General features: G+C 47.2%; 3 protein-coding genes across 4 annotated transcripts; 2 read left to right on the forward strand and 1 right to left on the reverse strand.

Annotated features, from left to right (window-relative positions):
* The first annotated feature begins 4,151 nt into the window (after nucleotides 1-4,151).
* LOC125546243 (protein Rf1, mitochondrial-like) lies at nucleotides 4,152-6,810 on the forward strand. The gene has a single exon (XM_048710438.1). It carries the CDS (start codon nucleotides 4,317-4,319, stop codon nucleotides 6,795-6,797), a length of 2,481 nt encoding a protein of 826 aa, XP_048566395.1. The 5' UTR covers nucleotides 4,152-4,316; the 3' UTR covers nucleotides 6,798-6,810.
* Nucleotides 6,811-13,560: 6,750 nt separating this feature from the next.
* On the forward strand, nucleotides 13,561-15,946 carry LOC125546245 (tetraspanin-6). 2 transcript variants are annotated; one of them, XM_048710462.1, is made up of 3 exons: nucleotides 13,561-14,421; nucleotides 14,904-15,179; nucleotides 15,598-15,946. In XM_048710462.1, exons 1-3 carry the CDS (start codon nucleotides 13,909-13,911, stop codon nucleotides 15,616-15,618), a joined length of 810 nt encoding a protein of 269 aa, XP_048566419.1. In that variant the 5' UTR covers nucleotides 13,561-13,908; the 3' UTR covers nucleotides 15,619-15,946. The 2 variants fall into 2 exon arrangements, with proteins under 2 accessions (XP_048566419.1, XP_048566411.1); XM_048710454.1 differs by having other exon boundaries at nucleotides 13,564-14,421; nucleotides 14,904-15,223.
* Nucleotides 15,947-17,537: 1,591 nt separating this feature from the next.
* LOC125546254 lies at nucleotides 17,538-19,405 on the reverse strand. The gene is made up of 3 exons (XM_048710468.1): nucleotides 19,015-19,405; nucleotides 18,697-18,818; nucleotides 17,538-18,079 (listed from the first exon to the last, which is right to left on the reverse strand). Exons 1-3 carry the CDS (start codon nucleotides 19,298-19,300, stop codon nucleotides 17,915-17,917), a joined length of 573 nt encoding a protein of 190 aa, XP_048566425.1. The 5' UTR covers nucleotides 19,301-19,405; the 3' UTR covers nucleotides 17,538-17,914.
* Nucleotides 19,406-71,489: the final 52,084 nt, after the last annotated feature.

The raw sequence follows: 71,489 nt of genomic DNA on the forward strand, positions 1-71,489 counted from the left end.
TTTATTTGAGGCTTGTCTGGTTTCAGATAAGAATATAAGCCCCGGGGAATTGGCTTTAGAGAGGGCCAAAACCTCACGAACTGTCCGACGGTCCCCCCCCCCGGCAGTTCCAAGCTAGGATATTCATTGCATCCGGCGGTCCTCCTCGAAGGAGGCTGCCGATCTATCACCTGACATACCGCTTGAGTCAACACGAGCCCTCTTACTGCTAGCACTGCTGGTAGGCGAGGCTTGTGCACCATCCTCACCATTTCCCTGGGTAAGTGCTAGCACACCTCTCGGCCCTACCAACGCATTGGCATCTGGTCCAACATCCTCCATGGAGAGTCTCTTGCGAGCCGCTGGATCTCCTTGCTTGGACATGTGTCCTTCCTTGGCAGGGCTTGTAGCCGTATCTAGCATATCCGGGTCGACCACTGTCTTTCCCGGCGACTTCTACTGATGAGATTGAGGCGTCTATTGCTTCTGACTCCTTCCCCGGCCATAACTGTCGTTGGACGGCGGTTTATTTAGTCCATCAGCATAGATCCAAGACCCATACTTCTTGTCCTTCTCCTCATGCACCCCTGACCCGCACTCTTTGCAATCATGACCAATGAGCCCACACACACTGCAGAAGCGTGCCAGTTTCTCGTAACGCACCAAGTAGACTTGGCGTTCTTTCCCCCTGACAATAATGACAAACTTAGTGAGAGGCCGGCGAACGTCATGCCGAACCCTAACCCTAATGTAGTCACCACGGGTATTCCCGTTCAGTCTCATCTCCAGAATCTCGCCAGAGTTTTTCAGCAAATTTTCCACAATGTTCTTCCTGCAGAAACCCTCTGGAATCTTGTGAATCTGTAGCCAAATTGGCATAAACACCATGGGAACTTCCTCTGCCTTTGTGAAACCATCATATGGAACCATCAACATGAGTAAATTCCTGAATAGCCAAGGCCCTTGATGCAGCATACGTTCCCGGTCTCCCAAGCAAGATGCTTGTACAACAAAGAGCTTCGGCCCAACCGGGCGAAACCTTACCGGCTGCGCGGGGTTCCAAGCCGCCCGCATATCCTTGTAGAAGGCCGCTTGGCTGAAGGTTTTATCGGTATGAACCCTAGCCAGCGCGAGCCATCTCACGCTCTCATTGATCTCCGGATCAGCCTCATCTATCACCAGATCATCAAAGTCTTCATCTTCCAGGTTGAGTTGTTCCATGAAATCTCCAAGGTCCGGTGTACCGTGAGAGCCGCCGCCAGCGCTGGTGCCTGACAGGGCGTCCGCGGGAAGCTCCATCGCTACCGAGGGGCAGGGAGGAGCGAGGTTTGGCCGATCGAGAGAGCCGCACTCGGGGAGGGAGATCGATCGGGATGGGATACTCAGGGGCGACGGCGTCGCCCGAGAGGAGAGAAACCCTAACCTTGCGCGAGGGGAAAACAAATCCATGATTTTTCTTTAAGTGTACTACTCCCTCCGATTTAAATTAATTGCTACCGCTTTAGCACAACTTTAGTACATAGTTGTTCTAAAGCAGCGTAAATTAATATGGATCGGAGGCAGTATTTACAAAACTTCATGAACAATTTTAAAACTCATGATCAATTTTTTTTACTTTTTTTAGAATTAATGAATTGTTTTCTTCATTCATGAATTTTTTTAAAATTTATGAAGATAGATTAAACCCACGAATGTTTAAAAAAAATTATGAACAATATTCGTAACTAAAAAATATAAAATAATAGAAAGTATTCTAATAAAAAATAAAAAAATTATTGAAAAGCGAGCAGAAAGAAATCGCCAACGCAAAATACATAGTGCTCTATGGGTATTTAATGAAAGACCAACCAAAATAAAATTAAATGTCGGCTGAAAACAAACCGAGGGAAAAATGTGAGTACAATACGCACATAGCGCTATATGGGTTGCTGCCTAGTGTGCTTGCTATCCTACATGCTACATGCGGGACAACAACTCTCACAGTTGTGCAGAAACAAAATAACTGCAAATAATTTTAAAGAAAAATCTGAAGATTTTTTGACATTCAATTTTTAAAAATAAATACATTAACAAGTGTTTTAATAGATAAGAAGGATCCCAAATCACGGTAGCACCGTGCCGTGCTTCGCTAGTAGTAGCCACAGCCATAAGCAGTGGCGGAGCTTCATGGGGTCAACCTGGGCCATGGCCCCCCTAGCTCACATGAAAACAAACCTATATCCCTTCGTATTAAGCCCTACTTTCTACTAAAAATCAGTCGTAAACAATTACTCTTGCCCCCCCCCCCCTCCTAAGCCCATGCCCCTTCATGTTTTTGGCTCAAGCTCCGCCACTAGCCATAGGTGTGCCACACCGTGTCAAGCTCCGATAGCGAGCCACGTCAGCCTCCTTTCTTCTTCTCCATCGGCCTACTCCTCCATAAGGAAGCCACCACCGACTACCCCTTCTTCCCACTCCTCCACCCGTCTCATGCTCCTTTTTCTCCATCCACAGCACCAACGCTCTGACTCCACAAAATGTTGAAAAATGATAGAATTTTAGAGGCAAAGAACTCATGATAACACACAACATGTTGTTTCTTGACCTATGCGAGAGTGTCGGTTTTGATACTCTCATGTGGGACCCATTATCGGCAAGGTTCACTTCGAGGAAAAGACATTAAAGCTCTAGTTAGTAATTGCAAGGATTCCATTTTCCCTAAATTGATTAGCAGGAAAGGTGCCCGATGTCGCTCTGCCAGTTCATTTTGGTCGTCGACGTGCTCCTACATTTAACCCCTCGTGACGACAACAGTTGATTGCCTGTGACGCCCCTTGATGATGGTCTCCCTTTGCCCCGATCATCCGATATGCCAATAACTCTATTGTCGTTGCTCTGCCGCACCGTGGTTCGGGATTAGATTCAAGGAGAACCATAAGAACAATGGAGTGTGCAATTCACTGTAGCTCGACTTCCTGTGGCACAACTAGAAGGACACAAAATCCAGCAGCTACCTAGTAAGCTGGCCGCATGTGTGCCACCCGTTGGAGTTTGGCGGCCTTATCGTGCGCATTCTGCATCGCACGGGCATCTCTCTCTGCACACCAGCAGGTTATGGATCAAGGCCGCCACTGACCCTAACCACTCCTGGCGTCACCTTCAACTTCCCTCCAACGATGAGACTAGCAAATTCTTCTGCATGTCCACGATATGGACCATTAGCGACGACAAGACTTGTTGCTTCTGGTGCGATCACTGGTTGGGCAGCCAGTCCATCTCCAGTTTCGCTCCTCGCCTAATCAACCTCATCCCGCATCGCCACACTATCAGTTGCGATGGGCTTGCGAATCGAAGTTGGATCGACGACATCCATGACACTCTCGGTCCAGAGGCTACGATCGAGTACGTGGACCTTTCTCAGCTCATTTGCCATGGCATGCTCACTTATGCTCCTAACAAAATCGTTTGGAAGTGGTAACCGAACGGCCAGTACTCCGCCCAATCCTGCTACATGGCACTCTTTCATGGTTCGCCCGCGTTGCCGGCTTGGTGGCTGGTATGGAAGAGTTGGTCACCCCTCAACAAAACAAATTCTTCCTATGGCTCGCGTCCCTCAACCATTATTGGACTGCTGACCGCCGCGCGCGTCATGGCCTCTCGCATGTCCCTGCTTGTGTCATGTGCTCTCAGGAGTTCGAGACCATTGGCTATCTAATTTACGAGTGTATGTTCTCGTGGATCACTTGGCACAAAGTTCTATCTTGGTGTCATCTCCCTTTACCACCTTCGAACGGCACAACGAGTTTCTTCGAATGGTGGTCTGAAATTGCTTCATCGTCTCCTACCAGCATGTGCAAAGGCATCTAGCATATCATCAGCCTAACTGTGTGGCTCATTTGGAAGCACCGCAACGCTGCAGTCTTCGATGGCTACGCTCATTGACTGAAAACCTCATCAACAAGATCAAGGATGAAGCGCCGGTTTAAGCTAGAGTGGACGCTAAGGGCTTGGATACCATCTTTTTGTAACCTGAGATCCTGTTGTACCGATGCCGACAACCTCTCCCTTCTGCTCCCGTTTGCATCCTCTTTGACGTCGGTTTGTGTATCCAAGCCAGATGATACGCTCCCAAAAACTTTCATACTGTATGCTACGCTCCCAAAATTTTTCATACTGTATGATATCATTAATAAGCAGTAAAATCGACCAAAAAAAAAAGATGTACATATACTTGCGCGCCTCCCCGCCGGAGTGTCCCGCATCCGCATCCGCCGCCGCCGCTCACCCTCCTCCTCCTCCTTCTCTACCTAGCCGACGTCCGGCTTGCGCCTCCGCAGCTCCTCCTCTTCATCACGCTGATGTCCAGCATCCACCTCCGCCATTGCTCCACTATGCCCATGTCCCGCGTCTGCCTCCGCCGCCGCCTCTCCTCCTTCTCCAACTGCACCTCGCCGCCCTCACCAACCTGGTCTCCCCACGCCGCCTTTGCCGCGGCCACGGAGCGCGTCCGCGGCGGAACGCTCAGCCCGCAAGACGCACACCACCTGTTCGACGAATTGTTTCGGCAGGCCACTCCGGTTCCCGAGCGCTCCCTTGATGGATTCCTTGCCGCCCTCGGCCGTGCCATGCCCTCTGAGGCCTGCAGAGACGGCCCCTCCCTCGCCCTCACCCTCTTCAACCGTGTCTGCCGAGAAGAAGCCGGCATGCGGGTTGCGCCGCCAACCATCTTCACCTACGGCATCCTCATGAACTGCTGCTGCCGTATGGGTCGTCCGGACCTAGGGCTCGCCTACTTTGGGCGCATCCTCAGGGCGGGCCTGAAGGCAAACCAGATCGCCGCCAACACCGTCATCAAGTGCCTCTGCTGCGCAAAACATAGTGACGAGGCTGTCAATATGCTGCTTCATAGGATGTCCGACCTCGGCTGTGTGCCTGATGCCTTCTCATACAACACCGTTCTGAAGAGCTTGTGTGAAGATGGCAGGAGCTTGCAGGCGCTCGACCTACTGCTCCAGATGGCGTCGAAGGAAGGAGGTGCCTGCTCCCCCGACATGGTGGCATATAGCACGGTCATCCACGGCTTCTTGAAGGAAGGCAAAGTAGACAAGGCATGCAATCTGTTCGATGAAATGATGCGGCAAGGGGTTGTGCCTGATGTGGTGACGTATAGCTCGATTATCGATGCATTGTGCAAAGCTGGAGCAATGTACAAGGCAGAGTTGTTCCTTTGGCAGATGGTTGATGATGGTGTTCGACCCGATGAGGTGACATATACTAGCATGATCCATGGATATTCCACTTTGGGCCGGTGGAAACAGGTGCGTAAAATGTTCAGAGAAATGACAAGCCGTGGTCTTATACCAGATACTGTCACTTGGAACTCGTTCATGGACTCCCTCTGCAAGCATGGAAGAACCAAAGAAGCTGCAGAAGTTTTCTTTTCCATGGCTGGAAAGGGCAGCAATATTGTCTCCTACACTATTCTTCTTCATGGGTATGCCAATGAAGGAAGCTTTGCTGATATGATGAGTCTCTTCAATTCAATGAAAGGCGGCGGCATTGTAGCCAACTGCAAAGTTTTCAACATATTAATTGGTGCATATGCTAAACGAGGGCTGATAGATGAAGCTATGCTTATACTTACTGAAATGCGGGGACAAGGACTGAGTCCGGATGTAGTCACCTATTCAACTCTAATATCTGCACATTGGAGAATGGGTAAGCTGACTGATGCCATGGATAAGTTCAGTCAGATGGTTGTTGGTACGGGAGTACAGCCGGACACAGTTGTTTATCACTCCCTAGTTCAGTTCTTATGTACACATGGTGATTTGGTGAAAGCGAAGGAGTTGATTTCTGAAATGATGAATAAAAGTATTGCTCGTCCAAACACTGCACTCTTCAGTTCAATAATGGACAGTCTATGCAATGAAGGAAGGGTTATAGATGCACACCATATCTTTGACTTGGTTATAGACATAGGTGAGAAACCTGATATCAGTATGTTTAGTACGCTGATTGACGGATATTGCTTAGTCGGCGAGATGGACAAAGCATGTGGAGTACTTGATGCCATGGTATCAGCTGGCATTGAGCCTAATGTCATTACGTATAGCACACTTGTCAGTAGATATTGTAAACGTGGAAGGATCGATGATGGGTTGATTCTTTTCAGACAAATGTTGCATAAGAAAGTTAAACCTACAACTGTTACATATGAAACCATACTGAATGGATTATTTCGTGCTGGGAGAACTGCTGATGCGAAGAAAATCTTCGATGAGATGATCGAAAGTGGAATAATGGTGAGCATTTCTACATACAATATAATTCTTGGAGGACTTTGTAGAAATAATTGCGCAGATGAAGCGATCATCCTATTCCAGAAATTACGTGCAATGAATGTGAAGTTCAATATCACAACACTCAATACCATCATTAATGCATTGTACAAGGTTGAAAGAAGAGAAGAAGCTAATGATTTATTTGCTGCATTACCAGCCAGCGGGTTGGTGCCTAATGCTTCCACTTACGGAGTAATGGTACAAAATCTTCTAAAAGAAGGAGCAGTGGAGGAAGCTGACAGTATGTTCTCATCAATGGAGAAGAGTGGTTGTGCTCCTAGCTCTCGTCTTGTAAATGATGTCATCAGAACTTTATTGGAAAAGGGGGAGATAGTCAAGGCCGGAAAATATATGTCTAAAGTTGATGAGAAGAGCATCTCACTTGAAGCTTCAACTAGTTCGTTGTTGTTGTCTCTCTTTTCAGGGAATGGGAAATATCGGGAACAACTACAATTGCTCCCTGCAAAGTACCAATTTTTCGATGGAATCAGTTGATGCGCTGGACTTGGCAGATAAGCCTTGTCATGGTTCACATCTCCCTCTCAATGATGTAGACAAGTCTCTTCTGTGTGCCTGCCAATATTGAGCTGGGTGACGGTGCCACCGTGGTGTTCTTGTCGGTGCTTAGCTGTTAGGTGTGCATCCTATGGTCATTGTCCCTGATCCGCAGGCCACCTCCACAATGGCGGTCTGGTCCATGACGCATTTGCTAATGGTGAAAAGATTACTAATATTTGGGAGCATATGCACATCACGGCGGATTTCATTCCTGAGTTAATCGAGGTGAATTAACAGTGTTTGCATTTTTGGACATGTATGACCATTGACAGCTCAATGCTGTCTCTTTCTAAACTACAGTCTACAGTAACAAATTACCACAGGACCTCAAAGCTATCTTATAAAAAATTAAAATTATCATTTTATCAGTTGATTTTTTATTTATTGTTAAACAATACGTGTGTGACTTATTCGAACATGGCATGAATGCCTAATCTTGGGTTCAGTTCCTTCTGTTTTTTAAGCTTGAATTACTAAATATCTCAATCCAAAAGTTCATGGGTGCAACGCATTGGAATTTGTTCTATCATACTTAAACATCTGTTTGTAAGTGCTTCATGTTACTTTGCATTTCCAGGGATGTATCTCACCACAACCTTTCAGGGTCAGTACCTGATTTTCTGAGTCCAATGCCATCACGTACATTTATGATTGTGACAATCCTGACCTGACTTCGTTTTCCCAATCTGTGCAGGACGGAACCTTTAAATCTTTTATTTCTTCATCTGTCAAGGTTGATTTGTCAAGAAAACATCTGTTGATGAATCAGGGCTTGTTGTTGACACTACGGTTTGCACCCTTTTTTACAACATCATGGATGCTTTGATGGAGGCAATGGATAGCATTAAATGATTAGTTTTAGGGGGGGGGGGGGGATTATGGGTTGCAGCTGATTATATCTTTAAGATCTTACAAAATCGTATCATGCAATCTCAACTTTTGTTTAGGAATTATTGCCAAATTTGGTCCTGCTTACCTACTGCAAGATTTTTATGTTCGCTGACTTAACATGTTTTTAGCTTATACTCCCTCGTTCTTAAATATTTGTCTTTTTAGAGATTTCAAATGGACTACCATATACGGATGTATATAGACATATTTTAGAACGTAGATTCACTCATTTTGCTCCGTATGTAGTCACTTGTTGAAATCTCTAGAAAGACAAATATTTAGGAACGGAGGGAGTATGTGATAATTGTACCTGGCCATCTCTTTATGACCAGATCCATCTCTTTATTACCAGATTATTCAGAAACCATGGGAGTACATCTTAAATCATAAGAATAAGATATTGCAAAAATACAAGGTAGCGGCTTCATGAAATTTCATATTTGCTCCCGAGCTCAAATTCTGTTTCCATCATTCATTCGTTGCATTTGACAAAGTGATTGCCCATTCCGGAGCCCAGGATGAATTCACGCACCATTGAGCGCATTTTAGAAGACAATCAAACAAGTACAGTGCGTTTTTCTGAGAGTTTCATCTTTTCGTCTGAGAGTAAGGCTGCTGTTCTTCTGATCTTGTCATATCTTTCCCCTGTTTTTTGTTTCATTTGAGTTCTATTGTCCTTGGCCCCATCCTTTTTACGCTGATAGGTCACGGTGTCTTAATCCAGTGTATCCATTTGGCAGCATATATCCGTGTTTGACGACCCTGCAGAGAGAATCCGTTGCAGTTACCATCCTTCCTTTTAACTTCCTTTGCCAGTAAGTAAAGAATTGTGGAAACAATAACTCGCATTGTTTGTTTATTGCAGCATTGATCAACAATGGCAAGAGTGCCATCCTCATCAGCAAGGGCTCACTCTGGTCAGATGGGCACGCCTTGGGTTGTGTGCATCGGGCTCAAGGATTCAGCGAGATGATGGGGGTCTGCCAAGAGGGAGCCGACGTCTACTCTCGCCACTCTCAACAGTGCCATCCTCACCTTGCTCCCCCCTGGCCCTCACCTGTGCCTATTGAAATTTGAGCATAATTCCTCCTATGCTCAGCTCATTTTCACCGGTGGCCTGCAAGATGAGGCTCGAGCCTCACCTCTGTCAGTTTGAAGGAACGCTGCGTAGCGACGACAAGAGCTTGATTCGGTTGGTGAAGGCTGGTCCTCGAACAAAGATGTTGCCGTGGTTGGCTGTCAGAGGAAAGTGCTTGACCAAAGATAATTTAGCTCGCCTCTGTGGCCGGGATCAGCCAACTCGACCGGATATTCAAGCCCCCTTTGATACATCTATCCATCTACCTATTTTTTAGCTGGCCGTTTATACCAGTACCCAGCACCGGGTTATCTTTCTGTTATGGCGCTGCTAGAAGAAGGGCGCGAGAGGGCCGGCTGGGGGCCTTTTGCCCACGGCCAGGTAAGATGGAAGGGATTTCCTTCTTAATTCTTGCTTCATTAGATTGATACATCTCCTCTCTTTATATAGAGAGGTTTACTTGACTCCCAAGCAAGGCTTACTTGACCCCTAAGAAAGCGACCCTTATCTCTAATTAACCCTAAGACTAACGGGCTATACCGCCAGCCCAGGCCATTAGGCCCATTACGTACTCTAACACTACACCCCACCTGGACATGCAGCTTGTCCTCAAGCTGCAGCCTAACCAACTTATAACCATGACTCGAGGCAACACAAACCTAACACCTAAAAACAAGCCTTTTACATCTCGGCTTATTTTATTACTCTCAACCTGAAATGGACTGGGATGATTTATTTTGGACCTCTTAACAAAAAGTGGATACCATCCGCACGTTGGACGTGCACGTGTACAGCCACCTGGATCCCATGGACACCATCTGGACAAAAGGAGTGCATGTGTATGGCCACCTGGAAGTGGTCGCAAGAGCGACCAGCAGAGGCGTCCTCGCGGCGGCCGGCGGCAGAATGCAGTGGTGCTACGAGGTGCGCTCTTGTCGGTGACACCATGCCTTCTCCCCGCCGGACGGCTGTTGGTCGGCACCGCACATAGAAGAGTGGAGGGTTGTCGATGGACAATGGCGAGGACGGGTGCGCCTCCCCAACCGCCGATATCGCAGACTTTGAGGGCGTTGTCCGTGGGGAAAACAGCATGCCCAAGATCCCCGACGCAGTCGACGAGATCGAGGTCCTTTGCGCAGCGAAGCGCAACTGGGAGGAGTGGCAGCTGCAGACCACGCAACTCCCGCACACGCCGACGCGCTAGGAGGCCGCGTGCAGCAGCCTGCAGCCTCACCGTCGCCGACACGTGGCGGGTAGTGATACAAGCTGGAAGCGGTGACGGCGACGGCGGAAGCTTGATCTGCTGGATGGGGACGCCCTGGGGAAGTGGTGATGGCGACGGCAGGAACTTGATCTGGTGGATCGGGACTCCCGTCGGCGCGGTCGATGCGGGGCCGGAGCTGACCGGTGATGGCTGCTGCAGTTGCAGCGGCTGCTGCGGCGGAGGTCGCCTGGAGCGGTGGCTGCCACTGCAGCCAGGGCGGGGCGGTGGATGGCAACTGCTGCAGCGGCCCGATGAGCCCGGCGGAGGCCTCCTGGTGCGGCGGCTGCCACGGCAGCCAGGACGGGGCGGTGGTGGCGGTGGATGGCAGTTGCAGCGCTGCTGCAGCAGCCCGATGAGCGCGGCGGAGGCCGCCTGGTGCGGCGGCTGCCACGACAGCCAGGACGGGGCAATGGATGGCAGCTGCAGCGGCTGCTGCAGCTGCAACAGCTGCTGCAGCAGCCCGGTGAGCGCGGCGGGGGCTGCTTGGTGCGGCGGCTGCCACGGCAGCCACGGCGACGCGGTGGCGGTGATGGGCGACGCAGCCGGGTGCGCCCCATAGGACCCGGCCAAGAACAGGTGGATCTCCTGGGCCGCATGTGTTAGGTCCCGCAGCGCCCCGGACACCTCCGGGGTGAGGACGACGGGGGCGGGCGCGACGGAGGATCCCGGCGCGGGCAGGAGCGGGGCGACGGTCGTGACCGGCAGCGGAAGAGACGGGTTGGGCAGCGGTGAAGACATGATCGAACCGAAGCTAGCTGATACCAAATTGTTACGGCGCTGCTAGAAGGAGGGCGCGAGAGGGCCGGCCGGGGACCTTTTGCCCACGGCCGGGCAAGATGGAAGGGATTTCCTTCTTAATTCTTGCTTCATTAGATTGATACATCTCCTCTCTTTATATAGAGAGGTTTACTTGACTTCCAAGCAAGGCTTACTTAACCCCTAAGAAAGCGACCCTTATCTCTAATTAACCCTAAGACTAACGGGCTATACCGCCAGCCCAGGCCATTAGGCCCATTACACTTTCTTTTTGGGAAAAGCTACGCACGTCCACCGACTCCGTATCCGTTGGATCGAATGTTGATCACACGGTCAAGAGCATCCCCACATTTGTGTCCGTTTCCTGCAACTAGGCAACTGCATCGTCTTCTTTCCCGCGAATCTCTTTCTCTTCCATCTCTTTTTCCTGCTACAGATCAGGCGAGGGCGTTGGAAGCCGGCCGTCACCGTCGCTCACACCAGGCAGCCGGCCGCCCTGCCGCTCACAACTCTCCCGCCCTTGCATCTAGATTGGGATCGCCGAGCCACCCACTGCCGTTAGCGACAGTTCTTGAGATCCGTGCAGTTCAGTTGTCGTTCCAGCGGCGCGCGGCGAGCGCACGACCTCTCCATCGGCGTGAGCGATGTCGGAGGAGCCCTCCCTGCTGGATCCGTCCCAGCCCATGCGCAGCGTGTTTACAAGCTCTGCAACATTGCCAATGTTTCTGAAACAAAGCTCTCATTGCAATAGTCAATCATGTTTTTGAAAGAAAGACTCTTGTCGCAAAGCGGGGTCATATGCCGAGCTGCTTTGCAACGTCACCAATGTTTCTGAAACAAAGCTCTTGTTGCAATGGTCAGCGATGTGTTCATGAAACAAATCTCTTGTTGCAATACCAGCGATGTGTTTCTGAAACAATGTTCTTTTGCAATAGTCACCATTATTTTCTGAAACAATACTCTTGTTGCAAAGAGGCATTGTACGCTGGACTATACTGGGCAACCTAGACCGGACGGCCCGTGGGGCGGCGGATCTTTTAAAAAGATCTGCCGACCGACTCGTTCTTTTTCTGAGCAAAAAGTATTAGCTGGCTGTTTATACTGGTACCCAGCGCCAGGTTTTCCCCTTGTTTTGCCTTGTGAACCCTTGTCATTGCTCTCTCTTCTTCATGAATGAAATACAGCACTACCCTGTTGTTTCGTCAAAAATTTAATGACCCCCGTGTTAGTTTATCACGCAACGTAAGCGTGGAATTTATTTATGTACAGTCGTACAGAACAAGCTGAGGAAGGAGATGAAGAAAAAGAATGCAGGATGCCTGGCTTGTGCACTTGGGAGTGCAGGACTCTGGTGCAATATATGTATCACAGGAGAATCAACCATTTGTGAGAGACTTTAGTGGCCTTTCTACCGCAGCCACATGTGACTGTTCAAAACAAAAAAAGCGCATCCACTAGATGCACCATCTGTTTCCTGTCCAAGCAACAGCACGATCACTCACTCAGGTAACCTATGAACATGTGACCCTATCCAGTGACAAAGGAAACCGGTTGTCAGTATATCAACGATCATCATTCCTTTAAACATCTCATAATCAAATCAAACGCTGATAGCATGGCTCTACCTCGAGTCACCCAGGGGTTCCGGATCCCGACGCGTCTCCGGTGCGCGCTTTCCGTCACCGCAAACGTCCTTTCACATCCCAGAGAAGCCGATCCGCCATCACTCGGGTCTCGGGGCAGTGAAAAAGAAAAAGGGAAATTCTTCAAAAGTATATGTGGTTAGCGGCGCCACATTTGTCATTAGAGCAAATCATCGCATCCGCTGCTTTAAGCTGATTGGCCGCCGGCATCCTGATGAGCTTATCCTGCCCAAAGAGAATACACAAATCATCAAAGAGAAAGAAAGAGAGAAAGAAAGGTGGTGAGCAAAGGATGAAAAGTGGATGCATTATGCATACGATGCACTTTCCATTTGCCACTGATCCGGGCAGCAAGACGACTGGCTTAGGGCCCTCCTTCCATCTTTTTCTACTTGCATGCAAAGTGATACTGGTTGTGTCGTACTACAATATGGCTATAAAGCAAAGCAGGCCTGCTTCGTGCACTCTGATGTAAGGAGAAGGAGAAAGAAAGGAAGGGCCATGGTCGTCCAGAAAGCCGGAATCCGGATGCCCGGACCTATCTCCTGTGTTTATGTGTTTTTGCTTCATGATTAAGCATCCGGGCAGCGGCTAAGGCACCCGCGCATCGAGGACGATGCCGCGCCATAATTCCGATGCTTTTTGGCAATGGAGAATCGATGCCAAACATGGAAATCTGTGGGAGGTTTTATTCTTATTCCAGCAAATAAGAAAACAGACAGATATATGCTTCTCTCAAATATATATATCCTTGTTTATTGGTATTATAAGGCATGATGCTCTTCAATTCTTATCCTGTGGACTGGCTGAGCTTTGATGAATGTGAAAAAACTGAAAATGGCAGTGCTTCCTACTATTTTACTGTAAAATGGTATTTTTGCAAGAAAGACAGAAATAGACTGCTAAGGCGGAAAACACGGCGACCGGTTGAAATCAAACACGTAGCGCGAAAAAAGCGAAAGTTCGAACCGAAACAAAGTAAATAAAGGCGAGGGTAGGCGCCTCAGATTTCCCAAAACCACCACGGCATTATTAAAGAACGGCCTCCACAAAGGCAAAGCCAAAGCCAGCATTAGAATACCCACAAGTACGCCGCATTGCAGGGACACACACATACACGCACAGTCACCAGGATGCAAAAGTAGTTCCTCCAAGGCAAGAAGAAAGGCAAGGCTTGCTTTGCACCAGGCCGCTCCAGGACACACTACCACCATCCCAATCAGTAGAAGAGAGAGTGAGAGTGAGTGAGACAAGCCAAATCAAATTAAGGGCAACAACAAGAGCCAAGAACACCGTAGCCAACCGTATCATATAAACCAAACCAAAGCCCAGCAGCAGTGCACATAAGAACAGAGCAGGAGCAGGAGAAGGAGCAGGAAGAACCTGAGCAGGAGCAGGAGCAGGAGCAGGAGCAAGATGAACGGCATGTACTACCCTCAGCGTTTCAGCAACATGATGATCGGCTACCTCAACCTGGCCACGCTCCTGGCCTCCATCCCGGTCATCGGGGCGGGGCTCTGGCTGGCCAAGGGCTCCACGACGACGTGCTCGTCCATGCTGCAGACGCCGCTGCTCATCATCGGCTTCATCGTGCTCCTCATCTCCCTCGCGGGCTTCGTGGGCGCCTGCTTCCACGTCGCATGGGCGCTGTGGCTCTACCTCTTCGCCGTGATACTCCTCATCGGCATGCTGCTCGGGCTCACCATGTTCGGGTTCGCCGTCACGGCGGGGGGCGGCGGCACGCAGGTGCAGGGGAGGCCGTACAGGGAGTACCACATCTCGGACTACTCCTCGTGGCTCCAGAAGCATATGCAGGACATCAAGTACTGGAAGCCCGCACTGGCCTGCGTCGTCGGGTCCAAGGCCTGCCCCAAGATCGCCAACTGGACTCCCATGGATTACCTCCAGCATGATCTCACGCCAATACAGGTTTGCAGTTCAGCCACCGGTCCATTTTCTTCCATGTTTGCTCCTCTTGCTATTTGTCACCACTGCTTTCAGCACTTGTAGTTGTAGTACAGCAGAATTGATAATCTGAACTATAGCGGGCACAAACATAACAGATTGTCAAAGAAATGGTAACATAAAAAATAGCTAGATAATTTATTGATCCAGTTCAGCAGTTGCATCTATGTAAATTTAAATATCTCAAGCACAGGTTTATGTTCATTGTCTGTTTGGACAAAAACATCAAATTTATTGACTACCAAGATTCAAAACCCAGTAAAGAGTGTGACCCCAGGACAAAGTTTGAACCCATTTTCAGATAAACTAAACAAACTAGGTCTACTAAATCTCTAGCCCAGAGCATCTTCAGTGCTCCTGCACCTCTGCTACTTTAGTGCAAGTTGTAGTTCTAACTAATAGCTTTGCTGCTAAAATTACTAATGGAACTATGCACTATCATGCAGTCTGGATGCTGCAAGCCACCAACATCATGCACATACAGCGGGGGGATGCCGGTCGGAGCGCAGGACGAGGACTGCTACCAGTGGAACAATGCCCCAAACATCCTGTGCTACCAGTGTAACTCGTGCAAGGCCGGCGTGATGGAGCAGGTGCGCCAGGACTGGCACAAGATCTCCGTGCTAAATGTCATCGTGCTCGTCTTCCTCATCTGCATCTGCGCCTGCGGGTGCTGCGCCTTCAGAAACGCCCGCCGCTCCGTCTCCGAGTACCCATACGGGGTAAACCGCATGTCCAAGATCAATCCACGCTGGGACTACTACTGGTACTTTCAGCCAAAAATAAAAAACAAAATAAAATTGTCACACCATTTCTGTTTGATTGCTGCTTTTCACTGGCATTTGTTTTCTCTTCAGATGTTTGGTTTCAGCCCCCAAAATGCATTTCCACAGTCTCATGATTAAAGCAAAAAAATGGATTAGTTTATTTCTGAATAGTGCTTATTCAGCAAAGGGGGGGGGGGGGGTTCCTTCTATTCTGTTTTCACAACTGCATAATCATGCTTACCTGCCTCTTCATTAAAAAATCTTTGCACACATAAAAAAAGTAATGATGACACTGCCAATATAACGCAATTTCAGTTTGTGGCCATCTATTTCCTGTGATTTTTCTAACACTGCTTTATGGTTTTTGCTACAGGTGGCGATGGTTCCGCGATAGGAGGGAACAGATGTACTAGGCTAGCTATCGGAACTCAACTCATGTATAATATTTTCTTGATGGTAAATGGCCAAGGGGTTGGTTCAGTAGCACTCTGGTAGTGACCAATAATTAATCTTCTGTAGATATTCAGTATGAGGAAAGTACAAGATGGTGAAGTGGAAGGCATGTGTAGTTTATCCAGTATTGGTAGAATGCTTTGCATTTGAAGCATATTTAGTTAGAGAATTCAGAAGAGAAGAGATTTCTTGTCTATGGTGGGAAATCCAGTCAGCTATATATATATGACCATATCAGCACATGTACTGTTGGTGTGACTTCTATTTCCCATGTTTTGGTCATGCCTACCTTCTGATATGATATCAGTAGACCCATAGACTGCGGCTAAATCTAAGACAGGCTCTCCATCTTTAGCACTCATGGCATGGACCGTCGTATTTTGAAGTGATTTGAAAGCACTTAAAGATAGTGGATACAGCTCAGCGATATTTTAGAAAGAACTAAGTTCTAACTCAAGGAAAAAATATAATAATGAGATAACAAACAAATGAGAAAAATCAAATAATTTTATCACAAAAAAGTGCAGTGATCACCTACAATCAGTATTGGTTACAACAGCATATATTCCCATTAACCTTTCTCCACTATGGTAGCCAAAGTGTATTACATTTCTTTTAGTACATATCTAGTTGGTGAGTTTGAAAGAGAAGTGATGGCATGTCTATGGAGTAAAATCCACAGAGAGTCAGCTATATGACTATATCAGCACATGTACTGTTGGTCTGACTTCTATAGTTGTCATGTTCTGGCCTGTCTACCTTCTGATATGATTACCCCTAAACTGAGGCTAAACCTAAGACAGGCTCTCCAACTTCAGCACCCATGGACCATGGTATTTTTGATGTGGTTGTTTGGTAAGGAAAGACTTTACAGCTCAGCAGTAGTTCAGAAGGCGCTTCTAATACAAGGCAGAATAATGTAACGATAAGACAAACAACTGATAAGAATGAAATAACTGTTTCACAAGAAATGTGCAGTGACCATGTATGATTAGCATTGGTCAGAATAGAATATATTCTCATCGACCTTTTTCACATAAAACTTGATGCCCGATAGACGGTGCAGCAACTTCGCCGATAAGAATAATACTAGACGGAATCTCAAAAGGTGCTAAGTGATTACTGGATTGCAGGTGTTCTGAGGTTTGGGACAATCTGTCTCTAGGAAGCAAAGCAACTAGTGTCACGTGTCAGCTATGACTGTCTAACAAGATGCTGATTCAATGCAAATTCTGGAACACAACACAAGCAAAGAGACAGGCTGAATGAACTCACCTCCTTGCAACCCAGGTAGCCTCCAAGTGGGGAATGATTCCGAGAAGTAAGAGCCCAGAGGAGACTCAGCGCTAACCAAACTCTTAATCTCAACCCGCAATGAAGCCATTCGGTGATTTTAGTTGAGTGTCATCAAATTCCACTAGAACAGGTCATCTGAGTACCCTGTTGAAGATTCATGGACTCTCATTATATGGGGATTATAACAGCAGCAGTTATTCCTTCAAGGAGCATTCTTCCAGTAGGGGAGGTACCCTGCAGCAACAGGGATCATTGTGCATCCACTGCAATTTGCATGTTTGGAAGCACAATTGCCAGGCAACTAAATCTGCAGAATTGGGGTCATAGTGCCCAGGACAGGAAAGCGGGCCACCTGGAATAGCAGGGATGGAGAAAATGTCTGACAAAAAAACAAGGAAGCAATGGAAGGTTGGAAGCTATGGAAGAACGATCTGCATCTAATTCATAGATGCTTCTCTAAAACTGTGACATTTATGCAATATTCTGCAACACAACATAAACTGCTCTTCCAGGACATCAGAACTGAGGGGGTGGAATGCAAAGGGAGGCAAGGAACATGAGCAGTAGATCAATACAATCACAGTAGTTCCAATACTGACTCCATACGAACTTCTCTACCATAAATGTGACAGAAGGTTGCACTCGTTTGTCATTTCTGATTACCAGCACACAACTAAGATCATTTGGTTTATTCTAAATACAACACAGAACCGATATCTCATTACAATGAAGACAAATTTGAGAACATCATATCAAAACAAAATCCGCCACTTTGGGATGGCTGCTGAGGGGAGGGGTACAGCGAAAGTTTCACCCAGAAGGGTTGTGCCATTGTTGACAACTGTAGCACATAACATATTCAAGCTATCTGGAAAAGAAAATAGGGACGAAACGGAGCAGCAGAAACGAGTTAGACGCCTTGCCGTTTCCAGAGGAGCTCCTCAAGCCATTGCAGCTTTCTTTTCTGCCTCTATCTGCTTTAGCTCTGCCAACCTTTCCACCCATGCCCGGTCTCTTGCCACTGCAGCCATCTTTCTTTCTGTCCGTTCTGCCTCCTTCCTCTTCACAGCAACAGAATACTGTGCTTTGCGCTTCCTCTTCTCAGCCTGCCGAACCAAGATGAATGAATGTAAGAAATAATTATAGATATAAAATTCAGGTCTGGGTAATTATTAGACATATGGACAGAGCATAAGTGAACAGCATAACAAAAGTTTGGTATAGAACTACATTATAACAAGACAAGTTTTTGAATCTATATGAAGCACGAAAGTAAGCTGCATGATATTAAGTATTGACGCACTTCAAACTTATAGCTTCAAGCCCATGAGAAGAACATAAAAAGGAAAAAAGCAAGAAAGAATAAAGAACAGTGGGTTAGAAAAAATGTAGGTGTTTGTATTAGCACAATACTTTTAAAATGCGCACTCGACTACTCGTCTAAACTATGATTAGCTAGTTCCAATTCTAACATGATATTTAGCACTGCTCAGTAGCATGAAAAAATTACTTCTTCTCAGGATTTCAACCCCCCCCCCCCCCCCCCGGTTAAAACTACCTATGTTCTCAGGATTTCATCAGTCTGTTAAAACTACCTACGTTCTCAGTATTTCATCAGTCTGTTATTTTTTCCACTCCAGAGACACATACAGATTTTGATAACCTTGCATACACCCATCACACAATTAAAACAAGCATTGCAGGGAACTGAACAAATGCACACCATGATGAAGTCCTTGCGCTGCTTGATCCGCTTCTTCTCCTTCCTCCCTTGGACGCTGCCCTTATTCGGCTGGCTCGAAGGGATAGGCTCCCCCGGCGTGCACCTCACCCAGTAGTGCGGACCTGCCAACCAATAACAGCAGCATCAGCAGTGTTAACCAGACTGAAACTGCAAGCGCGGCGCAGGCAGTTCGAATGAATCGCATAAATCGGCACAGCAGCGACGCACAATTAAAATGGTGATAATCCAAAACGAATTGTGCAGATCGTCGCCATCTTTAGACTACTAAGGAACGCGCAATGGCACAGATCACCGCACCTTTGGGTCGTAGGCTGGCCCTCTTACGCCGGGACACGAACCCCGGGCGCCGCTTGGGGAACCTGGTCTCCGTGAGCCCTCTGAAGAGGCTGGCCCCCATTTCCGGCGCCCGCGCGACGGCGGTGGCGGTGGCGGCCGCGGCGGAGAACGGCCGGAACCCGATCGGATCCAGGAGCCGGAGAGGACGGGAAGGGAGCGGAGGAGGACCTGGTGCGCGCCGGGAAAGAGGCGCCGCCTGCGAGTAGAGCGGCGGGAGGGCTCGCCGGAGGGCTCGGAGGAACGCCATCGTGGAGAAGGTTCTAGAAGGTTGCTGCGTGGCGTCGGGCTAGGGTTTTAGCGGAGGGAGAAGGCGAGCTGCGCGGCGTGCGCTGTCCAGCGCTGAGAGAGCCCAGCTGGTGTAGAATAGTTGAAGGCGCCCTTCGGGAATTACGTAATTAGGAGGAGATTGTCTAAAAGTAAAAGACGTAATCAGAGGGGGTCTACGTAGTATTCAACGGAAAGACAACATGACACAAAACGACCAGCAAAAAAAAATACGCCAAAAATCATATCGGCCGTATTTCTGTCGATCGTAAGCCACCCGCCGGAGATTTAAAAAGGTAAAGAAAAAGGGACACCGCAATCGCTCTCATCGTGCCAATCTTTTAAAGACAACCTATTCACTTAAGGTGCCCCTCACAGTCTTGATGGATTATCATCGGTTCGGAGGGTTGAGAAATCGGGCCAGCCATAGAACAACTCGAAATAGAAGGTCAATCGAGCTGAACAGTGCAACGGGCACATCTAAACTAAACAACATGCAGGCTCCAGACAGCAAAGCACCAAAGTCACTGATTAAGGATACCCCTTGCAAAAGTCCCTCTTACATTCTCTGCTGGGAACAAGTGACGTACTGCGTGCATGCCAATTGTCGTAACCTCGAAGCTTTTCCTTTTTTCATAGATTTATTTTTTCAAAAAAATTATCTCTTGAACTGTGTGTCCAAATCACGAGCCGTTGAATTTCGCGCATCGAAACTTTAAAACTAGATCCCATGGTAATAGGTTTCGATGAAGTTTTTTTTACAAAAAAAAGGAATTGAAAAAGTCAGAAACCGAAATAAAAACAAAAAATAAAAAGACAAAAAGAGGGGAAACCAAAACCGAAAAAAAAACCTAGAAGCAAAGTTGTGCTTTTTCAATCTTTTGGAAACACAATCGTCCTTTTCGCTCTTCAGGAAGTGTATCTGTGCATCTCATAAAAGCACAAGTTGTGCTTTTTCCTTTTCGAGAAGCACAATTGTGCTCAGTGTGGAAGCATAGGTTATGTTTTTCTCATTTTTTAGAAAGCGTACTTCTGCTTTTTCTTCTCAGGAAGCACAGTTGTGCTTCGCAAGCACAATTGTGTTTTTCCTTTTAGCTTACCATTTTTTTCCAACAACAACATAGAAAAACCAAGCATAATTCAAAAACCCCCAAAATGTGTGCAGAAAAGAGAAAAAGTCATGCTCCTGTAGGGTGCACCCAGCGCACGACACATGCTGGCGGCTGGGAGCTTGTGCCCACTTTGAGGAAACAACTATTAAGGGCACCGCTTCGGGGGAACCCAACAGGCACTTTTGATGGGCTGGGAGTCAAAACCCAAAAAATGTGTGCAGAAAAGAGAAAAAGGCATGCTCCTATGAGGTGCACCCAGCGTGCGGCACATGGCGGCGGTTGGAAACTTGCGCGTCGCTTTGAGGGAGCAACTAATTAAGGCACTCCTAGCCCACCAAAAGTGTCCGCTGGGTTCCCCCGAAGTGGCACCCCTTAATTAGTTGCTCCCACAAAGTGGCGCACAAGTGACATATAATACCAAGCGCTCATGGCCATGACCCAGTAGAAAGAGGAGGGGAGGCTGGCTTGAACGATATGTGTTACCTGTGTCGGTCTTTTCCGACATTATAAATCCTTTTACTCTAGAAGCACTCGCCTGCTGAGAAGCCCTAGCCCTTGCACTTGAATTATCTTTGGATCAAGTTTTTAATGCATTTGATTGCAAACTAGTTGTTTCGGAGATAACAAATGGAACCGATGAAAGATATGGCACGGTTATTAGAGAAGTCATTACTCGGGCAAGAGAATTCACTAGCTGCTAGTTTATATTTGAAGGTCGAGCCATGAACTATGAAGCTCACAACTTAGCCAAATTTTTGTCTTCTTTAGATGCGGGTTGCCACATGTGGATGGTCATACCTCATGGCCCTTTTGTGATTTCTATAAACCTTACAATTGAGTAATAAAGTTTAGTTTACCTCTCAAAAAATTTGTGTAGGTCTTTGGATCATGTTGTCTGAGCCCTTAATTTGGACAACACACATTGTGCTCACTACATATATACAACTAAATAATCAATCATAGTAGTTTCACAAATAAGGACATATAGAATGGGCACAAATGAATCTCACTTATTCCCCACATCTCTCACGCCTATGTGGAATTACTTACACGTGATAGGGGAATAACCAATAAACATGCACGTAGATTAAACGGGGAGGAATCATATCGATAATATCGCAAAGTATCACAATAGTATGAATGATCATCGATCTCAATCTCTGAATAACCAACTAAATGGCCTCTGATCGTCCTCTCCTTTTCACAAAAGTTATTTGGATAGATAAGGGGAGGCGATGATGGCTTGTACAATCGCTTGTACGTCATGCTCATACAAGATGTTGTCTTCTTCTCTGGTGCGCCAAATGACAGTTTACTTAAAAGGAAAGTTGCTCCAAATTGCTTCAATGACAAGGGTATTGGCTGACTTCCTTCGAAAAGTGTTTGGTCATACACATCAAGTAGGAAAATAAGGTCTATTTGTTCTTCATAGATTATCATTAAAAAGGGTGAGAACCATAAAAACCCTTCGAACAACCAAATAAATACTCATGTGAAAGTGTCAAAATATTGAGCCATCTCCCGCAAGGTGGAGCTCACCCTAGACGACGCCTGCAGTGTGCACGCGCTCTTCCCGGTTGACGCCAGTTTTAGCTCCGGTAGGGTTGCATCCTGGCGCTCGTTGATCACGCTAGGTTGACCAGCTCGCTTGGCGAGGCGGTTGGTGGTGCCATCGTGGATGAGCTCGACCAACCCGGGAAGTCAATGGTGAGGACAAGGGTGGCTCGGCCGGTGGCACCGACGCCGACGGAAGCTGGGACCCTGAACATGGCCCTTGCCCGTGCTAGGAGCAACAACGCCGTGAAGGAGGAGGATGTGACTATGGGCACCGTCACGATGAAATTCCGTCTAGTCCGAAACGCAGGATTCCGACGTCAGCGAGGGTCACTGGAGGTGTGGGGTGATGGGAGGTTTCATTTTCTCGATCACCTAGGTGGCAAATGGCCGGCAGTGCGGGTTCCAACGACTGCAGTGCGGTCGGGTAAGAGTCGAACGGCTCGCTTATTTTTACTAAGAAGGCATGCTGCTCGCTAAATTTTGTCTAAACAATTGTGTTTTAGGAGTAAAAACTTATAATTTTCGGAAGTATATTTTAGTGATCTGCTAGCATAGTACTCCCTCCCTCCGTCTCAAAATAAGTGTCTCAACTTTATTTGAGAAATGTAGTATTTAAAAAAATCCTATGATCACGCAAGATCTATCTAGAAGATGCATAGCAACAAGAGGGGAGAGTGTGTCTACGTACCCTCGTAGACCGAAAGCGGAAGCGTTTAAGTAACACAGTTGATGTAGTCGAACGTCTTCGCGATCCAACCAATCAAGTATCGAACGCACGGCACGTCCGCGATCTGCACACGTTTAGCTCGGTGACGTCCCTCGAACTCTACATCCAGCTGAGGTCGAGGGAGAGTTTCACCAGCACAACGGCGTGGTGACGGTGATGATGAAGTTACCGACGCAGGGCTTCGCCTAAGCACTACGACAATATGATCGAGGTGTGTTTCTGTGGAGAGGGCACCTCACACGGCTAAAACAATTGTCAACTTGTGTGTCTATGGGGTGCCCCCCTCCCCCGTATATAAAGGAGCGGAGGAGGGGGCCGGCCGGCCTCCTATGGCGCGCCCAAGGGGTGAATCCTACTCCTACTAGGAGTAGGTTCCCCCCTTTCCTAGTCTAACTAGGAGGGGGAAGGAAGGGAAGAGGAAGAGAAAGGAAAGGGGGGGCTCCCAATTCGGATTGGGCTTGGGGAGGGCACGCCCCACCTCTTGGCCGCCTCCTCTTCTCTTCCACTAAAGCCCATGTAGCCCCATTAAGCCCCCGGGGGGTTCTGGTAACCCCCCGGTACTCCGAAAAATGCCCGAACTAATCCGAAACCTTTCCGATGTCCAAACATAGGCTTCCAATATATCAATCTTCATGTCTCGACCATTTTGAGACTCCTCGTCATGTTCATGATCACATCTGGGACTCCAAACAACCTTCGGTACATCAAATCACATAAACTCATAATACCAATCATCATCGATCGTTAAGCGTGCAGACCCTACGGGTTCGAGAACTATGTAGACATGACCGAGACTCATCTCTGGTCAATAACCAATAGCGGAACCTGGATGCTCATATTGGTTTCTACATATTCTATGAAGATCTTTATCGGTCAAACCGTGTCGGGGTATGGGGTCCCGGCAACCCTTAAGGTTCGAACACTGGGGTGCACGCGAAGTCTTTCCCTTCAATCGATCTACGCTCTAGCTTGCTAGGATCTTGCGGACGAACTCGACGAACTCACAACACAGATGGACACAAGGTTTATACTGGTTCGGGCCATCGTTGTGGTGTAATACCCTACTCTAGTGTGGTGGTGGATTGCCTCTTGGGCTGATGATGAACAATACAAGGGAAGAACGGCCTCCTGAGGTTGAGGCGTTCTTGAGCTCGGTGAGCTTGTGTGTGGGGGGTGGTCTCTCTCAAGATGAGATGAGATCGTCCCCTCTCTAACTAAGATCCGATCGTCCCCTCTACTGTGGTGGCTAGTCCTATTTATAGAGGCCCTGGTCCTCTTCCCAAATATCGAGCGGGAAGGGAGCCAACAATGGCGGGCTAATTTGAAGGGGGACAGCTAGTACAAGCTATCCTGACAAAAGTAGTCTTCGCCTGCACAAAGTTCTGGTGGTGACGCTGTTCTGGGCTCCACGATGACCTCCGTCTTGCAGTCCTTGGTCTTGGTCTTGTTGCACCGAAATGGCAACCTTTGCCTGATGCATCGGTACTCCGCGGCTGCGCTTGCCCCCTTTGCACCAAAGAGGAAACAAGGACGATCGTCACGGCTCACGTCACGAGAGCCTCGTGAGGTTCGCCTCGCCTTGATATCTCCGCTCCTCATGAGCCTGCCTAGCTAGGTCACTCCAGAGGAGGTCTTGCGTCGTCCGCCTCGCGAGGCTTGGCCCCTCGCGAGGGTCTTGGGGCGCTTTGTTGGTGAAGATGGGCCGTACGGCCTGCTGGCTCAGCCACGCCGCGGGCCGCAGGCAGGCAAGTCTGGGGACCCCCGTTCCCAGAACGCCGACAGTAGCCCCCGGGCCCAAGGTGCGCACGGGCTTGGCTTCGCGGCGAAGCCAAGGGTCAAGCTCGAAGCGCCGCGGGCCCCAAAAGCCTGTGGCCTCGGTTGACGCATGGCGGTTGATTGGACGTGGGCATCTCCGCTTCCCCACGCTGCCTTTGAATCCGCCTGGCTATGCGGCCCCGCTTCTTGCATAGTTATTCCTCCCCCTCCGCGCCTGGCTTTCCAATCTTCCAATCTCCCTGCTTCCTCGACGCCCTGTTCCGCCTTCCCAGTCCAACCAGTGTTCCGCCCGCTTTGCCGCCATGGCGTCGAAACAAGCCGACAAGGGGAAGAAACCTATGTCCTCGCCAACTGCGCCTCCATCCTTCGAGCCGGTGCTCATCCGGCCTCGGGTGCTCAGCGACGAGGCCATGGGCAAGGTGCGTCCCATGCTCGTCTCGCTCCAGCATGGCTCGGGCAGTCACCGAGATCCCGATCTTCATTGACGCCCTCTGGGCTGGCCTGCTTCCTCCCTTCTCTGCCTTCTTCAACGTGGTGCTCGAGCACTATCAGATCCATATGTGTAGGATCAAAAGTATGTCTAGAGGGGGGGGGTGATTAGACTACTTGACCAAATAAAAACTTAACCTTTTCCCAATTTTAGTTCTTGGCAGTTTTTAGCTATCTTAGGACAGGTCAAGCAATCATTACACCATTCAAGCAAGCATGCAAAGAGTATATTGGCAGCGGAAAGTAAAGCATGCAACTTGCAAGAATATAAAGGGAAGGGTTTGGAGAATTCAAACGCTATTGGAGACACGGATGTTTTTCCCGTGGTTCGGATAGGTGGTGCTATCCTACATCCACGTTGATGGAGACTTCAACCCACGAAGGGTAACGGTTGCGCGAGTCCACAGAGGGCTCCACCCACGAAGGGTCCACGAAGAAGCAACCTTGTCTATCCCACCATGGCCATCGCCCACGAAGGACTTGCCTCACTAGCGGTAGATCTTCACGAAGTAGGCGATCTCCTTGCCCTTACAAACTCCTTGGTTCAACTCCACAATCTTGTCGGAGGCTCCCAAGTGACACCTAGCCAATCTAGGAGACACCACTCTCCAAGAAGTCACAAATGGTGTGTTGATGATGAACTCCTTGCTCTTGTGCTTCAAATGATAGTCTCCCCAACACTCAACTCTCTCTCATAGGGTTTGGATCTGATGGAAAGAAGATTTGAGTGGAAAGCAACTTGGGAAGGCTAGAGATCAAGATTCATATGGTAGGAATGGAATATCTTGGTCTCAACACATGAGTAGGTGGTTCTCTCTCAGAACATATGAGTTGGAATGATGTATGTGTTCTGATTGCTCTCTCTACTAATGAAGAGGAGGTGGATGGGTATATATAGCCTCCACACAAAATCCAACCGTTACATACAATTTACCAATCTCGGTGGGACCGAATCAAAAAACTCGGTCTGACCGAAATAGTAAACCTAGTGACCGTTAGGAATTTCGGTGGGACTGACATGCAACTCGGTAGGACAGATTCGGTTAGGGTTTGGGCATAACGTAATCTCGGTGAGACCGATTGCACAAACTCGGTGAGACCGAGTTTGGCAATAAGCTAACCAGAGAGTTGGTCAAGTAAACTCGGTGGGACCGACTCGCTCTTTTCGGTGAGACCGAAAAGTTACAAGAAGGAAACAGAGAGTTTACATTGCATTCTCGGTGGGACCGATTCGCTCTTTCGGTGAGACCGAAAAGTTACGAAAGGGAAACAGAGAGTTTGCAAGCCCATCTCGGTGAGACCGAGAACCTTATCGGTGGGACCGAATTGCTAGGGTTTGGCAGTGGCAAATGACAAGTGAAACTCGGTGGCGCCGGAATGAAAGAATCGGTATGACCGAGTTTGTCTTAGGGTTTAGGTCATTTGTGGATATGGGAAAGTAGCTGAGGATTTTGGAGCATATCATTAAGCACATTAAGCAAGAGGCTCATTAAGCAACACCTCATCCCTCCTTGATAGTATTGGCTTTTCCTAAAGACTCAATGTGATCTTGGATCACTAAAATATAAAATGAAGAGTCTTGAACTTTTGAGCTTGAGCCAATTCTTTGTCCTTAGCATTTTGAGGGTTCCACTTTCATATCCATGCCATGCCAATCATTGAGCTTCCTGAAATAATGATCTTGAAATAGCATTAGCTCAATGAGCTATATGTTGTTATGAATTACCAAAACCACCTAGGGATAGTTGCACTTTCAATCTCCCCCTTTTTGGTAATTGATGACAACATATAGATCAAAGTTTCGACAAATGATAATAAGCATGAAATATATCATCGCTTTGAGAAGTATGTGACAAATAAGAGCTCCCCCTGAATTTGTGCATATTTAAAATTTGCTTTGGACTGCAAATGCACAAGGAGTTAGAATCATGGGTTACTCTTCCATGTCACATACATCTTGGTGGAGCGCTCAAAAATGATAAGATTAAAATACATGCACTCATCACCAAGAATAGTGAATGATCACAAACAATAGATAGAATGATAATATTTAAGCAATCATTAAGCAAACATTAAGTGTAGCTTATGATCAAACACTTGATCATCGATGTCTCACAGGCATAAGGACGTAGTATCTCACACACAAGCAAACAAAGTTCGAAAAACCACCAAATAAAAACAAGAGAGAATAGAAGCAACACTCTCTCTCGAAGCCTATGATCTATACATTTTCTCCCCCTTTGGCAACAAGTTACCAAAAAGTTCCTAGAAAATGCATAGTGCTAAGTCGACGCTCAGGCTTGATCTTCAAGTGGTGGTGGAGTCCGAAGCACTCCAAGGACGAAGCCTTCGGTAGACGTGGTCGGAGTCGAGGCTGAAGTGGATGCTGGAGCTGGTGGAACGGAGGCTGTAGCTGGCGCAGACGTTGTAGCTCTGGTGTCAGCAACTGGCAGTGCAGACGACCTCGGACCTTGTGGCACCCTCGCAAAAGCATCAGTCGTGGTCCTGCCTCTCCTCTCATTCATGTCCTCCTGGAGCTGCTCCACGGCAGTTTGTATCTCTGTCACCTTGATGTCCAAGTCATAGAACCTCTGTTCCATGATCCTCTCTAAACTTGCCTGGTTCTGAGTCAGGGTGGTGATACTCTGCTCAATCCGCAGGGTGGACGCAATCAGGTAACCAAGCTGCTCTTGTTTGGTTTTCAGGAAGTAATCAGATGCCTCCGCTTGAGTAGGCATCTTGGCAGCTTTCTCCTTCTTCGCCTTCTCCTTCTGAGCTTGTGCATGGGCAGATGATGGCTTATTCTCAGTCATGACCACTTGGTTATCCTCAAAATCTGGATGGATGGGCAGGTGTTCCTTATCCAAGAGGTATATGCCCGTGCCCATCTTGGAGTTGATGAGCTCCTGAATCTGAGGGGCATATCCACAGCTCCGCTTCTGATCTTCCACAGTCCTCTTGATTGTTTCTACTATGAGGCTCATGACTTTGAATTTCTGAGGCACGTCAAAGACATGAAGCAAATTGATCGCGTGACCTCTGATCATCTTGTGATCTCCAGACTTGGGCAGAAGAGTGTGCCTAAGGATCCAGTCGATCGTAGGCAATCCTGACAGAAGATAGTGCACTGAGCCAAACTTGAACGTGTCAAGTGCTTCATTCGGAATCTCCTTGTACATGTTGGACATGGAGTTGTGATCCATCTTTTTCTTGGCATAAATGTCCAAGTCATCATCCTGCTCCTCTGGGGCATTGATCAACTTCGCCCATTCCTCAACAGTAGATTGGTACCTTGTACCCTCTGACATCCAAGTGATCCTGCCATCCGGATAAAAGTGTGCTGTGGAGTAGAATTGCATGATTAGCTCCTCGTTCCACTTTGTGAGCTTCTTCCCAACAAAGTTTGCAACTCCACACGCACTAAAGCTGTCAAATACTCCAGGGAAGTACTCTTCATTGTCCTTGATGTAGGTCCAGTCGACCCACCTCATATCACACACAATTGGCTTCTTGTCAAGCAAAACAGTCTCATAGAAATCCTGCTGCTCCTTGGTATGAAATCTGTAATCCACAGCAGTTCTTCTCCTAGAAGCATACGGATCTGCTTCTCTCCACTTTCTGAGCCCTGAGTCTCTCCTGAGCTTCATGTCCTCAGCCACAGGATGAGCATCGTTGTGGTCTGGGATCTTGGGCTTGAGCTTCCGAAGGACATTCTCTTCCTCTTTCTCTGCAGCTTCAGGCACTGGGGCCTTGTTCTTCTCAGTGGATGGGATGCTTCTAGTGTTTCTCTTTTGTGCACTCTTAGGCTTAGATGCAGCCTTGGGTGCTTCCTTGGGCTTGGATGTAGTTGTCCCTGACCTTATGGCATCTCCCATTAGCTTGGGAGCCTTGGGTGCTGGTGCAGCAACCTCTTCTTCTTCCTCCTCCTCATCTACCATGATGGAGGCCTTCCCAAGCACTCTGGCCACTGTCTTCTTCACTCTTTCTTTCCTCTTTTTGCCCTCAGCAGCAACAGGCTCAATTGGAGCAGGCTTCACAGTTGAAGCTCTAGCCTTTGACATGGGCTGCCTGCCTGCTGGCCTTTTGATTTTCAGGCCTGGCTTTGTGCCTGCTGCTGGCTCAGCTCTCTTTGATGTGGCCTCTTCCTCTACCACATAGTCCTCATCTTCAGAATCTGAGGTTCTCTTCCTCCTTTGTCTAGTGGCAGCTTTGGGTAGGTTGCTGGGTGTGCTCTTGCTGCCATCATCTGAGGAACTTGAGGGGCTAGTGCCCTCACTCAACTGCACTTGCTGTTCCGACAAGTTTTGGCTGTCACTCTGGTCTGACATGATGCAAACTGACTGCTGACCCTGTGAATAGATTATAGATGAGATAGAGTGGATGAGCATCACAAAATGCTGAGATTTTTGCAAAATAATAATTCAAAAACCTAGTTTTAGTTTCCCACTGAGATCATCTCGGATCTACCGATTTTCAAACTCGGTGACACCGAAGCAGTGTTGGCACCAGAACTGGTGAACTCGGTCAGACCGAGTCACAGTTCGGTGGCACCGAGACTGCTAGGGTTTCACAGGGTTTCAAAATCGGTCACACCGATAAGTAATTCTCGGTCAGACCGAGTTTTACTTGTGCAATGGCATAAGCCAAATCGGTGGGACCGAGTTTTTCAACTCGGTGGGTCCGAGATGGTTTCGGCGGAAACCTAACCCTAAAATTTTCGAATTAAACCTAATCTACGAGTTCATTGACTGGATAGGAGTTCATCAAACATGGCAAGAATCATGATGATCACAATGTGCTAGGAATCGGATTGAAGAATAGCACAAAGGTCGAGTCCATACCCTAGTTCGGCGGAGACTCGCTACGGCGGCAACGGCGGGATAGAATTCCGTTGACGGCGGCGGAGACCAGCGACTGGAGGCGGCTGGTGGCAAGGAGGACGATCCGGAGACCCAGGAGGCAGAGCGAGCTATGCGCGGGCGAAGAGGTTTCGGAGAAATTTCCAAAATTTTGCCCGTCACTATATATAGCCCGACCCTGTCGGTGTGACCGAGTGGAACGACTCGGTGGCACCGAGATGCATAACTGCGGGCAGTTACTGCAACTCGGTGGGACCGAAAAGTTCAAATCGGTTGCACCGAGATCAAAAACCTAGATCAACTTAATGATCTCGGTAGGACCGAAAGTATGGAATCGGTCAGACCGAGAATCACATAGAGGTTTTGGAAGTTTAAGTCTATGACGAATCGGGGACTCCGAGCGCTCCTCACACAGAGTGGTTCGAATCTGACTTGATCAAATTTTGTGATGCAGCATGAATAGAGTTTGAGACGAGAAAAGCATAGATGGCTAGAGGAGGTTCTTAGGCATTCTTGTCCATCCACTTGGCAAAAGAGGATAAAGCCAAACAATCAAAACAACAAGTGGATGTCCTCGAATGAGTAAAATATGCAACCAACATGCTCACACAATAAGATGGCAAATGAAATATGTGGCAAAGCATGCACAAACAATTCTAGCATCTATCAAGCAATTTGCGATGACTAGGTCATCTATATATGAGTATATTGACTTAGGAGTCAAGTGAGAACACTTGATCGTAGGTCATACTCATCGTTTAAGCTCAAGTGGGGTTACCACTTTTACATAAAGCATTGTTGTATTCACATCTTTAGAGTTGCTTTAGCTCAAGTCTTAGAGTAAAGCTCCCCCTAGATGTGATATCCCCCCTTAGAGGGATGAACTAACCTTGGGTTTTGTCGATGATGACTTCATGTAGATGTTGAAGATGTGGATGCTCAATGTTGATGTAGATCACTTGGACTATCCATTTGAGTGAATTGCACTTTCAATACCTACATGGGTTAGTCCCACAAGGAACAAACAAGGATATCCATAGACATAGAGTGATGCACACACAAGATGATGTCCATGAAAACTTTAGGTTACCTTGTCCCTTGTCTTACCAACAAGAGGGTTTGTGACTCCTTGAACTAGTGCATGATGTGGAAGTTGATTGCACTTGTTCTTGCCAAAATGATGAGAGTGAAATATGTTGGCGGAGTCACCCTCAAGAACTCTCTAGTTCTTCTTCTTTTGGATCCACACCATCTTGATGGGAATCCTTGGAGTTGTAGTCATACTTGATGAAGTGAAACTTGACGTGGTCTTGGGAATCCACTTGACTAAGGTCTTAGGAGCTTCTTCAAATGCATCAATCTCCTCTTGAAGCTTGTCCTTGCCTTTTTGCTTGTAGTCTTGTGGTGGAAGATCATCTTGAGCTTGTGTCCCCTTGAAAGAAGTATCATACCTCTCTTGTTGAGGAACAAACTTTGTCTTGGGGTATTGATCTTCTTCCCATTCAACTCCATTGGCATTGAACTTTCGTTCAAAACCAACACCTTGATTCTTCCGGTGCATCCCTTGCTTGCGCACAATGTCCTCGAATTGCTTACTTCCGGCAAGGCTTTTGTATACTCCTTTCTCTATAATCCCCTTCAATAAGCTATTTTCTTGCTCAAGTGTAACTTGGCTAAGAGAATCATTAGTGGAATCAAGAGAACTACTAGAAGCAACAATATTGGATTTAGCATGATCATTGTTACTACTAGAGGAAGAATCTTTCTTGTTCTTGTTACTAGACTTGACTTGAGGCATGTAAGTGGATAATAGTAAACGCTTGGCAACGTAAGAAGAACTTTTCTTGCGGAGATCATCATTGATTGCTTTTAAAAACTCATGCTCTTGCTCAAGATTGAGCTTTTCAAAGCGTAATTTCTCATGAGGTCTTAAAAGCTCTCGATGATCTTCGAAGATAGTTTCATGAGCTAACCTAAGAGTGTTTAGTTCTTTAGTTAGAGCCTCAATCTTCTTCTTATCATTGTCATTCGTTTTATCTTGATTAGCATGATTAATTGATGTTTCATCATAGTACTCATCACTAGAGTTGTCAACAAGCAAGTCATCATCACCTAACAAGTCATCTTCATCACTATTAAAATCAACATACTCGGGGTGTGTTACCTTAGGACCTTTGGCCATGAAGCATCTTCCAATTCCTTCATTTGGTGAGTCAAATATGTCGTAGGAGTTGGTTGACACAAGTGCTAGACCGGCAACACCTTCATCTTGAGTATCTTCGGAGTCGGAGTGATAACTTCTCTCGGAGTGGCTGTCGGAGTCGGAGCCGGATACCCATTCACCAACATGAGCTTGATGTCTTCGTTTTGTATAGCTCCTTGATGATTTTTCCTTCCTTTCCGAATCCTTGCTTCTCCATGAGTATCTTCGTTCATAACGATCATCTCTACTCCTTCTCTCTCTTGGTGGTGATTCTTTGCTTCTTCTTTTTGGAGAATCTTCTCTTCTCTTGTAGGGAGCCGTACACTCATTGGAATAGTGTCCGGGTCTTCCACAATTGTAGCAGTTTCGCTCTCGACTAGAAGATCTTTTGTCATTGTAGGACCTTGACTTGAAGCTTCTATCTTTGCTTCTACTCTTGTAGAACTTGTTGAAGTTCTTCACCATTAAGCTCAATTCTTCATTGAAGTTTTGTTTCTCACTTGATGATGTAGGGGCTTCACATGAGGCTTTGTAGGCACCACTTGATTTGTTGTGAAGTTCCTCTTTATCCTTGAGTGACATCTCATGAGCAACAATCCTTCCAATCACTTCCGTTCGCTTGAGATCTTTATAATTGGGCATCATTTGGATCAATGTGCACACGGTATCATATTTCCCATCCAAGGCTCTTAGGATCTTCTTGATGATGAATCTATCGGTCATCTCTTCACTTCCTAAGCCGGCAATCTCATTTGTGATGAGAGCAAGCCTAGAGTACATTTCAGCGACACCTTCACCATCCTTCATCTTGAACTTGTCAAGTTGACTTTGGAGCACATCCAACTTGGATTCCTTGATGGAGTCGGTACCTTCGTGCATATCAATCAAACTGTCCCAAATTTCCTTTGCATTCTCAAGGCGGCTGATTTTGTTGAATTCTTCGGGGCACAATCCGTTGAAGAGAATATCACAAGCTTGAGCATTGTATTGCAACATCTTCAACTCATCCGCGGTAGCTTCACGGTTTGGTTCCCTCCCATCAAAGAACTCACCTTGCAAGCCAACACAAACAATAGCCCATACGGCGGGGTTATGTCCAAGAATATGCATTTTCATTTTATGCTTCCAACTAGCAAAATTAGTACCATCAAAGTAAGGACCTCTACGGTGATAATTTCCCTCGCTAGACGCCATACTCTCCTAGGTTGTGAAACCAAGGCTATGATCACCAAAAGCTATGGAGATCAAGGCAAAAGGAGACCACAGCTCTGATACCACTTATAGGATCAAAAGTATGTCTAGAGGGGGGTGATTAGACTACTTGACCAAATAAAAACTCAACCTTTTCCCAATTTTAGTTCTTGGCAGTTTTTAGCTATGTTAGGATAGGTCAAGCAATCATTACACCATTCAAGCAAGCATGCAAAGAGTATATTGGCAGCGGAAAGTAAAGCATGCAACTTGCAATAATATAAAGGGAAGGGTTTGGAGAATTCAAACGCTGTTGGAGACACGGATGTTTTTCCCGTGGTTCGGATAGGTGGTGCTATCCTACATCCACGTTGATGGAGACTTCAACCCACGAAGGGTAACGGTTGCGCGAGTCCACGGATGGCTCCACCCACGAAGGGTCCACGAAGAAGCAACCTTGTCTATCCCACCATGGCCATCGCCCACGAAGGACTTGCCTCACTAGCGGTAGATCTTCACGAAGTAGGCGATCTCCTTGCCCTTACAAACTCCTTGGTTCAACTCCACAATCTTGTCGGAGGCTCCCAAGTGACACCTAGCCAATCTAGGAGACACCACTCTCCAAGAAGTAACAAATGGCGTGTTGATGATGAACTCCTTGCTCTTGTGCTTCAAATGATAGTCTCCCCAACACTCAACTCTCTCTCATAGGGTTTGGATCTGATGGAAAGAAGATTTGAGTGGAAAGCAACTTGGGAAGGCTAGAGATCAAGATTCATATGGTAGGAATGGAATATCTTGGTCTCAACACATGAGTAGGTGGTTCTCTCTCAGAACATATGAGTTGGAATGATGTATGTGTTCTGATTGCTCTCTCTACTAATGAAGAGGAGGTGGATGGGTATATATAGCCTCCACACAAAATCCAACCGTTACATACAATTTACCAATCTCGGTGGGACCGAATCAAAAAACTCGGTCTGACCGAAATAGTAAACCTAGTGACCGTTAGGAATTTCGGTGGGACTGACATGCAACTCGGTAGGACAGATTCGGTTAGGGTTTGGGCATAACGTAATCTCGGTGAGACCGATTGCACAAACTCGGTGAGACCGAGTTTGGCAATAAGCTAACCAGAGAGTTGGTCAAGTAAACTCGGTGGGACCGACTCGCTCTTTTCGGTGAGACCGAAAAGTTACAAGAAGGAAACAGAGAGTTTACATTGCATTCTCGGTGGGACCGATTCGCTCTTTTGGTGAGACCGAAAAGTTACGAAAGGGAAACAGAGAGTTTGCAAGCCCATCTCGGTGAGACCGAGAACCTTATCGGTGGGACCGAATTGCTAGGGTTTGGCAGTGGCAAATGACAAGTGAAACTCGGTGGCGCCGGAATGAAAGAATCGGTATGACCGAGTTTGTCTTAGGGTTTAGGTCATTTGTGGATATGGGAAAGTAGCTGAGGATTTTGGAGCATATCATTAAGCACATTAAGCAAGAGGCTCATTAAGCAACACCTCATCCCTCCTTGATAGTATTGGCTTTTCCTAAAGACTCAATGTGATCTTGGATCACTAAAATATAAAATGAAGAGTCTTGAACTTTTGAGCTTGAGCCAATTCTTTGTCCTTAGCATTTTGAGGGTTCCACTTTCATATCCATGCCATGCCAATCATTGAGCTTTCCTGAAATAATGATCTTGAAATAGCATTAGCTCAATGAGCTATATGTTGTTATGAATTACCAAAACCACCTAGGGATAGTTGCACTTTCAATATGCTTCATCTCGACCCTCAATCTGTGACCCTTCTTGCCGTATTTGCCTTCACGTGTGAGGCCATGGTGGGCATTACCCCCTCTGTGGCGCTCCTCCGCCACTTCTTCTTGCTACATCTCATTGGTGCCCGGCAGAGCTCAGGGTGCGTGGGCTTTCAGGCCATGGCAGTGACGGCAGTCATGGGGATCGACTTTGAGCTTCCTTCATCCGCGAGCCGCACGCGATGGGTGTTTGTTGATGCCGGAGTGCTCAACCCTCTGCTCCAGGCTCCGGTGGGGCCTTCCATTCCAAACTCCGGCTGGGGTCACCAGAGGCTCACAAGCCCCTGCCTTGCCCCCGTCTGGGCCAGGCTGCGGTGGTTGAAGGACCTTGGTGTGACTGTGCCCATGGTGGCGAGGGAGTTCGTCAGGCATCGAGTTGCCCCGCTTCGGCATCATTCTCGCCCGATGTGGGACTTGCTCAGCAGTCGGGACAACATGAGGTTTCAGGAGGAGGGGCTTACTCTTGCTGCGCGGCAAACTGTGCTCACGGTGCTATCCGATGTCCCTCTACCGGACGAGATGCCTAGGAAGAGCTGCACGTCGTACCGCAACGAGAACAAGGTTACCTTCGTCGCGACCATGCCTTCCTTTTATGAGTGGGGGCTGTGCCCAATTGGCTTGGAGGGACCACGCGAGAATCCCGTCATCGTGGTCCCATTCTTCGCCGCCGGTGACGAGCTCGCCCCAGGTGATGGTGCGGGGGAGCGAGCTGCGACGGGGGCCGGCTGCTCAGGTGCTGAGGAGCACGTGCCGAGCAGTGATCCAGGGGCGTTGTCCTCGGGATCTTGCGACGCCTCTCCTGAGGCGCCAGTCGTTGATGAGGTGCGGCATGCGGCTCCTGAGGCCGAGGCTTTAGGGGTGATGACCCACAAGTATAGGGGATCTATCGTAGTCCTTTTGATAAGTAAGAGTGTCGAACGCAACGAGGAGCAGAAGGAAATGATAAGCGGTTTCTAGCAAGGTATTCTCTGCAAGTACTGAAATAAGTGGTAACAGATAGTTTTGTGATAGGATAATGTGTATCGAGCAACAAGTAACAAAAGTAAATAAAGTGCAGCAAGCTGGCCCAATCCTTTTTGTAGCAAAGGACAAGCCTGGACAAACTCTTATATAGAGAAAAGCGCTCCCGAGGACACATGGGAATATCGTCAAGCTAGTTTTCATCACGCTCATATGATTCGCGTTCGGTACTTTGATAATTTGGTATGTGGGTGGACCGGTGCTTGGGTACTGCCCTTACTTGGACAAGCATCCCACTTATGATTAACCTCTATTGCAAGCATCCACAACTACAACAAAAGTATTAAGGTAAACCTAACCATAGCATGAAACATATGGATCCAAATCAGCCCCTTACGAAGCAACGCATAAACTAGGGTTTAAGCTTCTGTCACTGTCGGTGTCAAAACCGGCGGATCTCGGGTAGGGGGTCCCGAACTGTGCGTCTAGGCCGGATGGTAACAGGAGGCAAGGAATACGATGTTTTACCCAGGTTCGGGCCCTCTTGATGGAGGTAAAACCCTACGTCCTGCTTGATTAATATTGATGATATGGGTAGTACAAGAGTAGATCTACCATGAGATCAAGGAGGCTAAACCCTAGAAGCTAGCCTATGGTATGATTGTTGTATGATGAAGTTGTCCTACGGACTAAAACCCTCTGGTTTATATAGACATCGGAGAGGGTTAGGGTTACACAAAGTCGGTTACAATGGTAGGAGATCTTGAATATCCGCATCGCCAAGCTTGCCTTCCACGCCAAGGAAAGTCCCATCCGGACACGGGACGAAGTCTTCAATCTTGTATCTTCATAGTCCTGGAGTCCGGCTGAAGGTATAGTCCGGCTACCCGAACACCCCCTAATCCAGGACTCCCTCAGTAGCCCCTGAACCAGGCTTCAATGACGACGAGTCCGGCGCGTAGATTGTCTCCGGCATTGCAAGGCGGGTTCCTCCTCCAAATTCTTCATAAAAGTTTGTAAACACCAAGAGTAGTGTCCAGCTCTGCAAAATAAGTTTCCATGTTTTGCCACAGAGAGAAAATAATATTAACACAAATCTAATCCGCTGACGTATTTCGCAGCATGACATCACACTACAGCCAAGCCTTTATTCGAATCGTTTTCACTTTTCCACCTCAGCGTGTTTTGCGAGGCGGTTTCCTTGGCACGTCTTGTCAAAGCAGAGATTGTGTCCCCTTTATTTACGGGATTCTCATCAATACGGACGTGGGTAACCCAATCGTGCCCGTTAGCATGTCTTCTCGATTAAAGGCGAGTCCCAAACGGTCACGGGGAGGGCTCCTGGTATTCAACCTCTTATCAAGAGACCAAGGCCTTACTCCTTTTCTCCAATCTCAAAACAAGTTCGCCCGTCGCCTCGAGTTCCAGCACCCTAGGCTCCAGATTCCAGGCGCTTCGGACCTTCGACAATGTCCGGTTCCGACCTTCAAGGCCGATGGATGCCCTCCTCCGTCACGGAGGAGGACGTGCTAAAGTTGAGAGAGGCTAAGTTCTTGACCGCCGAAATTTTGCATAGGTTGCCCGCTCGAAGGTAGGCCATTCCCAGTCCCCAGCCCGGTGAGAGCGTAGTGTTCAAGTCTCACTTCCTTCGGGGGTTAGGCTTCCCGATGGATCCCTTCGCGAGGGGGCTGATGTTCTATTATGGGCTAGAATTTCATGACTTAGCTCCGGAGTCCATCCTCCACATTTCCTCATTCATCGTTGTGTGCGAAGCGTTCCTCCGTGTTACTCCTCACTTCGGATTATGGCTCAAGACTTTTGGAGTGGAGCCGAAGATGATCGAGGGACGGCACGCAGAGTGCGGAGGCGCTGTCATAAGTAAGAATGTTGATGCTCCATGGCCCGAGGGCTCCTTTCAAGAGGAGCTCGGCTTGTGGCAACGAGAGTGGTTCTATATCACCGCTCCCAGGAGCGCCAAGTGGGTGGCGCCTCCTGCCTTTCGCTCGGGCCCCCCACCACGGCTAGTGTCATGGGTCAACAAAGGATTAGATTGGGGGTTATCCAAAGACGTGCCCTTGTTGCAGGGCCGCATTAGGGATCTCTTAGAAAGAGACCTCAACCTGGTCAAGGTGACGCAGGTCATGCTGATTCGCCGAACACTGCCCGGCAAACGTCGCTCCCTTCGTCTGTGGGAGTTTAATCCAGAGGGACCACGAGCTCTCTAGCATTTTATGGGCGCAACGCCCGTGGAGATGTATAAAATGTTCTTCAGATCACAAGAAATGTGTCCGGATTTGACCGAGGATGCAGGTTTAAGCTGCAATCGCCCGGATACTCAAGTAAGTAACCTTGTGCCCGGACTTGCTATCCTAAAATTGTCATAAATTCGCCCCTAAAAGAGCTGTCCTTTTAAACATGAGTGGATAGCGAAGGCAAAGCTGATCAGGTGTCCGGCTCCCCTTCCTGAGACCAGGCCGGATCCCGTGCTAGTCAGGATGTTGAAGATCGTGCCTTTGGAGGGAAGTGAGGGGGAGGACAAGGAAACTATGGCCTCCTCGAAGGAGGCTGCTCCGAAGGGAAGAACCGACAATTCTTCTCCTAAGGGGAAGAAGAGGGCCGCCTCTGACGACCCGGAGACCATGGCCTCAAAGCGGGGGAAAAAGTCCTCGTCAGAGGGTCCGACGCCGGGGAGATCCTCGGTCGAACTACGCCCTCAAAGGGATCAGCCCTCCAGCGAGCCATAAGTAGAGAAAGATTTTCCTTTAGATGGATGAGAGAAATCCTTGCCTTTTTATCTGAGAGGATTAACCGAAATTTTACTTTGTAGCTCAGACCTCAGCCCTTCTCAGCAGAGCTCGTCTTCGGGGGATCTTCTTCCGGAGATGATGGAGAGTGGAACGCCTCCCCCTGCCGTACCGTCTGGCAAGGCGGGCAACCCTGAGGTGTCGTCGCGGAGGGTTTCTCCGAATCCGGCAGGGGTGGAAGGTAGCCATATGTCCCCCCAAGGTTCTCCGCGTCCGGCCTTTGATGGAGGTCATAGGACGAGTCTGGCACCGTCCGATGCGCGGTCGGAGGAGCTGATGATTCTGCTGGGGCGAGCTTCTATCTCAGAGGAGCACCGTGCATTGATGGGTACGGTGATTGGAAGGATTTCGTCCGCGGAAAGTGGATTGCATGAGGCCGTCAGAAGTTTGCTGACGGGTTTTGAGGTACGTTTGATAATGTACTTCTTTGTCAGTTGCGCATAAACAAGATGCGCCCTGTGTAGATAGTAGCCCCTGAGACTCTGTGCGTTGTCAAAATTGACGGCGCGCAGAGGATCATAATCCCAGGTCTAAAATGTCGCCTTTGTATACAGGTGACGAAGTGTCCGGAATCGAGACGAACTGATGATTTTGCCGAACTAAAGCGACAACTTGATGTAGCGGATGCCGGCATCGCGCTCGTCAACGAGCGGCTTGATGAGGCTCAAGGTATGCAATTCCTCGGGCGGCATCTGGTAAGAGGAGCTTTATGCCAGTATCTTACAATGTGTGTGCTTGACGCAGATGGTGCGGCCACCGTGGAGAGTCTTCGGGTGGAACTTGCCCGAGCTAAGGAACAAGCCAGGAAAAGTGATGCGGCTGCCGAGAAGGCCCTTGAAGAGTTGAGAGCCGAACAGGCTGCTCACTGCCGAAGCAATAAGGAGATGGTCGTGATGGCTGTGAAGTTAAAAAGTGCTGCTGACCGTTGCAAGTTTCTTGAGAAAGAAGACCAGGCGAGACAGATGGACTTAGAGAAGGCCGTTGCTGATGCCAAGGACGCTCGCTCTGCGATGAGAGCTGCGAAGGAGGAGCTGCGTCAGGCCGGACAGATTGCGGCTGGAAAGCCCTTTATGCTGCGGAGGAAGTTTTGCGATCCGAAGTTTGCTCCGTTGGACCGGATGTGGAGTGCGGAGGACACCTATCTGGATTTGGCAGCGAGTGCTGCTGATGCGACCGAATACTTTCGAGATCAAGAAGATCGCGAAGTGGAAAGGCTTTTCTGGTCGCAGTTCCAGAATCCAGAGCGTCCACTGGCAGTGGACAATCGTCTGGCTCAATGGGCCGAACTGAATAGATTGTCCGGACTCGCCATGAAGTACGTCATGGGTCATCTGTGGTCGGGGAGATCGGAGCCGAAGAGTTATTTCAGCTTGGTGCAGCAATTCCTTAACGCGGTGCCACGTATCAATGCGATGAAGAGGTGAGCATGCATAGAGGGCGCACGGATGGCTCTTGCCCGTGTCAAGACATACTGGGCAGAGATGGAGATGTAACACCCCGAGACCGATGTGCCAGGTGTCGTCCAGTTATTCGCTGTTGTTTCCTTGTCTTTACTTGCATGTCATACATTGCATATCATGTCATCATGTGCATTTCATTTGCATACATGTTCGTCTCATGGATCCGAGCATTTTTCCCATTGGCCGTTTTGCATTCCGGCGCTCCTATCTCCTCCGGTGGTCCTTTCTACCTTTTTTCGTGTGTGGGTATTAAACATTTCCGGATTGGACCGAGACTTGCCAAGCGGCCTTGGTTTACTATCGGTAGACCGCCTGTCAAGTTTCGTGCCATTTGGACTTCGTTTGATACTCGAACGGTTAACCGAGGGACCGAAAAGGCCTTGTGTGTGTTGCAGCCCAACACCCTTCTAATTTGGCCCAAAACCCACCTAAACCTCCTCCATCATCTAGAGCGTTCGATCACGATCGCGTGGCCGAAAACCGCACCTCATTTGGACTCTCCTAGCTCCCTCTATCTATAAATATGTGCTCCCCTCCCGAATTTCGCGGATGAAACCCTAAACTTTTTCCCTCCGCGTCGCGCCGGACATGTCCGTCCCGAGCGGACGAAATCGCGCCGCTGCCCCGGGCGAATCCGCGCCCGCCACGTCACCTCCACCGCATCCCACCGCCGCGGCCCGCCGCAGCCCACGGCCGGCCCGCCCGAGCTGCGCCGGGCCCGAGCGCGCCTCTTCCTCCCTGCGCGCCTTTGTCCCACCGACCGGCGCTGCTGCACCGCCGCGGACCCATCGTCGGCGAGCCCGTGCCACCTACCACTACGGCGAGCCCGCGCCGCAAGTCACGCCGGCGACCGTGCCCGACACCGCCGGCGCCGCCCCCGTCCTTCTCCGGCCAGATCCGGCCTTCTCCGGTCTCCCCCGCGACCTCACCACCTCGCCGGAGTAGAAGCTCCGGCCGGCCATCCTCGAACGCTGCACCGCTACAGTACCGGCCCGATCTGGATCTGAGATCCGTTTGCCTCGGTTGACTTTCTACTCCCGAAACCCTAACTTTTATGCCATCTTCATCGCATCGTAACTCATCATCCGTAGCTCCGTTTTGGGCATATAGCATATCAAAATGTTCGTCTCAGAGAGTACATCATTTCATCTCATTGCATCATTTTCATTTGATTTCATCTTGATGCCCGAAATGCTGTTGGAAGAGTGCTATTTGAGATAATTGTCAGATCTGCTGCTCCAATTAGATATTTGTCATTTTTGCCATGATTAATGTGTGCATGATATGCCCATGAGCTCTGCATGAGTTTTGTTATATGTTTTGCCATCTTTCCATAGGTGCAACCCATGTATTTTTGTGATGTGTGTGGTGACTAGCACAAGCTTGCAAAGTGGTGCATTCGTTAATGCTGATTTCAGGGACTTAGCATTTCCACTAAGTCCTTGATCTGTTTATCTCGTATGGCCATATGTTCATGTTGTTTCCTAGTGATATGTGCCTCTTTTGAGGATGATTAGTAAGGATATTTTGTTAATCTTGTGGTGATCTATCCATCCATGTCTTTGTTTGCAATTATGGAGCACCCTAGCTTGAGTCAATCGAGCTCTACTTTTGTCATTTCGTGAATCTGGGCAGATTGTCTACTTGTTAGCAATTTTGCCGAGGATGTTGTAGTTGATCCGTGCATGCTATGTTATTGTTCTTGCCATGTCTAGCTTGTATAATGTGTATTCTTGATGGGTGCATGCTTAGATTGTCATGCCTTGCTCTGTAGTGAGTGCATCGAGCTCGTAAACATGCCTAGTTGATATCTGTTTCAGCATGCTCCAGTTTTCACTAAGTCTGTAATCTGATTATGTTTTTGCCATGTTCACATGCTTGCAAATGTATTTTCAGATCCCTTTTGGCTCAAGGTCACTAAGGGAGTTTTGTTAAGCTCTTTGAGTAGCTTCATGACATGCTTTACTTTGCCATGTTCAGGCCCCGTAGCATATAGTTTTCATGCTCCAAAGTGTGCTACCTGATATGAAATTCCAGACAAGTGTTAATTTCACTAAGTCTGAGATCTGTTTACCAAATGCATTTTTGCGATGCTTGTTTGAACCTGTTAATGGATGAATTGGCCGTAGCTCAGTGTTCCTCTTTTGTCAAGCATCATGAATGGATCCCTGCCATGTATTTTGTTGCCATGCTTGAGTGCTGTAGCATGTTCATCTTGTTGCATTTAGATGGCTACTTGCTGTATATCGCAGACAGGTGCCATATTTGAATTGCTTGTCATTTCCAAACCGCGACTCCGATTCCGGCGTTCTTTATATCGTTTTCAAGCGATTTCATCTCACCTTTCCAGTGGCACACTTGGGTTTCCAAGTTGAGGCCAGGTTCAAGCATTCCTTTGCAAATCATGCATATGCATCGCATACCGCATCCCGCATATCATACCATGTTCATGTGTTGGTTGTTTACTATGTTGTATGCTTCTTTGCGGTGTTTGCTTCTTCAGGTCGGTTCCGGTTACGTCGCGTTTGTGAGGACCCGTTCGTCTACATCCGTTTGTCTTCTTCATGGACTCGTTCTTCTTCCTAGCGGGATTTCAGGCAGATGATCATACCCTCAAAATCACTACTATCTTTGCTTTGCTAGATGCTTCGCTCTTTTGCTATGCCTATGCTGCGATACCTACCACTTGCTTATCATGCCTCCTATATTGTTGAACCAAGCCTCTAACCCACCTTGTCCTAGCAAACCGTTGATTGGCTATGTTACCGCTTTGCTCAGCCCCTCTTATAGCGTTGTTAGTTGCAGGTGAAGATTGAAGTTTTGTTCCTTGTTGGAACATGGAGATGTTGTTCCTTGTTGGAACATGTTTACTTGTTGGGTTATCACTATATATCTTATTTAATTAATGCATCTATATACTTGGTAAAGGGTGGAAGGATCGGCCTTATGCCTGGTGTTTTGTTCCACTCTTGCCGCCCTAGTTTCCGTCATATCGGTGTTATGTTCCCGGATTTTGCATTCCTTACGCGGTTGGGTAATAATGGGAACCCCTTGACAGTTCGCCTTGAGTAAAACTCTTCTAGCAATGCCCAACATTGGTTTTACCATTTGCCACCTAGCCTTTTCTTTTCCCTTGGGAGTCGCGCTCTTGAGGGTCATCATTATTTTAAATGCCCGGGCCAGTGCTCCTCTGAGTGTTGGTCCAACTTGTCAGCCGCCGGTGGCCACCAGGGGCAACTCTGGGCTGGCCTACCGGAAGTTAAGACAATCCGGTGTGCCCTGAGAAAGAGATATGTGCAGCTCCTATCGGGGTTTGTCGACACATTCGGGCGGTGTTGCTGGTTTAGTTTTACCCTGTCGAAATGTCTTGTAACCGAGATTCCGAGTCTGATCGGGTCTTCCCGCTAGAAGGTCTATTCCTTCGTTGACCGTGAGAGCTTGTCATGGGCTAAGTTGGGACTCCCCTGCAGGGATTTGAACTTTCAAAAGCCGCGCCCGCGGTTATGGGCAGATGGGAATTTGTTAATGACCGGTTGTAGAAAACGTGAAGTTGACTTTAATTAAAATGCATCAACCGCGTGTGTAACCGTGATGGTCTCTTTCCGGCGGAGTCCGGGAAGTAAACACGGTGTTGGAGTTATGCTTGACGTAGGTTGTTTTAGGATCACTTCTTGATCATAGATTTCTCGAACGTGCTTTGCCTTCTCTTCTCGCTCTCTTTTGCGTATGTTAGCCACCATATATGCTAGTCGCTTGCTGCAGCTCCACCTCATACCTTTACCTTACCCATAAGCTTAAATAGTCTTGATCGCGAGGGTGCGAGATTGCTGAGTCCCCGTGGCTCACAGATATTTCCAAAACCAGCTTGCAGGTGCCGATGAGTCCGTGCAGATGACGCAACCAAGCTCAAGGAGGAGCTCAATGAAGATCTTGTCCTTTGTGTCGTTTCGTTCTAGTTGATCAGTAGTGGAGCCCAGTCGGGACGATCGGGGATCTGTGTAGCATTTGGGGTAGTCTTCTTTTATTGTAGTTCCGTAGTCGGACCTTGATTGTAACTGGTTGATGTAATGCTTTATTCATGTAATTGTGTGAAGTGGCGATTGTAAGCCAACTATGTATCTTTTTCCCTTATGTATTAGGTGGGTTGGGTGAAGATTACCTCACTTGCGACATTGCTTTCAATGCGGTTATGCCTCTAAGTCGTGCTTCGACACGTGGGAGATATAGCCGCATCGAGGGCGTTACAAGTTGGTAATCAGAGCCTTCCCCGACCTTAGGAGCCCCCACTGCTTGATCGTTTTTAGCAGCCGTTGTTGAGTCTAGAAAAAAATGTTTTGAGTCATTTAGGAATTATATATCGAAGAGTTTAGGAATTCTTTTTACTCCCCAGTCTCCTCATCGCTCTGGTAAGGCATCCTGACGTAGAGTTTTGACTCTTCTCTTCTCAAATTTCACAAAAAAATTAGGATCACGCGGGTATCTTGGAATCGTTCCGATGGTTTTGTGACGAGAACATTGTCTTGGTGCCTCCTGTCAGGGGTTTTGTGGCAGTGTCCCGGGGAGTTGAGCTCCGAGGTGTTGTCATCACAATTTTATCGTTGCAGTTCTGGAATACCTGAGTTTAGTACGCCGACATCGAAAATATCTTTTATGCAGTTCGTTGGTGAGATAACCTCGACGCCACCCAGTACTGGGGCGGGAGTTCGGGAGTATCATCATAACTCGTTTAACGGATGCTTTTTGAAGGTTGAGGTAGACGATTTCCGAAGGTTTCTTGGTTATGTGTTGAAGGATGGATACAGCTGGATGTAGGATTTGTTAGTTTTGGGTGAGATATTATGCTTCCCCTGTATCCCCAACACCTGATTGCATAACCGGAAAGTTTCGGGAGTTTATTAGTGGGAATTCAAGTAGCTCTTAGGATATCTTTCCGACAGATATATGATATGAAATTGGGGTTCGACGTCTAGTGGTCCGCCTATTCACGGTCGGTTTTACAGTGGTCTCGTTGTGTCTTAAAGAGTCCTTGGCTATGCCGACTCGGGGACGCTTCGTATGTCATGTGCACTGCCTTGTACATGATGGTGCTGTACGATCGAGCCCGTGTAGGCCCCACCAGGAAAATTTCAGACGAAATTTCGATCATATGTTTGTTCCGGCTTATTCTGCGAGCCAATCCTTTGTTTGTTTTGAGTTGTGGTATTCGAGTTGCTTCAATGTCAAGTGTTGATTCCATACCTTCCCCAAGTGGTGTTCTCATACTCTGATGTGGATACTAATCCTTCTTGATCATCAAGATTATCTTGTCAATCCTTTTCACCGGTGTGTTTCTCTTCTAGTGGTTCCGATCATTTCAACATCAGCAAGTTCAAGTATCAGTTCTTCTCAACGTTGGTTGTTTTCATCCATCCCAAGTTGCCTTTGCTTTTCCCCCCCCCCCCCCCCTTTTTTTTTCAAGGACTCGGAATTCTTAATCAAGTATCCTTTTATTCATATGAAGTCTCTCCATTCTTTTCCGGCAATGTTCTTATCCGGTGATTCTCATGAAGATTCTAATGGAGCTTCAAGCTCATCATTCTCCGTTTTCTTTCTTCTCCGGTGGAACCAATTCAAGCTTTCGGTGTTGATCATACCCCTTTTCCTCGTTTCAATGCTTTCTCATGCCGGTGCAATTCTTAATCATTCACCTCTCGCTATTCAATTGTTCTGGAGTGCTCAAGATATCTCGAAGATTCGTGTTTCCACTCTGCATTCGTTCAAGCTCTATCGAGATTGTAATATCTTTCAAGCCATTTAATTCAACCGGTGCAATCTCTCTTTTCAAGCAATCGTTCTACGGTGTTTCTTTTGAGTGGGCCCTAACCCACAGGTCTTTTCCCAGGATCTTACCTGACTCTTCTTATTTTCACGGAGTTATCCTAAATTCATTTCAAATTTGACGTAAGAATGATTCATCATTTATCATATGTTTTTCTCCAAGATCTTTCAAATTCTTTTCATCGTTGGCTCAACCTTTCCATTCTTCATTCCGGAGTGTCTAAATAATTCATGATGGTGTTTCTCGTCGTCATTCTCGGATTTTGAAGACCGAAGAAGAGTTTCTCTTAAATCTTGCTCCATTCTTTTCAAGATTCGTGGTGCTAGCTTGTTGCCATCCTCTCATAATTGTTTTGATCGTGAGTATTATTTTCACCTATCCGGAGCAATTCAAGAGTCTTCTCAGTTTGTTATCTGGATCCATCAATTCAGGTTTATTCATTCTCAGCTGTCAGTTATCATTCTCCTATTTTACCGGTCCTTCGTTCTAGTGATCTTTAATTGACTCATCATCTCTTCGTTCTCATGTTTCTAAATCCTCTCAATCTCTGTTCATTTTATAATTCTTCCCGGTGTTTCTTTATCTTTTCTTCGTTCATTTTAATTCTTACGGTGGTTCGTTCAAGACTTCTCTTCCTCATCAATTCATTCGTGTTTTCAAATTCTACCGGGGTTTCGTTGAAGGCATTCTCAAGTTGACGCTATATCTATCTTAATCCTTTCTACGAGAATAAGTAGTATGCCAATTCCATTGATTGTCATCAATTTTAAATTGGTGAAGAATAAGCATAATGTAATTCTTATTCTTGTTTCATCGAGTAAATTCAATTCCTTATTCCGCAGGCTCTTCAAACTCTCGGTTTCACTTGTTTCATCTTTCTTTTCTGGAGTCCCAAGATTCCACTTTATCTCATCGCAAAGATCCTTCTAAATCATTACAAGGTTTCACCTTGTGTTTTCAACTTCTCTTTCCTTCCGTTTGTTCATCCTTTTGTTACCGGAGTTCTTCATGAAGGTTCTACATGATGGATTCATCAAGGATTTAATTCCTTCTCGAACTGTTCATCGACAGTCATTTCTAAGGAGCTCAAGCATTCTTCATCTTCCTATCCGGAGTGCAATTCTTTCTTCCGTATTATTGAAGGTGGTATTATGCCATTCTTGATAATTTGAGTTCATGTTTTCATGATTCACATGTTGTTAAGAATGGGATATTTTAAATCCATTAATCTCGTCATTGGAGTTATCTTGGGTTATATTTCACCTTAAAGCCTTCCCTAAGGAGTGTTGCTAAGTGACCCAAGTTCTTCATTTATCCTCCCGGTGAAATAGCGTTCTCGTCTCCTTGTTCAATACAATTCTTTTCCCGCGAGTGGCAGGTTGTCACCTCATAATTTGAGATGTATCCCATAAGACCATATCAAACTTTTTCTTTTCGCGTTGGTTTTCCAACAACTCCGTTCTAGCATTTGTTGTAACTGTGCTCTCTCAAGATCTTGTTTCCCTGCGTTCCGGAGATAGTGTGTTGTGATTTCATCAAGTATCTTCTCATCTTGACAAGTTCTTATTCAATTCCTTTTCTTTTCAATTGGAGTGCTGCCCGAAGTTGTTCTCCCTTCTTCCTCTTTTCTAACGGAGTGTTTTCAACTTCGTTCATCTCCGTTGCATTCTTTTCTCAAAATGGCTTAACCTTTTCAAGGTTCTTTTGTTTCACTCGTTTGTCAAAGAAGCAACTTAGTTTTACCTCTACTTTTTCTCTTTCGTTTTCCCTCCGGTGCCATTCTAGATCTCGGGACGAGATCCTCTCGTAGTGGTGGAGTGTTGTAACGCCCCGAGACCGATGTGCCAGGTGTCGTCCAGTTATTCGCTGTTGTTGCCTTGTCTTTGCTTGCGTGTCATACATTGCATATCATGTCATCATGTGCATTTCATTTGCATACATGTTCGTCTCATGCATCCGAGCATTTTTCCCATTGGCCGTTTTGCATTCCGGCGCTCCTATCTCCTCCGGTGGTCCTTTCTACCTTTTTTCGTGTGCGGGTATTAAACATTTCCGGATTGGACCAAGACTTGCCAAGCGGCCTTGGTTTACTATCGGTAGACCGCCTGTCAAGTTTCGTGCCATTTGGACTTCGTTTGATACTCGAACGGTTAACCGAGGGACCGAAAAGGCCTCGTGTGTGTTGCAGCCCAACACCCTTCCAATTTGGTCCAAAACCCACCTAAACCTCCTCCATCATCTAGAGCGTTCGATCACGATCGCGTGGCCGAAAACCGCACCTCATTTGGACTCTCCTAGCTCCCTCTATCTATAAATATGTGCTCCCCTCCCGAATTTCGCGGATGAAACCCTAATTTTTTCCCTCCACGTCGGGCCGGACATGTCCGTCCCGGGCGGACGAAATCGCGCCGCCGCACCGGGCGAATCCGCGCCCGCCACGTCGCCTCCACCGCGTCCCACCGCAGCCCACGGCCGGCCCGCCCGAGCCGCGCCGGGCCCGAGCGCGCCTCTCCCTCCCCGCGCGCCTTCGTCCCGCCGACCGGCGCCGCCGCACCGCCGCGGACCCATCGCCGGCGAGCCCGCGCCACCTACCACTACGGAGAGCCCGCGCCGCAAGTCACGCCGGCGACCGCGCCCGACACTGCCGGCGCCGTCCCCGTCCTTCTCCGGCCAGATCCGGCCTTCTCCGGTCTCCCCCGCGACCTCACCACCTCGCCGGAGTAGAAGCTCCGGCCGGCCATCCTCGAACGCCGCGCCGTTACAGTACCGGCCCGATCTGGATCTGAGATCTGTTTGCCTCGGTTGACTTTCTACTCCCGAAACCCTAACTTTTATGCCATCTTCATCGCATTGTAACTCATCATCTGTAGCTTCGTTTTGGGCATATAGCATATCAAAATGTTCGTCTCAGAGAGTACATCATTTATCTCATTGCATCATTTTCATTTGAGTTCATCTTGATGCCCGAAATGCTGTTGGAAGAGTGCTATTTGAGATAATTGTTAGATCTGCTGCTCCAATTAGATATTTGTCATTTTTGCCATGATTAATGTGTGCATGATATGCCCATGAGCTCTACATGAGTTTTGTTATATGTTTTGCCATCTTTCTAGAGGTGCAACCCATGTATTTTTGTGATGTGTGTGGTGACTAGCACAAGCTTGCAAAGTGGTGCATTCGTTAATGCTGATTTCAGGGACTTAGCATTTCCACTAAGTCCTTGATCTGTTTATCTCGTATGGCCATATGTTCATGTCTTTGTTTGCAATTATGGAGCACCCTAGCTTGAGTCAATCGAGCTCTACTTTGGTCATTTCGTGAATCTGGGCAGATTGTCTACTTGTTAGCAATTTTGCCAAGGATGTTGTAGTTGATCCGTGCATGCTATGTTATTGTTCTTGCCATGTCTAGCTTGTATAATGTGTATTCTTGATGGATGCATGCTTAGATTGTCATGCCTTGCTCTGTAGTGAGTGCATCGAGCTCGTAAACATGCCTAGTTGATATCTGTTTCAGCATGCTCCAGTTTTCACTAAGTCTGTAATCTGATTATGTTTTTGACATGTTCACATGCTTACAAATGTATTTTCAGATCCCTTTTGGCTCAAGGTCACTAAGGGACTTTTGTTAAGCTCTTTGAGTAGCTTCATGCCATGCTTTACTTTGCCATGTTCAGGCCCTGTAGCATATAGTTTTCATGCTCCAAAGTGTGCTACCTGATCTGAAATTCCAGACAAGTGTTAATTTCACTAAGTCTGAGATCTGTTTACCAAATGCATTTTTGCCATGCTTGTTTGAACCTGTTAATGGATGAATAGGCTGTAGCTCAGTGTTCCTCTTTTGTCAAGCATCATGAATGGATTCCTGCCATGTATTTTGTTGCCATGCTTGAGTGATGTAGCATGTTCATCTTGTTGCATTTAGATGGCTACTTGTTGTATATCGCAGACCGGTGCCATATTTGAATTGCTTGCCATTTCCAAACCGTGACTCCGATTCCGGCGTTCTTTATATCGTTTTCAAGCGATTTCATCTCACCTTTCCAGTGGCACACTTGGGTTTCCAAGTTGAGGCCAGGTTCAAGCATTCCTTTGCAAATGATGCATATGCATCGCATACCGCATCCCGCATATCATACCATGTTCATGTGTTGGTTGTTTACTATGTTGTGTGATTCTTTCCGGTGTTTGCTTCTTCGGGTTGGTTCTGCTTACGTCGCGTTTGTGAGGACCTGTTCGTCTACGTCCGTTTGTCTTCTTCATGGACTCATTCTTCTTCCTTGCGGGATTTCAAGCAGGATGATCATACCCTCGAAATCACTACTATCTTTGCTTTGCTAGATGCTTCGCTCTTTTGCTATGCCTATGCTGCGATACCCACCACTTGCTTACTATGCCTCCTATATTGTTGAACCAAGCCTCTAACCCACCTTGTCCTAGCAAACCGTTGATTGGCTATGTTACCGCTTTGCTCAGCCCCTCTTATAGCGTTGTTAGTTGCAGGTGAAGATTGAAGTTTTGTTCCTTGTTGGAACATGGAGATGTTGTTCCTTGTTGGAACATGTCTACTTGTTGGGTTATCACTATATATCTTATTTAATTAATGCATCTATATACTTGGTAAAGGGTGGAAGGCTCGGCCTTATGCCTGGTGTTTTGTTCCACTCTTGCCGCCCTAGTTTCCGTCATACCGGTGTTATGTTCCCGGATTTTGCATTCCTTACGTGGTTTGGTAATAATGGGAACCCCTTGACAGTTCGCCTTGAGTAAAACTCTTCCAGCAATGCCCAACATTGGTTTTACCATTTGCCACCTAGCCTTTTCTTTTCCCTTGGGAGTCGCGCTCTTGAGGGTCATCATTATTTTAAACCCCCGGGCCAGTGCTCCTTTGAGTGTTGGTCCAACTTTTCAGCCGCCGGTGGCCACCAGGGGCAACTCTGGGCTGGCCTACCCGAAGTTAAGACAATCCGGTGTGCCCTGAGAAAGAGATATGTGCAGCTCCTATCGGGATTTGTCGGCACATTCGGGCGGTGTTACCGGTTTAGTTTTACCCTGTCGAAATGTCTTGTAACCGGGATTCCGAGTCTGATCGGGTCTTCCCGCTAGAAGGTCTATTCCTTCGTTGACCGTGAGAGCTTGTCATGGGCTAAGTTGGGACTTCCCTGCAGGGATTTGAACTTTCAAAAGCCGTGCCCACGGTTATGGGCAGATGGGAATTTGTTAATGACCGGTTGTAGAAAACGTGAAGTTGACTTTAATTAAAATGCATCAACCACGTGTGTAACCGTGATGGTCTCTTTCTGGCGGAGTCCGGGAAGTGAACACGGTGTTGGAGTTATGCTTGACGTAGGTTGTTTTAGGATCACTTCTTGATCATAGATTTCTTGAATGTGCTTTGCCTTCTCTTCTCGCTCTCTTTTGCGTATGTTAGCCACCATATATGCTAGTCGCTTGCTGCAGCTCCACCTCATACCTTTACCTTATCCATAAGCTTAAATAGTCTTGATCGCAAGGGTGCGAGATTGCTGAGTCCCCGTGGCTCACAGATACTTCCAAAACCAGCTTGCAGGTGCCGATGAGTCCGTGCAGATGACGCAACCAAGCTCAAGGAGGAGCTCGATGAAGATCTTGTCCTTTATGTCGTTTCGTTCTAGTTGATCAGTAGTGGAGCCCAGTCGGGATGATCGGAGATCTGTGTAGCATTTGGGGTAGTCTTCTTTTATTGTGGTTCCGTAGTCGGACCTTGATTGTAACTGGTTGATGTAATGCTTTATTCATGTAATTGTGTGAAGTGGCGATTGTAAGCCAACTATGTATCTTTTTCCCTTATGTATTACGTGGGTTGTGTGAAGATTACCTCACTTGCGACATTGCTTTCAATGCGGTTATGCCTCTAAGTCGTGCTTCTACACGTGGGAGATATAGCCGCATCGAGGGCGTTATAGGAGACCACCGTTGTTGCATCCCGAGATTTGGACAAAAGCCGAGTACCCTACGAGCACTATTTTCAGGAAGTCCTTGAAGGCGCTCGTGTAATAAAGACGCAGTGCTTGAAGGATGCTATGTTCTGATAGCATATGTAATTATAAAGCAATATTTTGATGAATTGTAGTAGCCTTTTATACTTGTGCCTTCAAGTATTTGGAACACCTCCTGTGCGGCCGTTTTAAGATATATATATACAAAATCTGAAAGATTGCAGTCGTTGGCTTCAGCCCCCACGCACATATTGCGGGGGTGCTCGCAGAAGGTGCATTTTCACACTTAATCCAACGTCTTGGTCCTACAAAGGAGGTGATAGCGCAGCGAGCTAGGAAACCGGACTATAATGCTTTAACACTTTCACTTAGCCATAGGAGCTTGACAATGGGACTATGTAGGTAGCCCCTGGTGGCGACTGCGCTCGCCCGAATTCGGGGCGCGTATGTGCCTGGCCGGGAAACGGCCCTTCGTTAATGCGGAGGAATCCTACAGATTCCGGAGAGTCATCGAGTGGTTGACCAGTCTCACGCCATATCATGACAGTCGGTTTTCAGCTTTCTCTACTGAGGTGCTCGCCTGGCCGAACCAGGGCACAATCACAGTAGTTCTCCTGGTGCCGCCTTAGCCGATAGAGCGGAACGTAAGGCGGCCGAACACAGGAGCCGGGCAACCCAACATTTGACCAAAATCATGACTCGGAGCTGATGCATATAAGGCCAAACTCGCGATGCCGAACACTCCCTAAGGTATTCGGTCTTTATGAGAGCGGGCGAGGTAACGCTGTGAGGTATAAGCCCCTAGTGTCCAGGTACACGCAAGGATTCTGACGTGGCCACATGCCAAGACGCCAGCCTCCTCCTTGGTCATAGAACCAGGGGATGTGTATCAACAAGAGACAGTAAAAAAGGTTTACGCAGGGTCTTAATCTGAAAAGAATCCTTGGAACTGGTCCCTACTGCACGTCTGCGCCTGTGTCTCCGTTGTGCCGTATCCTGGACGGGCGCAGCACGACGTTCATGTGTGAAGCCCCTAGTGCAGGGGTATATGGCCACTAAGACTTTATCAACGATACTTTTGTGCCGGACTCGTCTATCCTTGTCCGTGGTCTTAATGACCTGTTCCGATGTTCTGGCTGGTGAAGCCATTGTATTGTGGGGCTGTTTAAAGCAGCCGCACAATCCTCCGCTTGGGGGAGGTGTTCTCACTGCTTCCCCTTTAAGGAGATGATGCCGCGTGGACCGGACATCTTAAGCGTAAGAGATGCATAATGCGGTATTGCGTTAAAGCGGGTGAAAGCTTCGCGTCCCAGTAGTGCTTGACAGCGACTTGAAAATGGGACGATGTGGAAAGTCAGCTTTTCGCGAGGGAAGTTATCGGCAGAGCCGAAAATAACCTCGAGCCGGAGAAAACCCATGCAATGGGTGTCCGTACCTGGCGTTACTCCTTGAAAGAAGGTTTTGCTGTGCCGAATTCTTTTTGGGTCGATCCCCATGTGGCGGATTGAGTCCTGATATATCAGGTTGAGTCTGCTGCCACCGTCCATAAGGACATTTGAAAACTGGAGTCTGCCAATTATTGGATCGAGTACCAGGGCAGTCCAGCCTGGGTTCCTGACACTTCTAGAATATTCCCGATGATCGAAGATGATTGGTTTTGACAACCAGTGGTGGGATTCCTTTGGGATAGGCCGTGGGGCGCGTACCTTTATGGGCGCCGCACGTTTTGTTATGTGGAGTAAGTTTACTGCTTTTACTTCTTGTGGGAAATTCTTTTGCTTCCTGGTACTCTGCTTTTGGGGTTCGTCCTCGTCTTCGCTTGGTGTGTCGAGCCCCTTGTGTTCGGCGTTGAGTCTGCCGGATTGTTTGAAAACCCAACAATCTCTGTGGGTATGGTTAGCAGGCTTTCCGGGAGTGCTGTGTATTTGACATATCCTATCCAAGATTTTGTTTAGGTTGGATAGGTCGTCCCTGTTATCTTGGAGGGGCGGCTTTTTCTGATTCTATCGTGAGCTTTTGAATCCGGCGTTGACTGCCGTGCTCTTCGGACTTTTTTCCTTAGTCCGGCGACGGTCCTTATTGCGTCGCGGTTTTTCGTTTCCATCCCTAGTTTCGGATGTACTTGGGTCACTGGTGTTGCATCTTGCCAACCAGCTGTCCTCTCCTGCGTAAAAGCGGATCATGAGGCTTGTTAGTGCGGCCATTGTTCTTGGCTTTTCTTGGCCGAGGTGTCTGGCGAGCCATTCGTCTCGGACATTATGCCTGAAAGCCGCTAAGGCTTTAGCGTCCGGACAGTCGACTATCTGATTCTTTTTAGTAAGAAATCTATTCCAGAATTTCTGAGCTGACTCTCCGGGCTGTTGAGTTATGTGACTAAGATCGTCTGCATCCGGAGGGCGGACATAGGTCCCTTGAAAATTTGCTCGGAAAGCGTCCTCGAGCTCTTCCCAACTTCCGATTGTGTTTTCAGGAAGGCTTTTGAGCCAATGCTGGGCTGGCCCTTTAAGCTTGAGGGGTAAGTATTTTATGGCAGGGAGGTCATCTCCTTTAGCCATATGTATGTGGAGGATATAATCCTCGATCCAGACTCCAGGGTCTGTTGTTCCATCATATGCCTCTATGTTTACGGGTTTGAATCCCGCTGGAAATTCATAATTCAGGACCTCATCGGTGAAACATAGGGGGTGTGCGGCACCCCTGTATTTGGGTGTGCCGGATTCTGATAATGGCTTTACTGCATTGCTTATGAGAGCTTGCTTTCTTGGCCCGGAAATGGACCTAGCTGGGCCATGATGCGAATCCTTAAGTGGGTCGCATGCCGGTTTAAGTGCGGCGCTGCTTGCCGCTTTATGCTGGCCATGGGGTCGTCTATCCGACCGTGTGGCTTTCTCACTTTTGAAATGCGAGGGCTCTAAGGCCTCCTCGTCGAATTCAGGCAGTAGCTTTCTCTTCGGATAGCTTTTAGTGCGGCGAATGTCGCCGTATTTGTCTGCGGTATTGATTACTTTACTCCATCTGATCCTGAGTGCATCTTCCGCAGTTTTTAGCTTCCGCTTTCTGCTTTTTCAGGCTGCGTGCAGTTGCAACGAGCCGTTTGTGGAGGTTCTTCTGCTTCGTGGGCTTGTCCGGCGTAGGGTCGTCCGGAATGCCATTTTCGCCGGGGGAGGGATGTTCGGTTTCTCTATCCGGGTTGTCCTGTTGGGACGGTTGCTCTAAGGCATGCTCGTCGTCTACCAGCTCATCCTGCTCTGTGGCTGGGTCTTTATCGAGGCGGGGCTTGGGTCGGCGTTTACGCCGACGCTTTGATTGTTTTTCGAGAGATCGATCACTCTTTCCATCCCCGTTTTCCTCCTTGTTGCTTCCTTTAGGGGTATCCACCATGTACACATCGTGAGATGAGGCGGCTGTCCAATGCCCTATAGGCGTTGGTTCTTGGTTGTCTCCTGCATCGTCGTCCATACCGTCGATGTCTTCGGAGTCAAAGTCAAGCATGTCAGTTAAGTCGTCGACAGTGGCTACAAAGTGGGTGGTGGGTGGGTTTTGAATTTCTTCATCATCCGAATCCCATCCTTGCTGACCATAGTCCGGCCAGGGCTTTCCTGATAAAGAGAGAGACTTTAGCGAATTCAGGATGTCACCGAAGGGCGAGTGCTGAAAGATGTCTGCGGCGGTGAACTCCATTATTGGCGCCCAATCGGATTCGATCGGCAGGGGCGCGGGGGGCTCGGAGTTCAAAAAGGAATCCGGCTCCTCGGAGTCACGGGCCATGCGGAGTGCGGGGCTGGAGTTCGGCTCGATCGTCTCTGAGATCGCAGCCCCTGAGGCAGCGTCCAACCGCTGATCCTCGATCGGCGCAGTAGGCTCCGAATCAATGGTCGGAACCGATGCGTGTGTGGCCTCCAAGGCGCTGTTCGGTGGCAGAGCTATATCATGCCCATCGAGACAATGCGGCGCGCTTGGCTGTGGCTCGAATCCGTCGAAGATCAAGTCCCTGCGGACGTCAGCCGTGTAGTTTAGGCTTCCAAACCTGACCTGATGGCCAGGGGCGTAGCTTTCGATCTGCTCAAGGTGGCCAAGCGAATTGGCCCGCAGTGCGAAGCCGCTGAAGACGAAGATCTGTCCGGGGAGAAAAGTCTCACCCTGGACTGTGTCGTTGTTGATGATCGAAGAAGCCATGGGGCCTAAAAGCGACGACACAGAGGAACTCTCAATGAAAGCACCAATGTCGGTGTCAAAACCGGCGGATCTCGGGTAGGGGGTCCCGAACTGTGCGTCTAGGCCGGATGGTAACAGGAGGCAAGGAACAAGATGTTTTACCCAGGTTCGGGCCCTCTTGATGGAGGTAAAACCCTACGTCCTGCTTGATTAATATTGATGATATGGGTAGTACAAGAGTAGATCTACCACGAGATCAAGGAGGCTAAACCCTAGAAGCTGGCCTATGATATGATTGTTGTATGATGAAGTTGTCCTACGGACTAAAACCCTCCGGTTTATATAGACACCGGAGAGGGTTAGGGTTACACAAAGTCGGTTACAATGGTAGGAGATCTTGAATATCCGCATCGCCAAGCTTGCCTTCCACGCCAAGGAAAGTCCCATCCGGACACGAGACGAAGTCTTCAATCTTGTATCTTCATAGTCCTGGAGTCCGGCTGAAGGTATAGTCCGGCTACCCGAACACCCTCTAATCCAGAACTCCCTCAGTCACTCTAGCAACCAATCATCTACTTATTATTTCCCAATGCCTTCCTCTAGGCCCAAATAATGGTGAAGTTTCATGTAGTCAACGTTCACATAACACCACTAGAGGAGAGACAACATACATCTCATCAAAATATCGAACGAATACCAAATTCACATGACTACTAATAGCAAGACTTCTCCCATGTCCTCAGGAACAAACGTAACTACTCACAACGCATAAACATGTTCATAATCAGAGGGGTATTAATATGCATATAGGATCTGAACATATGATCTTCCACCAAATAAACCAACTAGCATCAACTACAAGGAGTGATTAACACTACTAGCAACCTACTAGCACCAATCCCGGACTTGGAGATAAGAATTGGATAGAAGAGATGAACTAGGGTTTTGAGAGTGGATGGTGTTGATGAAGATGTTGATGGAGATTGCCCTCTCCTGATGAGAGGAGCGTTGGTGATGACGATGGCGATGATTTCCCCCTCCGGGAGGGAAGTTTCCCCGGCAGAACAGCTCCGCCAGAGCTCTAGATTGGTTCCGCCTCGTGGCGGCGGAGTTTCGTCCAAGATGGCTTGTTATATTTGTTCCATCGAAAAACTTCATATAGCAGAAGATGGCCACCAGAGGGCCACCAAGGGGCCCATGAGGTAGGGGACGCGCCCAGGGGGGTAGGGCGCGCCCCCCACCCTCGTGGGCAGGGTGTGCCCCCCCGGTGAGTCTCTTCCGCTGAGTATTTTTTATATATTCTGGAAACATCTTCCGTGGAGTTTCAGGACTTTGGGAGCTGTGCAGAATAGGTCTCTAATATTTGCTCCTTTTCCAGCCCAGAATTCCAGCTGCCGGCATTCTCCCTTTTCATGTAAACCTTATAAAATAAGAGAGAATAGGCATAAATATTGTGACATAATGTGTAATAACAGCCCATAATGCAATAAATATCGATATAAAAGCATGATGCAAAATTGACGTATCAACTCCCCCAAGCTTAGACCTCGCTTGTCCTCAAGCGAAAGCCGAAATCGAAAAATATGTCAACATGTTTGGAGACAAAGGTGTCGATAAAAATAAAATACGGACATGAGGGCATCATGATCATTCTTAAAATAGTAACTTACATAATTCTTGTCATATAATTTCTTATGCTAGAGTAATAATTCAATCACAATTTCAAGTATGAATAGTAAACTTCATTGAAAACTAACAAACTATAATCTCAGTCATTGGAGTAATTACAATTTATCATAACATAGGAAAGAGTCAATGTATAAGAGCTTTTCAGGAAGTCCACATACTCAACTATCATATAGTCTTTCACAATTGCTGACACTCACGCAATACTTATGGGTATGGAGTTTTAATCGGACACAGAGAAAGATAGGGGCTTATAGTTTTTCCTCCCAACATTTTACCTCTAGGATAATGTCAACAATAATAGTTCATGAAAACTCACATCCAATTAGCCATATATACCATGATCTTTCCAACATACAGTGCTTGCCAAAGGATAAAGTGTTAAAAGGAAGGGTGAAGATCACCATGACTCTTACGCAAGGTAGGAAGTGAAAGTAAAAGATAAGCCCTTCGCAGTGGGAAGCAGAGGTCGCCATGTGCTTTTATGGTTGGATGCACAAAATCTTTGTGACGCCCCGTTACATCCAACAGAGTCAGGCGTAATGGAAGCCGTCACTTCAGAGTTGCGCCAGGATCAGTTAAGGAGAACAGTATCATGTACAAGACAGAGCGGCTGCCATGAATAGGCAAGATTTTATTATATAGACACCTCAAGTGTCGACTAAGCCTAAGCGGCCATGACGATAGATCGTCACCCGCCTCTAGTACGAGCCTTTTAGACCAATCATGGAGGGCATCTACTCTTCATAGCCTTGATTGTCGACTTCCTCATAATCATACTCCAATTCAGAATAACCGAAGTCGTCAAGATGACCATAGTAATCATAAGTACCATTCTCTATCGCCTTGAAGTTCTCATAACTCACTTGCTCTGAAAAACAACATAAGTGTAGCTGAGTACGTATAAAATACGTACTCCGCAAGTCGCCGGGAAAAATGGATGCATGAGTTTTTTTTAAGAGGAAAAACTTTATCGGCCATGGCTACCACCACCGAGCCATTATCTCAAAATACTATGTAGGTAAAAATATTTTCCCTTACTCCATTTTGTTGAAAACCAATTTTTTTTTAATTCATAAAAACTACTGGCGACAGAGTGATGTGGGATCTTACATTCTGTGTTAGAGGAAAACCCACACGACGCACTTCCAATCCCGGAAGCTCGGAGTGATATCGCATTTACTCTGATCAGAGGTGTACTGCTTTGCCCATAGCATCACTTGGTACAAGTCGTCCATGCGCTACCCGTGCGCACGACTAGACCAAGGAACCAAAACCTTTAACCAGCCCGTACACTACCTCTGCTTTTCCACCTTGCCTTACTAAAGGCCCGCGGGTCGAGACCCCTGACCGACGGTCCCGCCCTAGGGCGACTGTACCTACCCGGCTACAGCCACCTTCTCACCCATGCAGAGGCAGCTACTTGGCATGGGTAGTCAGTTCAGCCCGTCCCATTTCAGGTCTATGGTCAGTACGATTTGTGCCGCTTTTGAAGTAAGCGTCAGTTGGTTGTGTCCTAATGTGATACCCTATGTAGAGGAGCCTGCCATCCAAGCCAACCCTACCCGGGTTGCCTTGACTAACATAAGCTCCCCTACCCACCAAATATTTATTTATAATGTAGCCCTGCCCGGGTCACAACTACTTAATACAGATACTTCACCTGATCTGGTCCAATTGCCAAATTAGTGGATCCACATGATCCAAATCTCATTTCATTTATGAAAAATATTTATTTTTAATTCGTATGCAAAATTTTAGAAATGACCCATAGCCCGGAAAACATTTATCAAGACATGGTCAAGGAGATGACGACTTGCCGGGTAACGTTCCGACCAACTTAGAACCACCAATAATGGGTCCTATGGGTTTGAGATCGACTCCTGATAATTATTTCACAAAGAAGTTTATATTTTCCCTAATCAAGATCCAAGCATCAAGCAACACTTCCATACGATGCAATCCATTTTAATTAAAGAGGTAATGATACGTGCTAGTGTGTAATTAGAAGCAAAATGCATACAGCACATCAAGAAGTAGTACGCACGTGCACATCACAAAGAGCAAGCAAGCAAGCAAGCTCAAAAGGAAAAACGTGTTTAGCTGGTTGAACCCAACCCCGGCAGAAATATCATTTTTTTATCCAACTAGTCATCTTCCCCAGCTCTCTTCCTCTCTCTCACTGTCACTGGTATGCTCAGCCGAACAGAACCAACTCATCTCTCTCTCCCTAACTACAGAGCAGGCCGCCGCCGGCTCGATCTGCCACTTCCGGCCATCTCCGGCGACACCGCGGACACCCACGAAATCCCCTCGACTCCCTCTACCATATCCCCCATTTATTTGATCCGCCGCCGCCAAAATCGCCGCCACCACTCAATCCTAGCGCCGCTTGATCCAGGTCCGGTGGGCTTGCCACCGGCTGCAGCGGCAACGACGTCTCCATGCCTACATCCTCCCCCAGCGCAGCCACACGCACGAGGCGTGCAGCCACGGGCGTCGGGCGCGTGCGGCTTCACCGGCGCTGCTCGGTCGCCATGGCTCTGCTGCTAACGGTGTGGACTAGCCACATCCTACTGCTACTACTGGTAAGTGCTAATCCTGATTCCTTCTCCATGAAGTGCTCCAAATTTCACAACAAGTGCCTGCTATATGAGAACGTGGGTGTGCATATGTTGTTCATTTTATCCCAGGCCCTACTATTCCCCACTCAGCCATATTGCCTTCTTTCTCTTTGTTTATCTCAAGGCTAAGAAATTAATCAAGATTTAATCTATGGTATGGTCATGGTATTGCTACTGATTAGATCTAAATGTTGTTCCTAACTAGTGCTACTCATCCTTGAACACCATATAGAAGTAAACAGTGGCAGTGAAACTCCAAAAATAATTACTTGTGAGTAGATTATAAACATCAATCTGTCAGTGTTTGTTACAGATTGGCAGGGATTAATAATTAGGACAAGGTAGTATACACAGGAAGGTTGATTTTTTGGATACATACATACATGTCTTAGCAAGTTACTAGTACCTAGGATTTGATTCTTGGCATGTTATATCTAGTACAAGCCACGGATGTCATTCACAGACACTTTTACAGGCTTTTGCAATTGATCTAATTAGTTTTGACTAACTTGGATGTTTACGCAAACATTTTGTTTTTTTACAGTAAGGTAAAGAGATCAAGGTGAATAGATGCTCATGGACTGATTCAAACCGAGGTAGAGATAGATAAGAAATCACGCAAGATCACGCAAGAAGGGCTAACACAACAAGGTACTTGATTAGTACCTGGTGGCGCATGCAACCCAAAAGATCTTCACCGCAGTGAAGGACAACAGTGTGGCAGAAGGTGAAAAGGCAAGTGGTGGGGGTACTCCAGCGTATGTGTGTGTGAGGTAGTAGAATGGTCCAGTGAAAGGGATGGCTCCTATTTATAATGGGGTGAATAGCTATGTCGGTTTGAAGACACATTACATCTGGGATGCATGCGTGGTTAGTCTTGCATGCATGCCTCCACTTGTGTCTCTTGTGGGCTGTATCATGGATAAGTGTAATTTGCTTGGCTGGCCATTAGTTGGCATTTACTTTATGTGAAAGAAATGAGACAAGGGTCTATAAAATATATGGAGGTTTGGAGAAGAATTTGTTTTGCATGATTAAATGCTATTTGCTGTAATAATAGATGTAGTTGTTTCTATTATTTTAATTAATGTTTTGGCAACGCCGTTGAAATTATTGTTATCTAATTTATTTATTATATTTTTTTTACGGTTTTTACAATCTTAGTGCGAAATAACTCCATTTTATATTGCCACTTGTGATATGGACTTTTATTATACAATCTGTTTCTTTTATTTCTTTCATATAACATGATCGTATAAAGCTTATTTTCTCCCACACTAATAAGTCATACATATTTAGAGAGCAATTTTTATTGCTTGCATCGATGACAACTTACTTGGAGGATCTTACTCAATCCATAGGTAGGTATGGCGGACTCTTATGGCAAAACTGGTTTAAGGGTATTTGGAAGCACAAGTAGTATTTCTCCTTGGTGCAATGAATTTGGCTAGTATGAGGGGGAAAGGCAAGCTCAACATGTTGGGGGATCCAAGACAATATAATTTATCTCGGGTGTAAGAAAACATAACCCATTACGTCGTCTTCCTTGTCCAATGTCAACTCTTTAGCATGTCATATTTTTATGAGTGCTCACAATCATAAAAGATGTCCAAGATAGTATATTTATATATGAAGACTTATCTTTCTTTATTACTTCCTATTAATTGCAACGATGACCAAAACTATGTTTGTCAACCCTCAACAATTTTTATTCATCATACCTTTTCTATGTGAGCTCATTACTCTCCATAAGATTCACATGATCTCTTTGTTTCTTTTTATTCTTTCTCTTTTCTTTTATTCACTTAGGATCATGGCAAAATAATCAAGCCCTTGACTCAACACTAATCTTTATTATATATAGCTCACGGACTCGATTACATAGAAGGATCATAAAGCAAAACTCAAAACTAGATCATGCCATAAAAGCTTTTATTCTACTAGATCAAGATATTATCAAAAGGATCGAACTAAGAAAAACGGTAAAGATAAAAGTGATGGTGATACGATACCGGTGCACTCCCCCAAGCTCGACAGTTGCCAAGGGGAGTGCCCATACCCATGTGATTATGTCTCTCTTTTTGGAGATGGTGATGTGATGTTCTTGGCGATGATGCCCCTCAAGATACGATTCTCCTCCTCAAGCTTGTTGACTTGCTGCTTAAAGTCCATTATTTCCTTTCGGAGTTTTCCTGTAATAGTCAAAGCTTCCTGCACCCAAGGGTGCTGCATAGCCGCGGGAGAACCAGTGACACTCTTTTTCATATTCTCATAAGAAAGAAATCTAACATTGGAAGGGATAACCGAGTTTGGAATAGCCGAGCTCTGCAGTTCTCGCGTTGTGAATCCAGCTTGGAGGCGGGAAGTGACTTCTTGATCCTCTTCCATGGCATCTATCCTCTTCAAATCAGCCTCCATCTCGTCCTCCGTTGCTGGCCCAAAGGGGTTAACGTGGTTGTTTGTCGTTGATCTCGGTGCCGGATGAGACACCCGGCTCTCCCCGACTGACTCTTGCGAAGACATCCTACTCTAATCTGTAGCAGCAACAGCTCGAAACATAAGCAGAGGATAATTGCGTGATACGGTGGTCAAAACCCCGGGAGATTATATAATGAATTGTTACCGACCAAAATACATGTTGTGTACGAAAACGGAGTCCGGAGAGCACACGAGGTGCCCACGAGGTAGGGGGGCGCCCAGGGGGGTAGGGCGCGCCCTCCACCCTCGTGGAGCCCTCGTGTCCTTCCCGGACTACTTCTTATTTTTCTATTTTTCTAAATATTCCAAAACGGAGAAATATTGCCTTAAAAACTGTTTTGGAGTCGGTTTACTTACCGTACCACATACCTATTCCTTTTCGGAGTCTGAAACGTTCCGGAAAGTGTCCCTTATGTATTCCTTCGGGGTTACAGTTTCAATAATATTAGTTTCAACATTTATGAGATTACATGAGATAGAATGTTTGATTCTTTGACCGTTCACCACTTTCGGATTTGTGCCTTCGAAGTTGTTGATTTTTATGGCACCGGAACGATAGACCTCCTCGATAACGTAAGGACCTTCCCATTTAGAGATAAGTTTTCCTGTAAAAAATCTTAAACGAGAGTTGTATGGCAATACATAATCACCTACATTAAACTCACGCTTTTGTATCCTTTTATCATGCCATCTTTTAACTTTTTCTTTAAACAACTTGGCATTTTCGTAGGCTTGGGTTCTCCATTCATCGAGTGAGCTAATATCAAATAACCTCTTCTCGCCGGCAAGTTTAAAACCATAATTAAGCTCTTTAATAGCCCAATATGCCTTGTGTTCTAGTTCGAGAGGTAAGTGACATGCTTTTCCATAAACCATTTTATACGGAGACATACCCATAGGATTTTTATATGCAATTCTATAGGCCCATAATGCATCATCAAGTTTCTTGGACCAATTCTTTCTAGACCTATTAACAGTCTTTTGCAAAATTAATTTGAGTTCTCTATTACTCAATTCTACTTGACCACTAGACTGAGGGTGATAAGGGGATGCAATTCTATGATTAACATCATATTTAGCAAGCATTTTACGGAAAGCACCATGAATGAAATGTGATCCACCATCAGTCATTAAATATCTCGGGACTCCAAACCTTGGAAAAATAACTTCTTTAAGCATTTTAATAGAAGTGTTATGATCAGCACTACTAGTTGGAATAGCTTCTACCCACTTAGTAACGTAATCAACAACAACTAGAATATGTGTATAACCATTAGAGGAAGGAAAGGGTCCCATATAGTCAAAGCCCCAAACATCAAATGGTTCAATAACGAGTGAATAGTTCATGGGCATTTCTTGATGTCTACTAATATTACCAATTCTTTGACATTCATCACAAGATAGGACAAACTTACGGGCGTCCTTAAAGACAGTAGGCCAATAAAAACCAGATTGCAATACCTTATGTGCAGTTCTATCTCCAGCATGGTGTCCTCCATAAGCTTCGGAGTGACACTTGCGTAGGATATGTTCCTGTTCATGCTCAGGTACACAACGTCTAATAACACCATCTACTCCTTCTTTATAAAGATGTGGGTCATCCCAAAAGTAATGCCTCAAATCATAGAAGAACTTTTTCTTTTGCTAGTATGTGAAACTAGGTGGTATAAACTTAGCAACAATATAATTAGCATAATCAACATACCATGGAGAAGTATGAGAAGCATTTACAACATTTAATTGCTCATCAGGAAAGCTATCATCAATAGGAAGTGGGTCATCAAGCACATTTTCTAACCTAGACAAGTTGTCTGCAACGGGGTTCTCAGCTCCCTTTCTATCAACAATATGCAAATCAAATTCTTGTAGCAAGAGAACCCATCTAATAAGTCTAGGTTTAACATCTTTCTTTTCCATAAGATATTTAATAGCAGCATGATTAGTGTGAATAGTTACTTTAGAATCAACAATATAAGGTCTGAACTTATCACAAGCAAATACACCCACTAAGAATTCTTTTTTAGTAATAGCATAATTTTTTTGAGCATTGTCTAGGGTTTTACTAGCATATTGAATAAAATTTAATTTCTTATCAACTCTTTGTCCTAGAACAACACCTACAGCATAATCACTAGCATCACACATAATTTTAAAGGGTAAATTCCAATTAGGTGGCTGAACAATAGGTGCAGAAATCAATGCTTTCTTAAGTATTTCATATGCTTCTACACAATCATCATCAAAAACATATCTTTTTGTAATAAATTAGTCAGAGGCCGAGAAATTTTCGAGAAGTCCTTAATGAACCTCCTATAAAAACCGGCGTGACCAAGGAAACTTCTTATACCTTTGATGTCCTTGGGACATGGCATCTTTTCAATAGCATCAACCTTGGCTTTCTCAACTTCAATACCTCTTTCAGAAACTTTATGCCCCAAGACAATACCTTCATTAACCATAAAGTGGCACTTTTCCCAATTCAAGACAAGATTAGTTTCTTCACATCTCTACAAAACTCGATCAAGGTTGCTCAAGCAATCATCAAAAAAAGATCCATAGACAGAGAAATCATCCATGAAAACCTCACAAATCTTTTCACAAAAGTCAGAGAATATAGCCATCGTGCATCTTTGAAAGGTAGCAGGTACATTACATAAACCAAAAGGCATACGTCTATAAGCAAAACTACCAAAAGGGCAAGTAAAAGTAGTCTTCAATTGATCTTTGGCTGACACGGGTATTTGAGAGAAACGAGAATAACCATCTAGAAAGCAAAAATGTGTATGTTTGGATAATTTTTCTAGCATTTGGTCAATAAAAGCTAAGGGGTAATAATCCTTTTTAGTTGCCTTATTTAATTTGCGGAAATCAATTACCATCCTATAACTTGTAATAATTCTTTGAGGAATCAATTCATCTTTATCATTAGGAACAACAGTAATACCTCCCTTCTTAGGGACACAATGGACAGGACTTACCCACTGACTATCAGCAACGGGATAAATTATACCTGCCTCAAGGAGCTTTAGTATTTCCTTTCTTACCACTTCTTTCATTTTAGGATTGAGCCGTCGTTGATGGTCACGAACTGGTTTAGCATCTTCTTCCAAATTAATTTTATGTTTACATAGAGTGGGACTAATGCCCTTAAGATCATCAAGAGTATACCCAATAGCAGCACGGTGCTTCTTCAGAGTTTTCAATAATCTCTCTTCCTCATGCTCTGAAAGGTTAGCATTAATAATAACAGGATATATCTTTTTCTCATCAAGATAAGCATATTTAAGAGTATCAGGTAACTGTTTAATCTCAAACACGGGATCACCCTTGGGTGGAGGAGGATCCCCTAGGATTTCAACAGGCAAATTGTTTTTCAGAATAGGTTCCTGTTTAAACAATACTTCATCTATTTCCCTTCTTTCATTCATAAACATATCATTTTCATGGTCTACAAATATTGTTCTAAAGGATCACTAGGAGGTACGGCAATAGAGGCAAGACCAATAATTTCATCCTTACTAGGTAATTCTTCTTCACGGTGTTGTCTAGTAAATTTAGAAAAGTTAAATTCATGAGTCAGATCATCTAAAACCGATAGTAACAACATCCCTTTTGCAATCTATGGTAGCATTAACAGTGTTCAGGAAAGGTCTACCAAATATAATGGGACAAAAGCTATCTTGTGGGGAACCAAGAACAAGAAAATCAGCAGGATATTTAGTTTTCCCACACAAGACTTCAACATCTTTAACAATTCCCATTGGTGAAATAGTATCTCTATTGGCAAGTTTAATTGTGACATTGATGTCTACTACACAACCTTCTTCTTGTAGATGTTGTTGGGCCTCCAAGTGTAGAGGTTTGTAGGACAGTAGAAAATTTCCCTCAAGTGGATGACCTAAGGTTTATCAATCCGTAGGAGGCGTAGGATGAAGATCGTCTCTCTCAAGAAACCCTGCAACCAAATAACAAAGAGTCTATTGTGTCCCCAACACACCCAATACAATGGTAAATTGTATAGGTGCACTAGTTCGGCGAAGAGATGGTGATACAAGTGCAATATGGATGGTAGCTAAATGTTTTTGTAATCTGAAAATATAAAAACAGCAAGGTAACTAAAGATAAAAGTGAGCGTAAACGGTATTGCAATGCGTTGAAACAAGGCCTAGGGTTCATACTTTCACTAGTGCAAGTCCTCTCAACAATAATATCATAATTGGATCACATAACTATCCCTCAACATGCAACAAAGAGTCACTCCAAAGTCACTAATAGCGAAGAACGAACAAAGAGATTATGGTGGGTACGAAACCACCTCAAAGTTATTCTTTCCAATCAATCCGTTGGGCTATTCCTATAAGTGTCACAAACAGCCCTAGAGTTCGTACTAGAATAACACCTTAAGACACAAATCAACCAAAACCCTAATGTCACCTAGATACTCCAATGTCACCTCAAGTATCCGTGGGTATGATTATACGATATGCATCACACAATCTCAGATTCATCTATTCAACCAACACAAAGGACCTCAAAGAGTGCCCCAAAGTTCCTACCGGAGAATCACGACGAAAACGTGTGCCAACCCCTATGCATAGGTTCATGGGCGGAACCCGCAAGTTGATCATCAAAACATACATCAAGTGAATCACGTGGTATCCCATTGTCACCACAGATAGGCACGACAAGACATACATCAAGTGTTCTCAAATCTTTAAAGACTCAATCCGATAAGATAACTTCAAAGGGGAAACTCAATTCATTACAAGAGAGTAGAGGGGGAGGAGAAACATAAGATCCAACTATAATAGCAAAGCTCGCGATACATCAAGATCGTGCGAAATCAAGAACACGAGAGAGAGATCAAACACATAGCTACTGGTGCATACCCTCAGCCCCGAGGGAGAACTACTCCCTCCTCGTCATGGAGAGTACCGGGATGATGAAGATGGCCACCGGAGAAGGATTCCCCCCTCCGACAGGGTGCCGGAACATGTCTAGATTGGCTTTCAGTGGCTACGGAGGCTTCTGGCGGCGGAACTCCCGATCTATTGTGCTCCCGGACGTTTTTAGGGTATATGGAGATATATAGGCGGAAGAAATACGTTAGGGGGGCCATGTAACACCCCGGTGTAATGATGCTACAGTAACCATTGGGGTTAAGCTAATCATTTTGCTAAACAAGTGCTTGATCATCTTTGTTTCCTCTCTCAAAGAATTCTAGTTGAATTCAAATTCAAAGTTTGTGTGAAATTCAAAATGCTCAAACATGAAAACTAAAATGTTCATCATGTGGAAAGTATTCTTCTGGTAATATTGGTGGTGAACCAACATTTTTGCAAAATGTGTAGGTGGCCTAAAATAACTAAAACAGAAAGCAAAAAAAAGGAAAAGAAAAAGGAAAGCAGAGGGTAGAGAGAGAGAGAGGGGCCCTGGCCTCCCCTTGGGCTTCGGCCCACCCCAGTTGGCCGGCCCACCTCACCCAGCCTGGCCGGCCCGGCTCCCCGAAGCGCGCCTCCCTCCTGTTCCTCCGACCGGGCAAGGCAGAGCGCCCGTCTCCACCGAGCCACCTCGCCGGCGACGCCTCGGCGAGGGGATAAGGCCGCCTCCCCCTCCGGCTCCTCGAGTCCTCCCCTGCCACTCCTACTCACTTCGCCCTCTCCCATCCCCTCCTCAGATTCACCGCACCGCGCCACCCGAGTGAAGCCATCGCCGCGGCCTCGCCGTGCCCGTGGCCACCGGCCGCCGTCCTCCATCCGCCCGTGTCCGGGAGCTTCCTCGTCCCCGCCTACGCCGATTGCGGCAACCTCCCCGCGCACGGAGCCCCTGCCCCGCCGGCTTCGAGGTCGTCTTCGACCTTCGGACGCCCGAGCTCGCCGCCGTCGATTCGCTCCGCCGAGCCTCCCCCGAGCCCACGTTTGCACACCTGCAGGGCCCGGTGATCTCCCCACAGACTCCCCTCTCTCCCCGTGTCCTCGCGTGCTATCTAGCTAGCCGGACCCACCCTCATGCTCCGGCCATAGATATGGCCGCACTATGCGAGCCGCTCGAGCTCTCCAGCTCCAACGCGTGCGGTGGGCGCGCTCCTGAGCTCCCCTAGCGCCGAGCGCCACCCCTAGCTCGCCCCCTGACCCGCTCCCGCCTCGTTTTGTCTGAAGGATGAACCCTTGCCGCCTTTGCCGCGCTCTGGTTGCCGCCGTTGCTACCCGCCCCACGCTCCCAAGCCGCTGCTGCCCCTCCCGGCCGCCCTTGCGTGTTCGCGGTGCGCTGCAGGGCTCGCCCCCCTTCTAAACGCGCTCGCAAACACCTCGTAGCCGCGCCTCTGCCTGGTCCGAACGCGGCTGCCGCCATGGTTCATCGCCGGCGTCCTTGCCGGCCCCCTCCGCTCGTTCTGTCGCCACCATCAGGCCCGCGGCGAAGTGGCCGTTCGAAAACAACTGGCCACGCCCCGAACGGCCGCCCGGAGCCAGATTCCGACGAGATCCAGCGCATCTCCGCCGCAGGAGCGCTCGCCGCGGCTCCACCGGCGCCGGTGCCGACGTGGCCGACCGGGGCCACCCCCTTAGGTCACTGCCCAGTGGCCCGACTGGCCTTGTTGACCCAGTCAACGGCTGACTGGGCATCGCCCAGTCACTGCCAGTGGGTCCCCCGTGGGCCCCTTGACTGGTCAACTAGTGTGTTGACTGCTGATGCAGTAATGATGCCGTGATGATGTCATAATTTCCTTTTCTGTCTTTATAAATAATTTTAGAATATGCTTTAAACTTTAGAAATTCATAGTAATTAAACCGTAGCTCGGATGAAAATGTTTTCTATATGAAAGTTGCTCAGAAAAATGCCACGAATCCGAATGCGCGGTCCATTCACTTGTCACATGCCCCCAGCATGCTGAACATGGAACCGTCCCCTCTCTTTCATCTGTCCGAAATTCGTCTAACGCCGAGAATTCATCCTCGGATGTTTATCCCCTCAGTCTGCAACGTGTAGTACTTCGTTAGGACAACCCTAGCTCTGCCTTTCGTCATGTTATGCCTTGTGATGCATTGTTTGTTCTGTATTTACTGTTTCTTCCCCCTCTTCTCTCCGGTAGACCCCGAGGCCGATGATGTTGTTGTGATCGACTACATCACCGACGACCCCTCCTTCTTGTCTGGGCAACCAGGCAAGCAAACCCTCCTTGAGCATTCCGATATCGCCCATTTCTTTCCCTCTCATGCTTGCATTAGAACTGCTACCGCTTTCTGTATGATCCTACTCTGATACATAGCCTGTTTTGTTACCTGCTTTCATACCTTACCTGCTTATCCTAAACTGCTTAGCATAGGTTGGTTAGTGATCCATCAGTGACCCCCACCTTGTCCCAGTTGCCTCGCTTTATGTTCGATGACTCGATCAACGTGATCGAAGACCAGGCCCCGACACCGCACATCACTTTCCCCTTAGTTGCTCGACACTACTTGGTTACTATCGAGTGCCGAGGGTGAAACCTCTTCAGCACTTCTGATGTTAACCCTGTAGTGTAGTCATTCGGTCGTGGTCATCGAGGGTGATTTCCTCCTTAACCACTTCCGTTACGACTCTGTCGTGCAACACCTCAAGTGTGAACCTCGGGGGTGATTCCTCTTACGTTCACCTTGATGATTACATCTAGTGGAATTCATCGGGGGTGCTTCCTCGGGTTTCCCCTTGATGTTTGGACACACGGATACTTGGACTTTACCGCTGTTACTTGGAAAGACGGGTCGACCCTGAGGGGTACCCGCGCGAGCTTAATTGAGAGTGATGTGGAGTCCGGCGGACCTAGAAGGTGCCCGCGAGATAATTACGAGCCGTGGCCGGGCATTCCTAGCCCTTGCCGCAAGTCCTCGAGACGGGGCAACGGGGTCACATCTTTCGTGAGTCTCTGCTTGTTACCGCGTGCTCCTAATCCACTACGGTTTGGATATTTGATCCGAGGGGCCTCTGGCCTGATAGCACTAACCATCACGTGGGCATTGTATGGGTGTTCTACGTCGTATACATCAGCCGAAGCTTAATAGACGTTAGCAACTGAGCGGCGCGCGCCGGGTTGGACTGCGTAAGCTCCTGCCTTGTTGAAGGAGGTAGCTAGGTCTGCTCACCGGCCGCGTTCGCAACGTGCAGGAGTTCCCGGGGAGATGGCCCATGACCCCTGGGGGCATAGGTTTAGTCCGGCGTGTTGGCCTCTCTATTAAGCCTAGGTTGGGTTGCGGCGTATTGTTTGGCCGAGGTCGGGCATGACCCAGGAAAGTGTGTTCGGGCGGAGTTAATCGAGTGTGGTGGGTTAGTTGGTGCACCCCTGCAGGGAATAAAACATCTATCGATAGCCTGCCCTACGGTAACGGACACTTGGAGTTGTATCCCGATCGATACAACTAGAACTGGATACTTGAGATGAGACATGGAGATGAGACTTGGATATGAGATGATAACTGGATAGTATGGCTCTGGGATTGCTTTCTCG

The sequence above is a fragment of the Triticum urartu genome, chromosome 1, assembly GCF_003073215.2.
Source record: "Triticum urartu cultivar G1812 chromosome 1, Tu2.1, whole genome shotgun sequence".
Lineage (NCBI taxonomy): Eukaryota > Viridiplantae > Streptophyta > Magnoliopsida > Poales > Poaceae > Triticum > Triticum urartu.

Bases quoted from the DNA above. Each gene is read 5' to 3' on its own strand.
- LOC125546243 (XM_048710438.1), top strand. From the start codon at position 4,317: ATGTCCAGCATCCACCTCCGCCATTGCTCCACTATGCCCATGTCCCGC.
- LOC125546245 (XM_048710454.1), top strand. From the start codon at position 13,909: ATGAACGGCATGTACTACCCTCAGCGTTTCAGCAACATGATGATCGGC. The intron at 14,422-14,903 runs GTTTGCAGTTCA...ACTATCATGCAG, and splicing joins ATGATCTCACGCCAATACAG to TCTGGATGCTGCAAGCCACC. The intron at 15,224-15,597 runs GTACTTTCAGCC...TTTTTGCTACAG, and splicing joins CCACGCTGGGACTACTACTG to GTGGCGATGGTTCCGCGATA.
- LOC125546254 (XM_048710468.1), bottom strand. From the start codon at position 19,300: ATGGCGTTCCTCCGAGCCCTCCGGCGAGCCCTCCCGCCGCTCTACTCG. The intron at 18,819-19,014 runs GTGCGGTGATCT...ATTGGTTGGCAG, and splicing joins GGCCAGCCTACGACCCAAAG to GTCCGCACTACTGGGTGAGG. The intron at 18,080-18,696 runs GTGTGCATTTGT...TTGGTTCGGCAG, and splicing joins AGCGCAAGGACTTCATCATG to GCTGAGAAGAGGAAGCGCAA.